General features: G+C 51.3%; 3 protein-coding genes and 1 pseudogene across 5 annotated transcripts in view; 3 read left to right on the top strand and 1 right to left on the bottom strand.

The window, feature by feature from the left end:
• Positions 1-1,167: 1,167 nt before the first annotated feature.
• LOC137142119 (zinc finger and SCAN domain-containing protein 2-like) lies at positions 1,168-5,199 on the bottom strand (annotated as a pseudogene).
• Positions 5,200-10,915: 5,716 nt separating this feature from the next.
• LOC137142118 (zinc finger protein 91-like) lies at positions 10,916-42,675 on the top strand. Its single transcript, XM_067531347.1, has 9 exons — positions 10,916-11,114; positions 11,636-12,914; positions 18,210-18,275; positions 18,837-19,695; positions 20,641-20,836; positions 21,749-22,635; positions 37,263-38,096; positions 39,261-39,456; positions 40,135-42,675. Exons 1-9 carry the CDS (start codon positions 10,961-10,963, stop codon positions 41,004-41,006), a joined length of 5,343 nt encoding a protein of 1,780 aa, XP_067387448.1. The 5' UTR covers positions 10,916-10,960; the 3' UTR covers positions 41,007-42,675.
• Positions 42,676-45,148: 2,473 nt separating this feature from the next.
• LOC137142120 (zinc finger and SCAN domain-containing protein 21-like) lies at positions 45,149-50,753 on the top strand. 3 transcript variants are annotated; one of them, XM_067531351.1, is made up of 4 exons: positions 45,149-45,510; positions 46,138-47,097; positions 48,220-48,415; positions 49,556-50,753. In XM_067531351.1, the coding sequence occupies exons 2-4, from the start codon at positions 46,258-46,260 to the stop codon at positions 50,458-50,460; spliced, it is 1,941 nt and encodes a 646-aa protein (XP_067387452.1). In that variant the 5' UTR covers positions 45,149-45,510; positions 46,138-46,257; the 3' UTR covers positions 50,461-50,753. The 3 variants fall into 3 exon arrangements, with proteins under 3 accessions (XP_067387452.1, XP_067387451.1, XP_067387450.1); XM_067531350.1 differs by having other exon boundaries at positions 49,553-50,753; XM_067531349.1 differs by having other exon boundaries at positions 48,220-48,589.
• A 12,154-nt stretch (positions 50,754-62,907) lies between these two features.
• LOC137142121 (butyrophilin subfamily 3 member A2-like) overlaps positions 62,908-69,793 on the top strand; it is a gene marked incomplete at its 3' end in the record, with an annotated part of 7,929 nt that continues 1,043 nt past the window's right edge. The window contains exons 1-6 of the mRNA XM_067531352.1: positions 62,908-63,034; positions 64,087-64,176; positions 65,719-66,066; positions 67,047-67,331; positions 69,070-69,171; positions 69,390-69,446. Coding sequence (XP_067387453.1) covers positions 62,908-63,034; positions 64,087-64,176; positions 65,719-66,066; positions 67,047-67,331; positions 69,070-69,171; positions 69,390-69,446 — 1,009 coding nt within the window. The remainder of the gene's footprint in view (positions 63,035-64,086; positions 64,177-65,718; positions 66,067-67,046; positions 67,332-69,069; positions 69,172-69,389; positions 69,447-69,793) is intronic.

The raw sequence follows: 69,793 nt of genomic DNA, 5'->3' as shown, positions 1-69,793 counted from the left end.
CATCAATTTTTGACTCCTCGATCTACTTATCTTTATTCATCACAATGAGGTCTAATATAGAAATACCCAGGGGGCGAGAGGGGGAGGGTGCATGTGTGTGTTTAAGCTGCCATGTAAACTAGGAGAATCACCTGTTTTGTTTCGACCCACGATTAGGTGAGAATCTGATGCTCAGCCCTGCTGACCGTATGGGGCGCTGCCACCTCCTGACACAGCTGATCGGGGACGGGTCTGTCTCTCCCCTGCAGCCGGGGCCCAGGGTCTCTCCCAGTCCCAGCATCTCTGGGACAAAGGGATTGCAGGGGGCAGATACCCACTCACCTGGAGAAGCACCATTGGGAGTTACCACTCACCTGCAGGGAGGGAGGCAGAGTGAGGAGCCTTTGGTCCATACCACTCACTTGCTGGGGGCAGCGGGAGGAACCATTGGACAGTACTATTAATCTGCGAGTGGTGGAGGGAGGAGCCAGTGGGCTGTACCACTCATCTGGTGGGGGGGGCACTGGGAGGAGTCACTGGGATGTACCACTCACGGGTCGGAGGGAGGAGCCATTGGGCAAAGATCCCGTCTCAGTGTCCGAGAGGTCTGGGCCTCAGGGGTGGGGATGCTGGGATAGGGTCCAGCCAGGACACATAGACTTTAAGGCCACAAAGGACCATTGTGATCATCTAGTCTGATCTCCTGCACACTGCAGGCTACAGTACCTCACCCACCCACTCCTGCTTTGCATCCACAGGGAAATGTCACTGTTGGGACTCGCTGGGCATGGAGCCAAGTGGGGACACAAGCTGGAGATGGTGCTGGGGCCAAGGAGCTGGGCTGCTCCCTGTCCGGACATGTCTGTGGCTCCAACCTAACTGGCCTCGGAGGCTCAAATCCAGCTGGAGCGCCTGGATTCTGCCTCAGCAGATCATTATCCCCTGTAGCAATTAGTCCCCAGGAAAGGAAGGGCACACAGGGCTGCAGGAACCGAGATGTGGAAGCACCCAGATCCGACTTTGAATGCCAGTGGAGCAGAGACATCAGTGAACGGCTGGATATGGGGAGCCAGCAATTCCTGCTGATGGGGTGCAAATAATGGAGGGGGAGAGGGGGAAATGTCTCTGTCTGGCACTTCGCTCCCCACACCGAGAGCTCGAGCACAGGAAAATCCCAGGGAGATGAGAGATTCACAAGAAACATTTTATTGGGAATTTATTTGTGAAAATCAGAATCCAGTTAGGCGAAAACTTCAGCGAGAAATAAAGATTCTCCCATAACCTGCGTTTCCAGAAGTAGGAACATATGACTGGAAGGGGGCTCCTGTCTCATTCAATCCAGTCCCTGCTATTGCAGGAAATTGAAAAACAGGACCTCCCCCCACCCATCTCTCCCCTCGCTCCAGAAACAAGGAGAAAAGCTCTCCCAGGGCAGTTAGTCCAGGAATAAACCCAATATGTGATAATGTGAGTGGAGCCCCTCCCTAAAACAGGGATGAGGAAATCCAGCTGAAACCTTTTCCCTTCCGCTCGGTAAGACCTTTCCACTGATGAGAGAGCTGGGGTGGGGTGGGAGAGGATTAAATAATAACAACACACAGTAACAATAATAATGATAAAAACAACGAGAGTCTTGTCTTTAAAGTCTTTAAAGTGCTACAGGACTCTCGTTTTTACTGTATACAGACTAACACGGCTACCCCTCTGGAACTTCCCCTCCCTTGGCATCTCTGCTGAGCCTCTGAACACTCAGTAATTAGTGATTACTCCCGGGGATGTTGTACGACTTATTATCCCTATTGCAGAGATGGGAGGGACATACACAAAAAGGAGAGGAAGTGACCGGGATGAGGTCACACTAGCAAAGCTGGTTATTGAGCCCAACAGTCACCCGCACCTGCTCTAACCACTAGATCACACCTCGCTCTTGGAGCTATGAACTAAACCCAGGACTCCTGAGTTCCAGTTCCCCCTGGTCTCATTATTACACCATAGTGCCCTCTCCAGGGCAATCTCCCATGTCTCTGGGAATCTCCACCATGATTCCCCCAATCTCCAGCCCCATCTCCTGCATCTACAGAGATTTCCAATACATGGTCCATCCTGTCACTTCAGATCGGCAGCTCTTACTGGCTTATAACTCTGGCCCCACAGGGCCATTTGCTCCTTCTCTGAAAAATGTAAAACTCTTCTTTGCTGTGAGATCTACAAAAAATATCTTGACCCTGGTCAGGCTGCTGGTGCACTCAGCCCACTGCCCATCATGCTACCAATACTGTCTCATTGTTTCTTTGGGCCCCCTGTCCCTCCAGTCTCTGTCTGTCTCCATCAGTTGTCTCTTTTAGATTGTCAACTCTCTGGGGTGGGGACTGTATTTTGCTGCGGTGTTTGCACAGCACCTGACACAGTGGGGTCCTGGGCCATGACAAAGGCACTACGATAATACCAATAATTATTAATAATAACGTCTTCTGACATCACCCCCAGCCTGAGAGGAGTTAGGCTCTGCAAGGACAATTCAGACATACTTTGCCATAGGGCATCTTCACCTCTTCTCTGAACTGGAAAGCATGTGTGGCATCAGCAGAAATGTCTCCCCACTAATTTCAACATCAGATCCCCCCAGACCTTGAAATGACCAGTTACCCAGTACCCAGTGCTTCCTCCTCTGGCCTTCTAGCCATACTGAAACCCAAAACATCTACCTAACCATCCCCTCCCCAAGACCATCCTCGAATGAAGCACATTTATACGTTGCTTCAGCAGGGCACAGAATCATTGCCTTCAGTGAGATCTCCTGCCACTTTCTGTGTGGCGTGTCTAGTGGGACATTACAGAGACCTTCCACTTGTAGCCTCCCCCACAGAACAGACATTTATAGGGTCTCTCTTGTGTGGATTCTCTGATGAGCAATAAATGTGGAGCTCAGTGGGGAACATCCCGCACTCAGGGCAGTTACAGGGGTTTTTCCCTGGTGTGGACTCTCCGGTGTTTAATCAGGCTTGAGCTCTGGCTGAAGCTTTCTCCACACTCAGGACATTTATAGGGTCTTTCTCCCGTGTGGATCCTCTGGTGCTTAATAAGGTCTGAGCCCTCACTGAAGCTCTTCCCGCAGTCTAGACATTCATAGGGTCTCTCTCCTGTGTGAATTCTCTGGTGGGAAACAAGGTGGGAGCTCCGAGTAAATCCTTTCCCGCACTCAGGGCATTTATAGGGTCTCTCTCCCGTGTGGATCCTCTGGTGTGCGATAAGGTTGGAGCTCACACTGAAGCTTTTCCCACAGTCGGGGCACGTCCAAGGCCTCTGCCCTGTGTGGGTTCTCTGATGCACAATAAAGTTGGAGCTGGCAGTGAAGCTTTTCCCGCACTCTGGGCATTTGTAGGGTCTCTCTCCCGTATGGAGTCTCCGGTGTGAAATAAGCGAGGAGAAAGTGGCAAACGGTTTCCCGCACTCGGGGCAGTTATAGGGTCTCTCTCCCGTGTGGGTCCTCTGGTGCTTTGCAAGGTCGGCACCCTGAGTGAACCCTTTCCCGCAGTCAGGGCAGTCGTAGGGTCTCTCTCCTGTGTGGATCCTGTGATGCACAACAAGGTGCGAGTTCCGATTGAAGCTCCTCCCGCACTCCGGACATTCATACGGTTTCTCTTTAAGGCAGGTTCTCGGCGGGAGCATGGTTTCATTGTGGTCCTTCAAACCTCTCCCCCGACTCGTGGAGTGACCCCCTCTCTCCCGTGGGAAGTTTCCCTGCTGCCTCTCTGGCCTGCACCAACTCTCGCAGGCTTCTCGCTGCTCACCCTTCCAGGAAACGTTCCCTTTGGATGGCCCCGGTACCGTCCTGTGTGGTTCCACTTGCTGAGGGCCTTCCTGCTGAGGTTTTTTCTCCTCGTTCTCACTCACTGTCCCATCGCCTGCAGGGATAGACAGAGAATCCAGACAGGAGTCATTCTCTGTGCACTGCTGCAGATTGAGTTTTGTCACTGTGATGTGATATGCATGCACACAGGAGCAGGTTCTCCCTCTTTCTCTCTCTCTCACACACACACACACACACACACACGCACTGGGAGCAGGTGCATGCACACACTCACTGGAACTAAGCAGCTTCCCCCCAAAAGGCTCACAAGTCAGAAAGGAAATAAAATTGCCACAAATTTTGTTATTTTTTTAAGGACTTGTCGTTTTCAAGCCCAGCTCCTGACACTCCCGAGGGACTTGTGGCTTTTAAGTGCTGCTGGCTGGCACTAGGCCTCTGATACCAGCCCATTCAGGGGATTGTTTCCTTGCATGGGGGAATTTCCATCCCCCTACTGCTGGGTCTCACCCTAGGAGTCAACCCCCCCAGATTGAATAAAGAGATATGTCTAAACGTAGGGCAGTGTCTCTTTAAATAATTTGTGAGCCCTCTAGCAGCGCTCACCATGTTCTACATTGCAGGGTATGCCTACCCAAGCTGGCAATTGCACCTCCGGCTGCAGTGAGGACAGACATTTAGCTTCCAGAAACCAGTCCAAGCAGCAGTGCGTGTGTGAGTAGCTTCGCTTTGTGCATATAGTTAGTAAGCCTGATTATTTGGGACCCAGATGTGGTTTCTCCATATTGTGTACGTTGGGTAAAGAGAAAAAGACCTAACAGGTTTTTCCTTTCCCCTTCTCCTGTCCTCCTATATTACTGTCCCTCTCCCACATCCAGACCAACCCGCCCGCCCCCCCCCCACACACACACACAGCTCCCCGACAATTCCCTACCTAAGGTAGCTCCACAGGAACCATTTCCCTTCCCCGTCTGCCAGGAGGACAGGACAGTCTGGAGCAGGGGGTCCCAGACTGCGGTACGTGACTCCCGAGTGCAATGTGAGCTTGACTTTCCATCCATTCACACCTGTTTGAGGGGGGACGTGAGCTGACCTTGTCTGTGAAGACAGAGGAAAAAAAGCATTGAGTACTTCATCCTCTCTGGAACCTGTGCCTCCTCTTTCAGGTCCTCCTTCTCTGCGACTAACTCCAGTGCTGCCTCCTGGCTGCGCAGAGCTCTCCCAATTTAGCAGCAGCATAAAACTGACCCAGTGCTTATCAGTTTCACACTATGGGAAGCAGCTGGGATGGGGCAATTGTGGGCTGGGCAGCCTCCATGGGAGACTTGGCTATTCCCTGTTATTGTTTCATGGTATTTCCTGTGTGTTTGTGTCCGTCTGTTGTCTATCAGTTCTTTGGGGCGGGGACCATTTTTTTGTTCTGGGTTTGTACAGCACCTAGCGCAACAGGGTCCTGGTTGATGAGTGGAGTGCCTAGCTCTACTGTAATATACCTAATAGGCAATGTATGGTGCCAAGCACAATGGTGCTCTAGTTCATGACTGGGGTTCCTAGCTGCTACAATAATACAGATTATAACAATAATAATGTTAAATCTGTATTTAATAAGTAGAGGGAAAGGGGGCTATATCAGAAGAGGTTTTATTACAAAATGCAAGAATTAGACAGAAAATGACAAAACCTGCAGCTGGAGCCTGGTGTTGTAGTTTTAAAATAGCTTTTGCTTAAAGGTGGGGTTGTGCCTTTCTATATTTTTATAGGGTGCAGAGCAGAGGCTCAGCAGCATTTCTGGGTGTTTTTTTCCCCCCACTAAAAAAGAATGACTTCTGCTTGGGGTGGTTGGTTGTTGGGTGTTTTTTTGTTGTTGTTTTTTTTTTTTTTTTGGGGGGGGGGGGGGGGGGTTGTTTTGTTTTTCCTTTAAAAAAATCTTATCTTATATTGGTGCTGGGTTTACTTGAGTGATTCCCATCTGTCTTGGGAGCTCCCTCAGTTGAAGATGGAGTTGCTGATTCTTGAACTAACTGATCTTTCCCACTGAGCATCTGGAGTTAAACATGTTATAAAAACCAACCAATTTTAAAAATATGCTTAAATTGAGAGAACAAAAAGCACTTTCCTCTCTCAATCAACCACTATTTTCTGTGCTAGCTTCCTTGGACATTATAAAGCTACTAATTCTCCAGTTCTCCACAGATTCTTTTAGGGAAATTAGGGTTAAAGCCATATTTTGTCATTTAAAAAGGAATAAAATACCTCCCAGGCCTTAACTGAGCACAAAGGAGCAAAGCTGGTCACAAAACCAATGATTTGATCTTTTTCAGATTATCTTTAAAAATTCTGGATACATCATCTCACCTCCTCATCCAAACTAAAGCTCAGTACTTGTCAGGCATCGGCTGAAGGATGTTGGCAAAGGTCTGGTAAATGTCAGCTGGTGTTTGATAAAGCTCAAATCACACCTGTCGGTCCCTAGTTAATCACACTAATGAATAAAACGCTGATGGGATGGGTAAAGTGCTCACACTAGAATGTGAAAGTTCAGTCATAGATTGAGGGCAGAAGTTGACCGTTGTGATGATCTAGTTTGAACTCCTGAGTAACAGAGACCAGAAAATATCCCTGCATCAAGCCTGGGACTTCTCATTGAGCTAGAGCAGTGGTGTTCCAACTTTACCAGTCCTGCCCCCACCTTACCAGTAACAGAATCTGTCCATGCCCCTCCATCCTGCAAATACTGCACAACCACGGCTTCCTCAGCAACAGAGTTCAGGCTGAAGGCAGAGCTGGGTGCAGAACTGGGGATGGGAGAGGAGCTGGGGCTAGAGGTGAAGCTGGTCTGGGGGCAGAGAGGGACTGAGAGCAGAGCTGAGCCTGGAGGCAGAGCAGGAAAGCAGTCAGAGCAAGGCTGGAAGCTTGGCGCTCCCTCCCCAGCCCTCGTGGGGGCTGGCACCAGCCCCTCCACATGCCCCAGGAATGTTCCTCCACCCACCCCCCCTTAGGGGGGCCACAACCCACACTTTGAGAACCACTGAGATAAAGCAAATCTTTTGGGAAGAGTCCGCTCCTGATTCCAACCCTTCCACTGATGGAGAATCGCATCTACCCCATCTTGGATTAAATTTGACAGGTGTTTTCTCTCCAGCAAAACATCACTTATTTTAAAACTGCTTTGGAGTCCTGGGAGTGTTCAACAGAGATTTATTATTTTAAAAAATAAACAGGCTTTTCTGGAACACAAAATATTCCCAAAAGCTGAACATGAAGAATTCCCCTCTGCGTGTGGCGAGAGCTCTTGGTAAGGAATAGTCGTTTACATTAAGACAAGCACAAATCCTGATCCCTCCATGGGATCTGTGGGATCACTTACAGGAAACTTCATGTTATTTACAAGAATTCATAGATTCCAAAGCCAGAAGGGACCCCCTGTGATCATCCAGTCTGACCAGACCATAGAACTTCCCCCAAATACGTGCTAAAGCAGATCTTTTAGAAAAACATCTCATCTTTATTTAGAAATTGTCAGTGATGGAGAATCCACCACGAACCCCGGTGAATTGTTCCAGTGGTTTATTACTCTCACCATCAAAAATGTATACCTTATTTACTGTCTGAATTTGTCTGGCTTCAACTTCCTGCCATTGGATAATGCTATCTCTTTCTCTGTTAAACTGAAGAGCCCATTGTCAAATATTTGTTCCCCAGGTAAGTACTTATAAACTGTGATCAAGTCACCCCTTAACTTTCTCTTTGTTAAGATAAATAGATTGAGATCCTCGAGTCCCTCACGATAAGGCATGATTTCTAATCCTTTAACAATTCTCATGGCTCTTCTCTGACCCCTCTCCAATTTATCACCATCCTTCTTAAATTGTGGGCACCAGAACTGAACACACAATTCCAGCACTGGTCACATTAGTGACATATACAGGGGTAAAATAACCTCTCTGCTCCTACTCAAGATTCCCCCATTTATGTATCCCAGAATTGCATTAGCTTTTTTGCTCACAGTATCGCACTGGGAGCTCGTGTTCAGCTGTTTATCGTTCACCTTGACCCCCAAATCATTATCAGAGTCACTGCTTCCCAAGATAGTGTCCCTCATCCTGGAAGTATGCCCTGCGTTCTTTGATGGGGGGTTTGGAATTGTTCACACAGACATGCCCAGTCCAAGTCCTTTTAGATTTGATGCGTCCGCTGAAGTAAACACGTCCCTGTGTCACCACTTAGTTACCCATTGGGAGGACCCTATGGCTTATTTCTGGTGGGGGGGTCAGTAATGGGGGTAGAGGTTAATATAAAGAATTAACACACAGCCCCATTCTTCTTTTTCCTGTGCTGCCTCTCCCCTCCCTGTAACTTCCCTCACTAGGCAAAGATAGTTAAATCTCCCATCTTGCACTCTCTCTCCATCGCCACCTTATTTTTCACCCCCTTCCTTCCTGATTTGATCCGCAGAGACACAAAGGGGAACCACGCCCAGGGCTTGTTCATGCTCCCCCTGCAACCTCCCTGCCTCTGGTACCAGCTGCCCCCTGCAGGCAGCTCAACAAGGGAGCAGATTCCCAAGGGCTGTGCAATCTGAGGCTCAGGGGTTGTTTGGGCAGAGTCACTTTCCTGCCCACCCCCAGCACTTTCCTCGAGTTCTCTCTGTTACCTGGAGCCTCCGGCTCGGGTGTTAATGTCGGGGCTGCCCTAAGAGGCTGGTTCCAGCTGGAGAAAGTCCATCTTTAATGAAAGTCCCTCCACAGCACAGACCCCACTGGCATCAGCCCAGGGTCCCCTCCCGAATCACATTCACAATAGAGACAGCAGCTGTGTCTAACCCAGGAAGCTCAACCCCCTCATATCCTGAGCAGAGGAATCTAAAGGGACAGTCAGAGACAAATGCTGCCCTAGGGCTAGATCTAAAGAAACCCTGCTGATGCTACAACACCGCCCCTCTCCCCCAGACACTGAAATGCAGCAGGGGCGTCTTAGGGCTGCATCAAATAAGAAACAGAGGCTGGAGACCAAAATTCAAACCAGCAGGCAAGGGATGGACGTGTTCCCAGACAGACAGATCCAGCTTGGGCCCCTTCCCACTCAGTATTGACAAACTCCAGCATCCAGGAGTCACCCGATCGGCTTTAAAATAATGTGATTTGGTGGGTTTTTGAGAGCCCCGGCTCTGGGGACCCCGGGAATCTCAGCTTTCTTTAGAGGAACAAACAATGTCAGTTTCTATCCCTTGCAATGGAAGAGAAGGCCCCCCCATCGCTCCAGCTCCTTCTCCCCACTGAAGGAAAATAATTGTCTGCTTGACCACAGTTACTCCATTTTAGTTCTTTTTAGTGTTCTGCTTTCTGTTGAGATCGCCCGCCCCCTTCCTCTTTTGTTTTTACAGTGCTTATCTTGTACCAGGGTCAGAGAAAGAGTTCCTAGAAGCAGCAAGGAGATAGCCCCAACTGGTTCCAACTAGTTATATAGCCTTGAGAGAGAGACCAGGCAGCCCTAATAGATAAGCTGAAATCTTCTGTTAACATGTTTTCTGTTATGCATACCTTTAGAAGAAGTAGGCCAATAGCAATAGTAATAATTCGAATGCACCTATAAGCATTAAGAATTTATGCATATGTAATTTCTTTGTCTATGTTTGTATAAATATGCAAAAGAGCATGCCTTCGGGGTCTCACACTGACCACTTGCTGGGAAGTGTCTGACCTCTGCAGAAATAAAGTTTGGAGACTGCCCAACTACCTGCTTGGATCTCTTTTGGGTGCAGGGTAAACGAACCTCAACTGGAATCTTTTTCCAACAATTTTGGCAACTCAGCCGGGACTCCCCTTGCATGCTAACCCTGAGTTCTGCACCAGCCAATGCCCCAGCCGGCACTAGGGTGAGTTCACCCCGAGGGCTTTTGGACTGGAGTTAAAACTCGAGGGAAGGCTGTAAAGCACTTGAGACCCTTTGCAGTCTCGCAGTCTCCAAGAGATTCAGGTACCTGTATGTTTTGTGTGTTGTTATTTTTTTCCTCTTATTTGTTGGTTGTGTTGTGTTGTGCTGTATTGTGTCTGCCAGGTTTTCTTAGGAGATTCCAACACCACTCAGCATAGGCAGCCCCCCTGCCATGCCCTGCCCACCGCACCCCTAACCCCAGCTTCCCCGCAGCCCTGTTCCTCTCACTCCGGGCCCTGGGAGGGGGGGGTCCCCAGCTCTCCCCACGCAGCCCCCCCCAGGCCAAGGCTGCAGGGCCCCCTGCCCCTGCCCCCTCTGCCCCGAGCCCTAGGGAGCGGGTGGGGAATGAAGGGCGGCCGTGGCAGGTTCCCCCTGCCCCGGGCCCTAGGGACTGAGCTCAGCGGGCCGGGCGCCCAGCCCCGTGGAGCGGGGCCGCCCACACAGCACACACAAATGGGGCATGGGCGGGGCCAGGATCTGACTGACAGCGATCGCGGCCAATCCCCGCGCGGAGGGATTAACCCTGCGCCGGCCGGGGCGGAAGCTTTGTGTGGGGAACCGGCCCCGGCCTCCCCCTGCGTCCGGGCGGGGCGGCGAGGTGAGGGGGGAGGGAGCCGCGAGGGGCCTGGCTGTGCTGGGGGGCAGGGAGCTGGGGGGCAGGGCGCTGGGGTTACAGGTGATGGGGTGAGCTGGGGGGCAGGGAGGGGCCTGGTTGTGCTGGGGGGCAGGGAGCTGGGGGTACGGGTGGGGGGTGAGCTGGGGGGCAGGGCGCTGGGGTTACAGGTGATGGGGTGAGCTGGGGGGCAGGGAGCGGTCTAGCTGTGCTGGGGGGCAGGGAGCTGGGGCTACGGGTGGGGGGCGAGCTGTGGGGCAGGGAGGGGCCTGGCTGTGCTGGGGGGCAGGGCGCTGGGGGTACAGGTAGGGGGTGAGCTGTGGGGCAGGGAGGGGCCTGGCTGTGCTGGGGGGCAGGGAGCTGGGGGTACGGGTAGGGGGTGAGCTGTGCGGCAGGGAGGGGCCTGGCTGTGCTGGGGGGCAGGGAGCTGGGGGTACGGTTGGGGGGCAGGGAGGGGCCTGTCTGCCTTCCATTGTGGCCGCTGTCTCCTGCATTTGTCTCTGGGCTGGTCGGAGCTAACTCTGCTTCCTCCTTTCCTCCCCCAGCCCCTGGCTGCAGGGTGACCCCGTGTGATTCGTTCTCAGGTCACAGTGCGTGTGAAGGTTGAAGATGTGACCCCAGAAGAGATGGACGCCCCCGAAGCATTATGGGAATCTCAGAGCACTCAGCTGGGGCCCCCGCAGGCCCATCGTGCGTGGGTATCTCCGGAGGAGGCGGCACTGAGGAAGTGCGAGCTGCCCTGTGCCCCTGGAAAGGAGCCCCGAGTTGGAGGAGAAATGGGTAATCAGCTCGTTATGGGGCCCAGGAAGGGTCTCCCTGGGGGCACTGAGGGAAAATCGGAGAAGGGAGTCCCTCGGGCTGAGTCTGGGGGGAGAACAGGGGAATGGCTGGCTTGGAATTGCTGCCTAGGGAATGTGGGAGGCTGCGTGTGAGGTTGAGGTGGCCAGCGGGTGTCTCCTAGGTGACGTGGCCCAGGCGGTAGGGATGGGACAGTAGGAGCTGGGTGGCACCCTAGCCAGCGGCTGTGAACTCTCCTTGTGTGTGTCCTGTCCAGTGGCGTTACTCAGCAGGTGCTCTCCCTAACCCCTATCCACTCTCTGAGAGCTGGGGAGCGATGCAGGCAATTCAAACCATGGCAGTCTTCTCTGCAGAGAGGCCGGAGACTTCTCTGCAAGAAGGTCTGAGGCAGTGAGGGGCTTCTGCTAGGGGTCTCTCCAGTGGAGGGATGTGCGGTTGCCTCAGGCACTCCCATTGCTGGAAATACGAGAGATGAAATCACCTCTGGATTCTCTTCCACCCAGCAGGTGCCAGGATCCTGAGCAGAGCTGAGGAGCAGCCTCGTGACAAAGGGCCTGAAACCGTGTTGCCCCATAGCGTATCACAAAGGGGATCAGGAGAGAACCACAGACCTGAGCAGGGTGGAGCCTGCAAGAGACAGAAGAGGAGTCCAGTGGGAAATGAGCCTGTTCCCCCAGGGAAACGTGAAAGTGGATTCAGGAGACTAACCCAGCTCCTTGGACAGGGGAAACCTCAGACCACAGGGGACCTTCACGATGAGCAACCTCAGAAATGTCAAGACTGTGGGGCGAGTTTCAGGGAAAAGCAGGAGCTCGCGACTCATTGCAAGGTCCATGACCGAGAAAGACGCTATCCCTGCACCGAATGTGGGAAGAGATTCAGCTGTCCAGCACACCTCAAAACCCACCAGAGAACCCACACGCGCGAGAAACCCTACTCGTGCGGAGAGTGTGGAAAACACTTTGGCTATCTCTGCACGCTGGCCACGCACCAGAGAACCCACACGGGGGAGGGCTTGTTTCCCTGCGATGAGTGTGGGAAAACCTTCACCAGCCCCTCGGACCTCACCAAGCACCAGCGCTCCCACACGGGGGAGCGGCCCTACCCCTGCACCCAGTGTGGGAAGCGCTTCAGCCGGCTCTCCAACCTGAAGATGCACCATAGGACTCACACGCAGGAGAGGCCCTACCCCTGCGCCGAATGCGGGAGACGCTTCGGCCACCTCTCCACACTCATCAGGCACCAGAGAGCCCACACAGGGCAGAGACCCTTCCCCTGCTCCGAGTGCGGCAAGACTTTCACCACCAGGACAGGGCTGACAAAACACCAGAGAACCCACACAGGCGAGCGGCCCTACCCCTGTGGGGAATGTGGGAAACGCTTTGGCTACCTTTGCACATTGACCACGCACCAGAGGCTGCATACCGGGGAGAGACCCTTCTCCTGTGCTGAGTGCGGGAAAACCTTCACCAGCCCCTCGGACCTCAACAAGCACCAGCTCTCCCACACGGGTGAGCGGCCCTACCCCTGCGCCGAGTGCGGGAAGCGCTTCAGCCAGCTCTCCAACCTGACGATGCACCAGAGGACTCACACGCAGGAGAAGCCCTACCCCTGCGTTGAGTGCGGGAAGAGCTTCAAGTACCTGGCGTACCTCGCCATTCACGAGCGCTCCCACACAGGGGAACGGCCCTTCCCCTGCACCGAGTGCGGGAAGAGCTTCAGCAACACGTCAGCCCTCGCCCGTCACCGGAGAATCCACACCAGAGCTGCAGCCGTGGATGAGTGAGGCTCTCCCAGCTGAGAGCTCTGCTCCAGGCGGTCACCATGAATATTTGAAGTGGAGGAACAGAACGTCATTCTGCAGAGCCTGAGGGAAATCAGGCACCCAAACACAACTCCAATTGCCCCATCACACATACCGTGCATCTATCTTTGTTGCATGGTTAACCCGGGCTTTCTTGGTTTTTAGCCCACCCCCTTACCGTCCACACAGAAAATCTTTGGACACGGGATTCGGAGTACCTTAATCCCAGGCAGATTTACACAGCTGGGAGTATAGGTTAAAGCTGAGGCTCTCATTAAACTCAGGCTAAAACCCACCCACTTTGCAGTGAGGACCCAGGCAGTCAACTCCATGCTCATAGTCCTCCAGGGCCTTCCCACAATGCCCCCCAAAGGACAGACAAGTTCTTCCATAATTGACTGGGAAAGAATCATACAACATCTTAAAACAAAGAAACACAGGATCTGCCCCCAGACCGAACACGCACAGGGAAGTGTAGAAACAGTAATGCAAGGAGGGGTTGCAGAAGGGATGTTCACACCTCAGCTAGGCTAACCAGAGTGCCCAGATCCAGGTGCTAATCACCTGAGTTAGCTGCACTAAAACATACCCCAATGGCGATGAGAAGGGCCAGCCTTTGCTTTATTCTCCTGAGGAGTCTCTGTGCCTGAACCCTCCAGCAGTGCCTGGTCCCTTTGGGTATGTGCACCTGGCAGAGTGTAGGCGTGTCTGGATGCCTGTGAATTAAGGCGCTTCAGGCCCTTCATACTCCTTGCTTCTGCCCAATCCAGCTGGGGCCACACCGTGGATTCAGCACGGTTGGAAGAGCTGATCCTGCTTGTGGCTTTGCTGTCCTTGCAGAGTACAGATAAAGGGTCTAAAGATGGCAGAGAGCATTTCCGCACAGAAGGCAGCAGTGGGTCTTGGAAGGGAGTTGCTTCCTGGCAGACTGAAGACACCTGTTGCATGCTGCAGTTGCTGTGGATTGCCTGTATGCAGACCAGTGCTTCTGGGGCAGGTTGGCTAGCACAGCATAGTGGGGTCACATCATCTTGCAGACTTGGGGTGACCAGCAGTGGCTCCAGAACTCCTTCATGAGGAAGTAGGCCTTCCTGGAGTTGTGTGAGGAGCGTGCCACAGCAGTCCAGTCGGTTCCTGTGACTCCACCCCCTCTTCCGCTGGGATCTCCTCCATCTCCTCTGGTCCAAAAACCACTTGGTCCCCGCTCAGAAGCCTCTGATGCAGGACGGTTGGCTCTGTGCTCGAGGCAGGGTTGGGTGCTCAGTCGACAGCTCCGTAATAAGGGCAGGTGGTTGGCAATTGTCTTAGCCTTGTGGTAGATGGTCATTAGGTTTGTAACGTGCACCTTGCAATGCACAGCCATTCGCTGGATCCCCCACCTCCACCAGCCTCTGTGAGATCTTCTCATACAAGTGCAAGTTTTGGGTGCTTCTCCCAAAACCATGCTCCCTGCTGTACTCAAACCAGAGGTTAACCCAGCTAACATCATGCTGGTGGGTAGAGCCCTGCGAGAATACAAAATTTGGCTACGCATCCAATCTGCAAACATGGCGAACAATACAGCCGTAGATGCGGATATAAAGCAAATATCCGCAGAGTTGCAGGGCTCTAGATCCGCATCCATCCACGATCCGCAAACATAGTGAATGAGACATCTGCGAATGTGGATATCCATGGATATAAAGCGGATATCTGCCAATTTGTCAGGCTGTACTGCTGGGCAACTTCTCTCACTCTTCAGCAGAGCTGCGCTGAGCTGTCCAGAATATGGAGCAGGCTGCATGAAATGAAGGGCGTTCATAACCCTGCAGGGATTCTCTAAAATCAAGCTCAGCTCCATATGTGTTAGCTGCATCCACACTGGACAGCGAGGGGGTTGGAGCCGAACTTTAAGCTCTCTCTGGGGAAGCAACCATCTTTTGTACAGCACCTAGCACAATGGGGGCCTGATGCACAACTGGGGCTCCTGGACATTACCATAATATAAATAATAACCCCAGCTAGGCAAGCAAGCATAGGTTCCAAGTGCATGTAAGCGCGTTTTTAGGATTGGGTGTAGATGCTGTTTCCTGTGTTGAAAGGAGCTGAGGGGGGTCATGAAGGCAGACTGAGTAAAGTAAATGGATGGGCTACAACACTCCCCTTTGGTGTAAGAGGAGGGGAAGCTGAGACTTGTAAAGCACCTGGATTTACAAGGGTGGGGATGGGGTGGGAGGCTGACTTGACAAACCACCTGCTCCAAAGGGAGGGGTGCTGAAGGGCTTTCCTAGGAGATGCCCACAGGAGCTGGGCTGGGACAAGGTGCTGTGTGTTGAGCACTTTGCAGAGAGCTGGCTCTGCGCTCTAGAGAGTAGCAAAGGTGCAGAGTAGCTGCTTCGTGGGACAGGACTGGGGGGCCTTACCTGAGGGTTCTACAGAAGGGAGCTGCCTCAGCCACCTTGTTCCGATCGCTCTCCAAGGAAACAGGACTTGTGTACAGTTTCTGAATAAACAGTTACACTAAAACAATACCCTGGCTCCTTCCGTGCACCCAGCTAGCAGTACGTGGGAGGAGAAAGGGGCAGTAATACTATTGCAGAATTTCCACTGATCATGGAAGACTGCCTGTCCCTATGCACAACAGCACTTCATTTGATTTTTGGGGAGACGGCACTCAGAAGAACTCACCCCAAGATGTTACAGGGATAAGAACCAGGGTAGCCAAAATTGGTGCAGGCCCAATCCATTAGGCCAGTGTGTTTGCATCCATACTGAGTGTCTGGAAGAGCAGTTGCCGCTCTGGAGCAGGTGTCCTGCTGTTCCCATGAGGAGATCATGCACCCTGTAGCACTGGTCTCCCTGAGCCAGCAAAGCAAAACCAGACTTGAAACTTCAGCTTCCACAACAATTAGCAAGTCTTGTGCGCTGTGACTGGATGCCTGTTTTCCTGCAGCCCCGGGGGGTTCAGGAGCACGCTCCACTCAGTCCTTGGGTACAGTAGGAAAACAAGAACCTGTAATTTGCCTTTAGGACAGCTCCACTGGCAGTAGCAGCAGTGCAAGCTGTGGTGAAGACACAGGATTATAGGGCCGTTACCGCTGTGTCATCTCCTCTGCTCGTTAGGGTTTGCTGCTAGGCAGCTCGTCCCAAGGAGATCTCATAGTTTCGGGTGGGGGGTTGGTGCTGAAAACAAGGATGACTAGGAAAGCAGCTCTGAAGTGTCAGGGCAGGATGGCTGGATGTCCCTTTCCAAACACTGTGATTTGCCACAAGAAGAGGGAAGAGGCTCTGCATAAGGAGTAGAAGGGATCAGAAACTTCAGATGAGGAATTGGGGTGGAGGGATTCCAGTGGAAGTGGAGGAAGAGGAGAAAGAATGTAAGTCGGTCACTACTAAGTCTAACATTTCCAAGATATTTCTAATCCCAGTCTGGCCCCCACCCGTTTGCTTAGTGAATTCCCCCTGGTTGTCAGAGCTCACCCTGCCAGTTGAGGAGGGTGCAGGTGCAGCTAGAGGATGGGAGATCCCTGTTTTCCTGGCTGTGCCACGCAGAGAGCCGCGTAAATGATCCCACGGGTCCCTGAACTCGAAATCTCACAATCCATGACAGAATTTTTGGAATGGCTGTAGAGTTTTAAAGCAGCTAGAACAGCTGCCACTGGATGCACAATCAGGAAACGAGCGACCTCCCACCCTCTATCTCATGGAGAGCTCTGACAACTGGCTACAACTGTGTCCTGGATCGGCCCCACTACACCACAGGGGCTGACAGAGAGGGAAATAAAGGAGTGTTTCACCCCCTTGCACGTTCTCAGTGCCTAGCAGAACCCCACCCCTTGGGGTTACCCTTGTGCGTATTCCCTGCTGTCCACCAACGCTCAGGAACAATACAGGCCTGTTATCTCTGACGAGGACAGGTTGGGGCCTTGCTCAGAGGGGATGTTTTTCAGACAGTCTCCCTACATACGTGGATTTTGGAGCACTTAGGATAACAGGCCCTAATGCTTCTCTACAAGGTCCTACTCAGTGGGAGTAAGAATGGCAGCTGTCTGGTCCAGATAGCTACAAAATGTCTCCGATGACCATTAGCCTCATTAAAAAATTATACCGTGTGGGTGTGTGTTTGCAGTTGTACCCGAGGAACAACTTCCAAGAGTAGCCCCTTGGAGAAGAACACAGGCAGAGGGTGGCAGTGTGCCCATCAACCATTCTCTAAACCAGCTGAGCACAAGACTTGAACGCACACTCCTCGGGCATTGCCGTGGTTCACGGACTCTCATCCAGCTCCGTAAGACACCTCGTCACCATAACAGGGATTGAGCTTGTCCACAAAGTTGGTGACCAGAGTTTTCAGCGCCCAGGCTCCTGGTGCGCCAGTCCCACAGTGCATGCACAGATCACTTTCTCCGGCACGGGTGTCTATTTATAGAGTCACACACAACCTCTGAGAACGGCTGAAATATTGTTTCCCTGGCCCAGATTGGTCACTAGTGGGGGTCAAACCCAACTGGGTGAGCACCAGTTGGCGGGGGGCCATGCAGGGGCATGGATCCAGCCACAGGGGTGGGCCGAGCACATTATGAAAGCAAGCAAAGTGTGTGGACGCTCCCTGTACTCCAGGTGCTGTGTCTGGCACCCGCGACCAAGTGACCCGAAATTTGCGCCAAAAATCCAACCCTGGGCCCTGCGAAAGCAAAACCCTTTTTCTTGGTAATCTGTGCGCATGTGTGGACTTCAGAGCGCTTCGAAACACAGGCTCTGAACATGCGACCTTGGCTCCCGCTTCAATACGACCGTGGCAAAGGGCAATCTGTGATAACCGCCCAGGTGGGGCCAGGCCCTCCCCAGTTAAGGGACAGGGGTTAGCGTGTGCACAGCCACCCCCTGCCCATCCCATACAGGACCCTCCCTGCCCATCACCTCCAGCCCTGGCTGCTCCCTGCCCCACTGCACATCACCCCTAACCCCCAGATCCCTGCCCCCCAACACAGAGACCCCCCCGCCCCCCAGCAGGGGGGCAGTGAGACCCCCCACTTTCACCCCGGTTGGAGCCGAGGGAGTTGCTGGGAATTGGCCCCCGCCTCGGGCCATGCCCGTGCCCCTCCCCCGCCGGGCCCACAGACGGAGCTCCCAGCGGGCCGGGCGCCCATCCCCGTGGAGCGGGGCCGCCACCTCCCGGCCCCGGGCCCGGCCCAGCATCAGCGCAGCAAGGAAAGGGGGCGGGAGCTAGGCTCTGACTGACAGCCATCGCGGCCAATCCCCGCGCGGAGGGATTAACCCTGCGCCGGCCGGAGGGAGCGGAAGCTCTTTGTGCGGGGAAGCGGCGCCGGCCTCCCCCTGCGTCCGGGCGGGGCGGCGAGGTGAGAGCGGGAGGGAGCTGGGAGGGGGCTGGGAGGGAGGGAGCTGGGGTTATGTGGGGGCAGTGGGGGGAGGGAGGGGTCTGTCTGCACTGGGGGGATAGAAGCTGGGGTTATGTGGGGGGCAGTGGGGGGGAGGGGTCTGTCTGCACTGGGGGGATAGAAGCTGGGGTTATGTGGGGGGGTGGGGGGAGGGGTCTGTCTGCACTGGGGGGATAAAAGCTGGGGTTATGTGGGGGGCAGTGGGGGGAGGGGTCTGTCTGCACCGGAGGGATGGGAGCTGGGGTTATGTGGGGGGCAGTGGGGGGAGGGGCTGTCTGCACCGGGGGGATGGGAGCTGGGGTTATGTGGGGGGCAGTGGGGGGAGGGGCTGTCTGCACCGGGGGGATGGGAGCTGGGGTTATGTGGGGGGCAGGGGGGGAGGGGTCTGTCTGCGTTGAGGAGCAGGGAGCTGGGGTTATGGGTCAGGGTGACTCATGGCTGCCTCTCTCCTTCCCCCCCTCTTTACTGTGGTTCTGACTCTCCCATCACACAGTAACATCCTGATTAACTGGTTTGCTGCAGGACCAAGGGAGAGACGCAGGTTGGAGAACTAGGACGCAGGCCCCAGCTGGGATACGCTGGTCCCCAAAGACGGACCACGGCTGTAGAACAACGTGGCCGGCATCTTCTGGGTCTCCACCTCCAGGCGTCGCGAGAGGAGAAGATGGAAATGGCAGATCCAAGGGGCCCAAAAGCAGGGGATGAGCTGGAGAGAGACAAGAAGGAGCCAGTGGCGGGGCCACCCAACTCAGTAAGTTCTCGATGGTCCCGGACAGGATGGCGACAGCTGAGGACGGAGCAGCGTGACAGGAAGCCCCAGTCTTGGGAAGATCAGCTTCAGGAAGAGCTACAGAGCTTACGGACGCCTGCCGAGGTTGAGTCTGCATCCGTCCCTGCATCCAAAAACCCGCCACTGCTGGAGCTGACACCAGAGGAGGATATTGAGGCCTATCTGGCTTCCTTTGAGCGAGTGGCTGAAGCCTGCCTGTGGCCCAGAGGAGAGTGGGTGACCCGCCTTGTGCCAGCCCTCAGTGGAAAAGCCCGGCAAGCCGTTAGTGGCCTAGATGCCAGAGATGCTGGAGACTACGGGAAGGTGAAGGCCGCCCTCCTGCGAAGGTGCGACGTCGGCACAGAGACGCAGCGCCAGCGCTTCCGGCAGTTCCGCTACCAGGAGGCTGAGGGGCCCCGGGCAGTTTTCTGCCGACTCTGGGAACTCTCCCATCGTTGGTTGAAGCCAGAGATCCGCACCAAGGAGCAGATCATGGAGCTCCTGATCCTGGAGCAGTTCCTGACCATCCTGCCGGAGGAAATCCAGAGCTGGGTTTCTGAACATTGCCCAGAGACCTGCGCCCAGGCCGTGTCCCTGGCAGAGGATTTCCAGGTAGGACAGCGAGAGGCTGGGATATGGGAGCAGCAGGTGAGAGCAGGTGCAAGGAAATGTCCACAGGGCTGCCTCCTTTGGGCTCTGCAGGGAATTTGATGGGGCAGGTTTGGGTGCTGGGTGGCACAGGCAATTCTCAAAGCAGGACGTGAGTGGGGCTTGTTCTGTGTAATCCTGCTCTCAGCACTGGGCTGTTTGGGCAGTCTGGGGGCTGAGGGCTCAGCGGGCGCCCATCCACAGGGATTTCCACAGCTTCCTGCTCTGTAACGCTGTGCTCTTCATGCCCTGCTGTTTTCTCTGGGTCTAAATGTCACTGGCTCCCTTATGCATGGTCAAGCAGGACCCTTCAGCAATAATTTCACTATTCTTTGAAGAGATGGATGTCCCTGAAGTATCACCAGTACCTGCAGCTGCTGGGAGAGTGCAGTGACGTCTCCAACATCTGATCTGAGAGGGAACCCCATTAACAGACTGGGGCTCAGTGTGAATCCAGCATGTGCTGTTAGGAGGCAATGCCAGATGGCCTGATCCTGGGATCCCAGCCCTGAGCACCCTCGCTGTGTCACATGCAGCCATGATGTCCGTGGGGTAGGGGCGTCTCCTGGGCTGCTTCACCTCGAAGGATGTAGGCGGGGTGGTAGCTGCAGGTACAAGTGACATTATTACCGAAGGATCCTGCGTGACATGGCATGGCTTCTTCTCTTCAGCTCATCCCAGAGGTGCTGGGTGGCTTCAGGGAAAGTCTGCCCCTCCATGAGGCCAAAGCTTCTCCCAGGCTCAGTTTCCCCTTGCTGTTACCTCTCCCATTAGGTACAGGCTCTACAGGCCAAGTGGCAACTTATGCTTGAGGAAAGAGAGCCCTTTACCATGGGCGCTTTTCAGGTACGATTCTCCTTGTGACTCTCCTCCCCTGCTTGCACAGTGACCCGTGTGATTTGTTCCCAGGTCACAGTGCGTGTGAAGGTTGAGGATGTGACCCCAGAAGAGATGGACGCCCCTGAAGCATTATGGGAATCTCAGAGCACTCAGCTGGGACCTCCGCAGCCCCATCCCATCTGGATATCCCGGGAGGAGGCAGCACTGAGGAAGTGCGAGCTGCCCTGTGCCCCTGGAAAGGAGCCCCGAATTGGACGAGAAATTGGTAATCAGCTTGTTATGGGGCGGGTTTCCCCAGGGCACTGAGGAGATAATGCGGAAGGGAGTCCCTCGGGCTGAAGTCTGTGGGGAGAACAGGGGGTGGCTGGCTCAGGCCATGAGGTTTCCCCAGCAGGATTGCTGCCTGGGGAATATGGGGAGCTATGTATGGGACTGGGTGGTCAGCAGGTGTCTCGTAGGTGACAGGTGGCCCAGGCAGTGGGGATGGGACCATAGGAGCAGGATGACACCATAGCCAGCAGCAGTGACCCCTCCTTGTGTGTGTCCTATTCAATGGCGTTACCCAGCAGGAGCAGTCTCCTCAAAGTCCATGTCATTCAGGGCTTCCCAAGCGTCCTGGCCAGTTCCTGGTGGAAGTCCCTTCCCTCACCCCATCCATAGACTGAGCGCTCAACTGGGAGATTGAGACAGGATGGACCCTGCCTCTCTTCTGGGGAGTGATTTTGTGGGGGGAGGGTCAGACCCTCAGCAGAGAGGTGCAGTTTATTTTCTCCCTTTTCTGGCCAGCTGAGTGAGAACAAGGAGAATCACCACAGGAAGAGCCTGATAGAGTGGAAGCTCCAGGATGTTATCAGGGAGACCCAAAAGGAACGTGGGAGAGAGAGGGGCGGGGGGAGAGAGAGAGAGAGAGCTTGGAGGGGAATTGAGGGGCTGGAGTAGAGAGAAAGGGAAATGTTGTTAGGTGAGAAAAAGCTATCGTGGGCCCTTGGGAAAGAGGAAGGAGAAAGTGATGCGGGGCTTCCTGGTTGTGCCCCATAACAGCCTCCTATTTCTGCATGGCTGATTGTGGGGCTCTTCTTAGAGGTCTCTCCAATGGAGGGATGTGAAGTGCTTCACCCACTCCAACTGTGGGAAGTATGAGAGATGAAGTAATCTCTGGATTCTCTCTTCCACCCAGCAAGTGCTGGGATCCTGAGCAGAGCTGAGGAGAAGCCTCGCGACAAAGGACCTGAAAACCTGCAGCTCCACAACGTATCACAACGGGATTCAGGAGAGAGCATTAACCAGAGACCTGAGCAGAGAGGAGCCTGCAAGAGGCAGAAGACGAGGCCAGCAGGGAACAAGCCAGATCCCTCAGCAGAATGTGAGAATGCATTCAGGAGATTAACCCAGCCCACTGCACAGGGGAGACCTCGGACCACGGGGGACGTTCACCATCAGAGCAGCATTCACAGGACAGAGAAGCCCCATAAGTGTCGAGATTGTGGGGAAAGGTTCTGGGAGAAGCAGGCGCTCACAACCCATGGGAGAATCCATGAGAAGGACAGACCCTATCCCTGTCCCGAATGTGGGAAAAGCTTCAACAGACTGACCCATCTCAAAACCCACCAGAGAACCCACACGGGAGAGAAACCCTATTTCTGTGCCGAGTGTGGAAAGAACTTTGGGCACCTCTCCACGCTCATTACACACCAGAGACTGCACACAGGGGAGAGACCCTACTCCTGCGATGAGTGTGGGAAAACCTTCACCAATCCCTCGGACCTCAACAAGCACCAGCGCTCCCACACGGGGGAGCGGCCCTACCCCTGCGCCGAGTGCGGGAAGCGCTTCAGCCAGCTCTCCAACCTGACGATGCACCAGAGGACTCACACGCAGGAGAAGCCCTACCCTTGCACCGAGTGTGGGAAGAGCTTCAAGTACCTGGCGTACCTCGCCATTCACGAGCGCTCCCACACAGGGGAACGGCCCTTCCCCTGCACTGAGTGTGGGAAGAGCTTCAGCAACAAATCCTCTCTGGCCCGTCACCTGAGAATCCACGCCCGAGCGGCAGCCATGGACAAGTGAGACCCTCCCGGCCAATTGCTCTGCTCAGGTTGTGTGTGTAGAATAATGTGAAGCAGAGGAATGGAAATGGTGTCCTGAGAGAAACTTCCTGTCCTACTAACAGAACCACCCCCTCATGGACACCGGGGGGGTGTCAATTGGGGCTTCACCATAGTCTTCTGAGATGTCCCGATTCTGGAACCGCCCCAGCAGTGACTTGCTCCTTCCAGCTTGAGCTAGAGAGGAGAGGGCCGCTCCGGGGGCTTGTCTTCTCTGCAAAATTCACTTGTTATAACTCAAGTGTTGTCCCTCACTTGAGTCCCGTCCGCAAACAGTACCTGTAAATGGGGTGCAGTGGTGCTGTGAACCCAAGCTGGCCAGCCCGAGGAGGAGGATAGGCTAAAACAGGAGCACAACTCATCAGCTGATAACACAACCCCTCTGTAGCGTGGCGCCAGAGTTATGCCACTTGTGCGTCACTCGTCCTCCAGTGCCTTCCCACGATTCCCCTGGTGTGCCCAGAAAGGACTGACGCGTTCTCCCACTGCTCACGGGAGAAGGATCCATGGAGCAGCACAGCTGAGTGCAGCGCCAAGAGCCGTGAGATGTGCGCCACGGAGCCGTGGTGCCGCAGTCGAGGGAGTGTGGGCACAGCAGCATGGCTGTTCTGAGCCAAGCTCGGCTGACTCCAGAGGAGTCACTGGGAGTGCGGATCGCTCCAATGAATTCTGCAGTGAAAGCAGACCTGGGGCGGCGGGCAGGCCCCAGTCCCAGGGGTACCAGGAACAGCGCCTTCAGGGGAAGGCATTGGGCCAACTCTCTCCCTTGCCCCGCTGCCAACCAGTTCTGCCTCGATGGCCCTGCACAGCCATTATCTAGTATGCTCCGCCCTAGTCGGGGACACCCAGCCACACCAGACCTTCAGAGCCCTCTGGGCCTAAGTCTGCCCCATTGACTCCCTGCCTCCTGCTTTCCCAACTGGCGCCTCCTGCTGACTCTTACGTCAGCCTAAGCATTTACGTTCTCTGTGTGCTCCTGTGTACTTACTCATTGCCCCCTGATTTTCTGCTCCTGCCCTGATAACTCTCTCTCCGTTTACTGCATTGCCTTTCTATTCCGTTGCTTTGTCCAGGCCATGCGGCTGCTCGGGGCCTCAGCTGCCCATCAGCACAGCCACCGATTCACTTTTATTTGTGTGAGATTTTGATCCTGCACTGAGCTCGTGGTCAGACTCCTTTGGAGAGCTGCATGGCTACTGGGATCCCCATGCGTAGCTCACTGCGAGATTGAGGACTTAGTTTTAAATCTTCTGATCTTCCCTAGCTCATTGGTTGTCCTTCTGAATTGCTGGTGTTTTTTATTTATTGCCTGCTGACTTGATTGTAATGCCCAGAACAGCACTCCTTGTCAATCAATCACTGCTCTGCAGACTTAATGAACTCTCTTTCCCTGTTCATTTGACTCAGTTAAACACACACTATTGATCTGGCCCTTGTGTAGCTGCCCATTGCCATTCGCTGTTGTCCCTCTTGCTTCTCGCCCTGTCGAGCCCCTGCTCACTGTAACGACGTTTTATCAGTCTCCCTAGGTGGTTTTAGTTTCTGCCTGAGACCAGGATGGAAGGGGTGGAAAGTGGGACCTGCGTGGTGGCGGCGGCGGCAGGAGTCTAGCACTCATGGGAAAAGCTAAGGGGTGCATCAGGACACTTGGTAACATTTGTGATCCACGGACAGCCCGTATCTCCATCTGCAGCCCTCTGCCACTCTGTTTTCTTAGGGCAGCCCAGCCAGCAGTGCACCATGGGAATAAGTAGCCCAACATTTCACAGAGGTAGTTACGCCATTACAGCATTTACACTGGTAAGTGAAGAACACTGGGCGTCCCCACACAAGTGCTTCATTTGATTTCTGGGGAGGCAACACTCAGCGGAACTCACCCCAAGCTGTTACAGGGGGAAGAACTGGGGGAGTCAGAACTGATGCAGGCCCAGCATCTTTGCATCCACACCGAGTGCCTGGGAGAATTACTCACACTCGGGAGCAGCCATCCTACTGTTCTCATGTACATGTCACGATACCCTGTAGTTTTGAGCTCGCTCAGCCAGCAAACCAAAGCCAGAGTTTAGGCTTCAATTTCCACTATGGATGGTCCTGTGTGTTGTGACTGGATGTCTGCTTCCCTGCAGCTCCAGATGGGCTAAGGAGCATACAGCACACAGGCCCCGTGTACAGTTGGAAAATGAGGACCTGGAATTCATCATTTGTGTAGCTCTGTTGGTAGAAGCAACAGTGAAAGCTGTAGTGTAGACAGGACTCCGGAGTTGCTACCATTGTGTCATCCACCCCTAACCAGTAGGTGAGCTGTCAGCCAACTGATCACTCTTTCCAAATACCAGCAGAAGAAGCTCTGATGGAAGAAGTGGCTCTGAAGGCATCAGAGAAGATTTGCAGGCTTCAACTGAGAAATTTCAGAGCTTCTGCCACAACTTGCCCCTCCTGGATACATACTTTGTTCAACACCAGTCTTTCTGGGTCACTACTGCTCTACACTTCCTCTCTGAACTGTTCCCTGTGAATAGTGGGTGATTCTGGCTGTTTTAACTATTTCAAGGGTCTTGCAGATCTCTTCAAAACCTGCTGATTGACTACGCCTCCGACTCCTGGGTTTGAAAAGCCACTAATCCCAATAAACACAGCATACATAACAATAGCATTTTAGTGCAGGAGGTGAAACTAATCAGATAACAGCCCAGCCGTGCTTCTCTTCCTGATCACAATCTAGCTCCTGGACCCGCTCTGCAATTTTGCTCCCTGTGACTTTCGGAGACACCCAACAACCTTCACATTCAACCTCTTTCCCCTTCTCTTCCCTCCCCCACTCCCCCCCCCCCCCCCCCAAAAAAAAGCAACAGCCTCTGCGTCTCTGGGCACCCAATGGCACATGTTCTTCATAACATAACATACTTCATCATCCAGTTTAACTTAACAGTTAACCTATAACACCCTCTCATATCACACAATTTCAAGTTAACATAGTTCTTCTCCACAGCTCCAATAAAAATGGTGGGAGGAGAGGAAGATCCAAGTGCAATGTTTCAAAGATATTCTCACGGTTTGGTATTGAACACAGGAAAGGTATGTGTTCCAGCTCCTGTATTCCCATTGCCTAAGCTCCCAAAGTCCCTGGGAGGAGTGGACACTGAGGCTCTGACTTTTGGGAAACTCCCCTGGTAAAACCCTGGCAATTCCAGTAGGGCGGCCCACCTCCTGTTACACCGAAACTACACAAATTGGTAGACCAGTTACAGGCATAAACAAGTCAGTGCGAGGGTGCCTGGAGCCTAATTTTGGGATAACAAACATGACATCCCTGGGTGGGCCCACTGCGCTATTTGAGACTTTAAGGAAGATATAGTGCCACTTAGTGGATTGGATGACGATTGATACCAACTTGCAAAATTTTATGGATTCTAGATCAAAACTTGCACTAAATATTGTCAGAAGAAGTCAATAGTGCATTAAAGGTAGAACTTTAAAAAGAGTTGGTGATCAGGTCATTCATTAGCTCAGGCCATCAGATGTGGGTGCAGGGGGTTGTCACACGCCCATGAATGATCAGGGTTGGACTGTTCATTAGTTTGGACAGTCATACTCAAATGCAGGGGTCGTCATGTCCTAGTGAATAGATATGGCCAAGCTATTTATTAGTTTGGGCCGTCATGCCCCAGTAAATAGTTACAGTCAGGATCATGGTAAGTGTAGTTCACTAAAATAAAAGGGTAAAAGGTTCACGGTTAAAGCCTAAAATTCTGCATAACTAAGGAATTAAAGTAAAGATCTAATATGACAGCAAAAGGGAAACTAAGTCACAACAGCACTTGAAAAAAGTTAGGTAATGGATTAGAAGAGTTTATTAAAAGAAAAGGAAACGGCCTCTGGAAAGAAGGTGCGTTTACTGGGCCTGCTGCCTATCAACGGTTGTGTGAGCAATGGGTTCAACCTAAGAGAAAAGGAATTCTCTCAGGAAAACGCAGCAAAAAGGAGAAGAATTGAGCTACTTTACAAGATTTATAGTTATCAGCAAGTACTTTGGATAAAGAAGTGAACAGCCTGAGAAGAATACAGGAACAGGGATCAGAAAAAGAATTAGTAAATAATCTCAGGGCACAGATACAAAAATGATGAGTTAGTAAGGGGAAAAGAATTAGCTAATTTAAAAGTAGAGCCTGAAATTCTGAGAGCCCCTGTGCTGGCGCAGACTCTGCAGAAGGCTGCCTCAAAGGAGGAACTGGTCAGCATAAAAGCAGAGGCTAATATGTTGAAAGCACCTATGTTAATTCAGAATGCTCAGATTATGGCCGTGCAGAAAGAGGCCAGTAAGACATAGATGGAGTGGGGCATGTTAAGGTAGAAAGTGACAGAGTAGAAACAAAAAGTATTAAATGGTATTAAATATTAAAGCTGTAGTGAAGGCAGTGCTCACAAAAATAGAGAAAGAAAGTTAGCCACAGGCTTTTCAGTGCCAAAAATGTGCTCCAGAAAAAGAGCTGCAAGTAAAAAAAGGAAGAGTAATGGCAGTAAAGATGCCAGAAGAGAAAAACGGGGAAGGTAAAATCCCTAAATGGTGCAATAAAGAGGAAAGGACCAGTCCTTGGGATTAGAATTCCTCCGGTTGGTACGACAAAAGGGATAACCCTGAGGAGCTCTCTCAGAGACCTTCTGCCATGAAACAAATTGGGGCATTGGGCAAGTCCAGAAGTCCCCTAAATAGGAGTACAACAGCCAGTTGGTTGGGTCAGATATCTGATATGCCTGGGACAACAAGAACAAATATCTCAACCATGTTGACAAAAAAAACTATATAACCTCTGTATGTGTAGGTTAGAGGAATCAAAAGGATTAGAGGATTCCTCAAACCAGGTTCAACAACTGCTTCAGCAGCAACTGAGATTTTTGTCTTGAGGAGAAGGCTCAGCTTGAGACAGAATTCACAGCTTTAAGGGATGAGTTGCAAACGGGAAAGCTGCAACACACTTGTGATAAACAAGGGCTTAAAATATTAAGAAAGTAAGATTGCTACTGAAGAGAAGCCACCACACAGGTAGCAGTAGATGTGGTTGTAAATTCACAGAACCAGCAGAATATAACTAACCATGCATATTGCCAACAGAAAGTGGCTTGCCTGCAGAAAGAGCTGCAGGCTATGCGGGCAGTTAACATTGCGTCACAGGAAGGCGGTGCTATGGTGAGCATTGAGGGGGGTTGTGCTCACAAAGTTAAAGGAGGAGACCAAGGCTAAACTTTCCAATGAAAGCAATACTAGTAGCCTGAAAGGAAGAGAGAAAATCTTTCTTTTCAGGTGGGGATTCCGACTCCGTAATATGTTTTCCTAAAAAGGAACAATGAATAAAGAAAAAAACAGTCATGTACGACTTGGAAATTAGTACATGAAAATTCTGAATTCAGTCAAGCAGGTACTGTAGTGCGTAGCATAACACAATCTGAAAAAAACATTAGCTTCAATAAAAACAGCAGTAATGTTTAACAATTGAAATGCTGCTTTAAACAACGTAGGATAAGTTGTAGGTAAAATACAAAAAGAACCCCCCACCCCCGCAAGGAAAAAGCTTAAAAAGGTATCAGTGATCATCTTTTCCAGTGATGGCACACAGGAAAAAGGGGCCAACAAAAATAAAGGTAAAGTAAAAGTAACAATATCAATAAGAAACAAAAGAAAGTTCCTGAACCATCTAGGGTCTGGCTTTGGAAAAAAATTGTTATAATATGAGCCTAAAGATCAGAGTAATGGGTTATCTACCACAGAATTGCTTCGAAGGGTAGCCCTACATGAAAGAAGTATATCTATGGCTCCCCCACATTCTGAAGATCAAGTATAAGAAGACCGAATGCCTCGTATCTCCCCAGTAGTGCTAAAAGACCACACTGATCTAATAGAATATATTTTAAAAATGTATAGAGGAAATATATAATATATGTAGTATTTAATAGGGAAGCATTTCAACAAACTAGGTTAAGTGGAAAGGAGCCACAGAGGGGACGTTGGGGCCACTGCAAACCTAGCCAGCTAGCTGATAAAAAGGGGAATTTATAAAAGAAAATTAAAATTGTTATTTTGCTATCAGTAACTTTAATTATCTTTTATTTTGTTTGATAGGGAGAAAGCTCAGGATGTGGAAGAGTATTTTAATATAATAGAGAGGACCAATACCCATTAATAAAAATGCTAATCTTTAAGGAAATGCAAAAAAGCCCATTGTCAAGATAAGTTGCAGAGGTGTAGCCGTGTTAGTCTGTCTACAGCAAAAACAACAACAGTCCTGTAGCACTTTCAAAAGTATCACATTTAATTTCTGCAGGCATAAGATTTCGTGGGCTGCAACCCCATGACAAAGTGGGCTGGATCCCACGAAAGCTGATGCCTGCAGAAATTAAATTTGTTAGTCTTTAAAGTGCTACAGGACTCTCATTTTTATTGTCAAGATAAGTTACCCAGTATGGACAGAGGGACCATCAATCAAATGTGTTGTATAGACACAGCAGCAACACATTCAATGCCAAGACAGTCCCGAAGAATTACTTGCATATTTAACATTGGACACGATTGACGTTGGGGGGTACATGGAACCAAAAATCCTATCCCCTATAGTATCTCCCTCACTGCACATATTGGAAGCAGACGATAAAAGGAATAAGATTTGCGGTTATGGAAGTAGGACAAAATGGATATGGGATTATAGGGATGGATATGATTGGGTTATTAAAATGTGTGATTGACCTTGTAAATGAAGTCTTATGGGCAATTAATTAAAATAAGTTAATGTATATACATACAAATTGTTAGTTAATATAGTTAAAATATTATTTAATAAAAAAGTTAATATATTCAGTAATATTTAATAAAAATTGTTCATATATTGAATAAAGTTTAGTTAAATAATGTTTAACAAAATTTATTAATAGATATATTTAGTTCAATAAAGTTATTTTAAAGAAATATTCTGCAGGGAGAAAAGGGGTTTCATATTGTTTTGTTTTCCAGAAATAAAAGGCCGGATGATGGAAGATGTAGTTCTATTTATCTTGACTCTTCTGGGTATTAGTGATTGGATTTTGCTATGGTGGTGTGAATTTGGATGCTGTGAGGACAATAATAAAGATCCAGTGGACGAAATCCAACCAAACTTCCATTGCTAACAGGAATGTAAGCTATCTCTTTCCTAGAAATGAAAAGGATAGGATGGTTGAAGTTACAGTGGGACCTGTAAGGGATATAAGCTTTATGGTGCAAACCAAATTAGGCAAGTCACTTGTTACAGAAAATTCTCACAGGTATTTCATTGCATTTACCCATTCTAGTAGTTGGGGAACTTTGAATTCTCATAATCTACCCTCACCAGGGCCAACAGGATGCGAGTGGATAGCTAAAGAGGGAAAAGGTATAATATGGGGAAACGCAGTTAAAACCAGAAAATGGCAGTATACTCTAGTCGATGGATCTGGAGTATTTGCATGTTCCAATAGCCTTTTACTATCCCCAGACAGAATAACTAGTACTCCTACTATAATTAATATTCCAACAAATAGCATCCAGGCAACAGAAGGGAAAAATAATGTCAAAATGATATGTAAATTGTCTTTAGACATAAATAAAAAGGAATAGAGCCTAGTCCACCAGACTAGAGTAATTAATATAAAAGGGGACCACACCCGTTGGATAACCACACCCAATCCACGGGATGAAGGAAAAAATACCAGATCTCTAATTCTGAGTGGGCAAAAATGATGGTGGATCTGGACAGACAAAGGGAAAACATGGGCACATGCAATCAATATATCATCAACACAGCAAAACATGAGGATTATAAATAATGGCCCAGGAAAAGATAAACTTATTTTATGGTATAAAGGAGGAGGGGTTTTATATATGGAATTATACAGGATTACATAATTGTATACAAATTCTAAAGGAAAATCCTTCATGTGCTTTCATAGCATGGTATGCCCCCAAATGGCTAAAAGAAGAAAGAGAAACTATATTGTTAAGATGGGCTCTAAGATAAGTGACGCTGTATTCAATATCGTCAATCTACGAGACAGGTATAGTAGAATAATGATTTATTGCGTGCCTCCGCAAAAGGTTGTGTCAAGAAATTAGTTTTTCCTGCAGGTATCTTGGTATAAACAATTAGTGGAGCAATACCATAGGTATAGAGAAAGCAATATCAGCCAAGTTTTGTTTTCCTATTGGTGTAAAAGTAATCTAAATATCACAAGGAAAAATGGAAGCAGGAGATGGAGAATTATTGGCCCTAATAATTTCAATAATATTTTCACCATCTTATGGGTATCCAAGCTAGAGCAGAGCAAAATTGGTCCATACATAATAAAAGAGGATGTGAAAAGAGAGTTGTTAATAGATCCCACAGATTCCTTAAAGAAAGTAGTGGTCGACTTAGCTTCCATGAACATTTCATCCATACAACCACAATGTGCCACTACATTGAACCTTTGTTCAATGGGTGGAAGAGATGGGTGGAAACCCAAATTTAACTAAAAGCTCCTCCTAATAAGGTAAAAAGGAGTTTGGTAGGTACAGCTCTAGGAGGAGCAGTAACAAGTCTTGGGGTACTAAATAATATTGCTGTAGAAGTGCTAACTAACAAATTAAATGCAGTAGGACATCACTTGGAAGCTTTGTCTAAACCCCTGAAAACATCTCTAAATGAGATAAGTACTAATCATCATCTAATAGCGAGTTTACTCCCTGGTTGGGAAAAATTACGAGAAGCAGATCACTTAACCATAGTACACACAGTAGAGGTATTACAAAGCAATGTATCTATGGCATTAGCTTCTATACAAGCACAAACATGGACTAATGATGTGGTAAAAGACATTATAAGAGATGGAATAAGTGGTATCTTGCCATTGGAAATAAGAGGTATAATATGGAAGCATGCCACTGTTTCTGAACAAAAATTGTATTCTTGGTGAAAAATGGTTAACTTTATATATGATACTCAAATCAAATTACCACCTACATAGTCATAATGTCTGATGCTCAAATAGAATGGATATCTCCTATTGTGGCACTGGGATTGAATATTAACTATAATTTAATGTAAGCAATGGAACACAAACTATGGGCTATAAAATAAAAAGGAAACACAAACTCTACACCTACTTAATATACAAGGATCAAGCCTTTTTGGCCATAGTGTTGCCCTGGAAGCTCATGTTCAGCTGCCATCATGACCCCTAAATCTTTTTCAGACTCACTGCTTCCCAGGATAGAGTCCCCCACCCTGTAAGTATGGCCTACATTCTTTGTTCCTAGATGTATACATTTACAGATGGCTGTATTAAAACACATGTTGCTTGCATGCATCCAGCTCATCAAGCAATCCACTTGCAGGGGTCAAGAAGGCATTTTTCCCCCAATGTATTATGGGAGGGTTTTTGTAGCCCCTTCCTCTGAAGCATCCTCCAGCATGGCTGGAGATGGGACATTGGGTGAGCTGGGATGAGGTATTCTGTCTCACAGGCTTGGCTGGCTGGTTCTTGTCCACATGCTCAGGGTCTAACTGATCACCATATGTAAGGTCAGAAAGGAATTTTTCTCCAGGTCAGATTGACAGTGACCTTGGGGTTTTTTGCCTTCCTCTGCAGCATGTAGGTCACATGGGAGGATTATCTGGGTGTATCTCACTTAATTATTTCCCTGCCATTTGTGGGGTCCTCAGGCACCGGTGCACCTTGATTCTTCCTATTCTCTGTCTGTGGCATATAATAGTCAAGTCTCTTTAGGACTATAACACTTTGATCTAATTTTGGCTATTGGGTTTAGTGTGTGGGTGCTGGTGGTCTGTGTTACACCGAGGTCAGACTAAATGATCTGATGGTCAATTCTGCCCTTAGACACTATGACTCTATGACCTTCTGTATAGCACAGGCCAGAGAATTTCCCCCAAAATAATTCCTAGAGCAGATCTTTTAGAAAAACAGCCAATCTTGATTTAAAAATTGCCAGTGATGGAGAATCCACCACAACCTTCGGTAAACTGTTCTAATTCCCTTCACTGTTAAAAATTTATATTTTATTTTCAGTGTGAATGTATCTAGCTCCAACTCCAAGCCATTGGATTGTGTTCTACCTATCTCTGTTAGACTGAAGAGACCTTTATTAAATCTGTGTTCCCCATGTAGGTACTTATAGCCTGTGATCAAGTCCCCCTTTAATCTTCTCTTTATTAAGCTAAATAGATTGATCTCTTTCAGTCTATCACTATAAGGCAGGTTTTCTAATCTTTTAATAATTTCCATAGCTTTTCTTTGAACCCTCTCCAATTTGTTAACACCTTTCTTGAATTGTGGACGTCAGTATGGAACACAATATTCCTGCAGCAGCTGTATCAGAGCAAAATACAGCTGTGAAATAACCTCTCCACTCCTACTTGAAATTCCCTTGTTTATGCATTCAAGGATCACATTAGCCTTTTTTGTCACAGTGTCACACTGGAAGCACATGTTCAACTAATTAACCAACACAACCCCCAAATCTTTTTTAGTATCACTGCTTCCTAGGATGGAGTCTGCCCCTTGCCCCCCATAAGTCTGGCCTGCGTTCTTTGTTCCTAGACCGATACATTTACATTTAGCCATATTAAAACACATATTGTTTGATTGCACCCAGCTTACCAAGCGATGCAGCTCATGCTGTATCAGTGGCCTGTCCTCTTCATCATTTACCACTCCCTTAATTTTTGTGTCATCTTAAAAATTCATCTGTGATCATTTTTTTCCCCAGGTCATTAATAAAAATACTAAGTAGTGTAGGGTCAAGACTTGGATAGGAAGTGGTCTGGAGGGGCAAGGGTGCTGACTAGAACCTCAAGATGCAGCGCGTAGCTGCCCACCATTGGGCCCTGGACGAGAGAGGGCAGGCCCGTGCTCCCTTACCCACACCAAGAAGACATGAGAACAACAGGAGTCTTCACCTTGGGGGAGAACCCAGCTGGGGAAGACCCTGACTGTTCAAGGGCCCAGACCCCCAAACTCCTTATGCTAAAGTGAAGGACTGGAAACCCTTGAAGGACACTGAAGGACGGCATGGTATCTACAACTGGGAGACCTGCCACGCCCCCGCCTGCTCACTTGGCAGCACTGTTGGTGGTGGTTCACTTTATAAAAATGCAAAGAGTATTATCACCTTATGATGAGACTATATCATCTGTTTTTTTCCTAATACAGAACAGAAATATTTATTAAACACTTCTGCCTTTTCTGCATTGTTTTCAATATTTCTACCATTTCCATCCAGGGATGGACCAATACCATTGTCAGGATTCTTTTTGATCCTAATATACTTTTAAAAAACCTCCTTCTTATTGTCCTTAACTCTGCTGGCCATAGATTTCTCCCTTACCAATTTTCTACAATTCCTAGCTTCTGATTTATATTCATTAGTATCAACTTCCTCTTTCTTCCATTTGTCATATATTATTTTTTATTATTTATAGCTGTCTTCACTTCCCCTTTAAACCATGTTGGTTTTTTAAACAATATGGCCTTCTTCCTCGATTGTGAGACTGTGGCTTTTCAGGCATCTAGTAAAGTGTTTTTAAACCATTCCCAATGATCATTCACATTTTTCTGATTAAATTCTTCCTCCCAGCTGATTTGGCTCATAAGTGGTTTCAGCTTTGCGAAACTGGCTCCTATAAAACATCATATATATGTTACTGGTCTGGGACTGTATTCTATTTGCACATTATAGATATGATCATGTCATGATCACTTGTACTTAAGCTACCATTAATTAATAGTTCTGGGCTCAGTTCCTCATTATCTGTCAAGACCAGGTCTAATATAGAATTCCCCCATGTTGGATGCAACACTTTTTGAGTTAGGAAATTGTCCTCTGTAATGTTTAGAATGTTTTAGTACCGGCAACATGAGACGTCCAGCATACGTTTCTCAAACTGGAGTCCCCCACGATCACACAGCTTTTCTCTCTACACGTTATAGATAGGTGTGTGTCCGCTGGTGGATCTGAGCACCCAGCCGGGGCTCGCCACTCACCCACACCCAGTCCCATCTGTAGCCCTTTCCTTAGGGCTCTTGTTTATCCTTCAACATATAAACAAAAAGGAAATGTGGAGTAATAACAAAAGCAATAATCCTATTCTGGGCTGAGACTCTGGGGCCACCTCCCCTAGTTCAGGGGGGCCCACAGCAACTGCTAATCCTCAGAGCCTTCTGATACAGCCCCAGAAGAGTACTCCCAGCTCTCTCCTGGGCCCTGTCCTCCTTAGGGAGCCGGGTCCCTCATTTATAGCCTCCAGCTAGGAATCAGACTCAAGTCTTACGTATTGTTCAGCTGGGTTGGCTGATTTCCACCACCTGCCTGCTCGGCTTCCCTCCAGAACGGGGCCGGCTGTTCCCTGCCTCCCCATCCCTGGCCCTCAAAGGGGCAAACTGCCTTGTTATAACACGTGAGGAGCCAGTAATCCTGTACCCTAGTGTTGGCTGTAACAGACCCCAATTAATACCCCCACCTTGTGCTTTATCTGCTAGGGCACTGATCCATAAGCATTCAGGATCATTTTCTCCAGAGTTATCAGTGACTTGGAAACAGGCAATCCCACTTTGACATAGAGTCCCCCTCCCCCCTGTTCCATCCTTCCTAGATAGGTTGCACCCGTTGATTTTAGCTTTCCAGCCCTGAGAATCATCCCACCAGATTTCAGGAATACTGACTAAACTGAATTTATGCTCATACAAAAGCAATTCCTATCCCTCCTGTTTGTTACCCAGGCTCCTAGCATTGCCCTAGGCTAGGCAATTAAAGCATTTCTTCTCCGAAATCCTTATGTTCCTTGATTCATTTTGTTCTCAGCATCTCAACTAGACAAAGCCTTGTTAAGGATGATAGAGGGACACTTGTTCCTGCCTCAGCGTGTGTGTGTGTGGAGGGGGCTGGTCTGGATCAGTAGTTTGCAAGAAGGGGTACACATACCCCTGGGGATACACAGCGATCTTCCAAGGGAGTACATCAGCTCATCTAGATATTTGCCTAGTTTTACAACAGGCTACATAAAAGACACTAGCGACTTCAGTACAAACTAAAATTTCATACAGACCATGACTTGTTTATACTGCTCTATATACTAGACACTGAACTGTAAGTACAATTTTTATATGCCAATCAATTTATTTTATAGATATATGGTAAAAATGAGAAAGTCAGCAGTTTTTCAGTAACCGTGGGCGGTGACCCTTCTGTATTTTTAGGTTTGATTTTGTAAGCAAGTTGTTTTTAAGTGAGATGAAACTCAGGGGTGTGCAAGACAAACCAAGCTGCTGAAAGGGGCACAGCTGTCTGGAAAGGTTGAGAACCACTGGACTAAGATGACTTCTCGAGGTCCTCCAAGGTTGCCAACCTTGCATTTCAGTTTTTACTGACATGAAGATCTGAAGTTGATTTTTTTTTTTTTTTTTACTGACACGGTAAACTTTTTAACTGGCATCACTAAAAATACCATAAACAATCCAGCCATTTCACAAAAGTGTGTACTCCCTCACGATATCCTGTACATAGGAATTTGGAATCACGCAATTGTTTTAGCGGCAGTTAATTGATCGATCGGGTTCTTTGGGCGTGTGCCATAACAGAAAACTGATAAAGTCCCGATCAGTGTAGTTTTATGACACAAGAAATGATTCTGAGCGATGACCAACAGTGTCAAAATACAATATGTTTTATTTCTACCCAGTTTTTACAGACATGTGCATTTATTTACGCATTTACTGACTGTTAAAATTGTACTTTCTTTTTTACTGGCTGTCCGTAAATTTGGCAACCCTCCAGCCCCACATTTCTAGGATTTGCCGGCTCCCCCTTTTCAGCGAAGCCTGCTGCCAGGGGCACAGAAGGGGCAAAAGGGATTCAGGGGCACATTTCCAAGCAGCGGCCGGGTTTCCTTCCCGCAGACTGTTCCAGCAGCCTGGGGCAACAATCCCAAGCCAGAATCCTACAAAGGAAAGGGAAAAAAAAAAAAAAACCCTCCACCCGGGAGCCACTAGGGCTTGGGTGCCCCTGCTGGGACCGAGAGCCGGATGGATTCACACGGCCAAGCACCGCCCTGCTCTCCGGGCCATGGGGCTGGCTGGGATAGGAAGCAAACGAGGAGCTCCGGGAAGGGTTAAGCCGGCCTCTCCAGCTGACTGACAGGGAGGATGGCCAGTCCTAGCCGTGCAGAGGGGGGATTAACCCTGCGTTGGCCGGGGGGAGTTCCTGTCTCCCAGTCCCTGCTGGGAAAGGAGCCTCTGCAATTCTCTTTGTGTCGGGAGCCCGGCTCCAGTCCCCGCTGTTCCCAGCGCCCCCAGCCACTGCGGAGAACAGGGGTAGGCGTGGGGGTGGAGGAGGTGTTTTCTGTGCAGGGATGGGGGAGGGGGGCAGGCCAGTGGGTGTTTGGGGAAGTTGAGGCACGGTCTCTTTTTCCCTTTTGTTTACTGTGGGTCTTAATTCTGCCGTCACACAGGGAAATCCAGAGTCACTGGTTTGCTGCAGGATCCCCAGGAGGCTGGAGGTTTCCAAGAAGGAGAGAGGCAGGTTTGTGAATTAGAACCAGGACACCCTCCTCCCCCCCCAAGCCGGGAAAAGGTCGGAACCCCAAAACAGAGACCGGTTGCTGGCCGGGGGGGCCCACGCACGAGAAAATGGAAAAGCAAGATCCCGTGGAACCGGGAGCGGGGAAAGAATCCGAGCGGGCAGCAAAAGATCCCGTTGTGGCGCCACCCATCTCGGTCACTCCCCGATGGTCCCGGATTAGACTACACCAGGTCAAGACTGAGCCACAAGAAGGGGCGTCCCAGCGACGGCAGGTGGGGCAGGCCCGACAGACCTCTCCTGAAATTGTGTCCGCTCCAGACCCTGCCTTGGGAAACCCTCAGCTGCCAGAGCTCGTGCCGGAGGATGACATCGAGATCTATCTGGCTTCCTTTGAGCGAGTGGCTGAAGCCTGCCAGTGGCCCAGAAGAGAGTGGGTGACGCGACTCCTGCCGTCCCTGAGCGGAAAAGCCCGACAGGCCGTTAGTGGCCTGGATGCCAGAGACGCCCGGGATTACGGGAAGGTGAAGGCCGCCATCCTGCGAGGCTGCAACATCAGCACGGAGATGCAGCGCCTTCACTTCCGGCAGTTCCGCTACCAGGAGGCCAAAGGGCCCCGAGAGGTTTGCAGCCGCCTGCGGGAACTCTCCCATCGATGGCTGAAGCCGGAGATCCGCACCAAGGAGCAGATCATGGAGCTTCTGATCCTGGAGCAGTTCCTGACCATCCTGCCAGAGGAAATCCAGAGCTGGGTCTGGGTACGTCACCCGGAGACCTGCGCCCAGGCCGTGTCCCTGGCAGAGGATTTCCAGGTGGGACAGCGAGAGGCTGGGATATGGGAGCAGCAGGTGAGAGCAGGTGCAGGGGAATGTCCACAGGGCTGTGCAGGGAATTCGATGGGGCAAGTTTGGGCGCTGGGTGACACAGGGAATTCTCAACGCAGGACGTGAGTGGGGCTTGTTCTGTGTAATCCTGCTCTCAGCTGTGGGTTTTGCGGTGTCTGGGGCTCAGGGCTCAGCTGGCTGCCCAGCCAAAGAGTTTTCCACAGCTGCCCGCTCTGTGACGCTCTGCTCGGCAGATCCTGGTGTTCTCCGGGTTGTTAATGGAACCACCTCTTTTGTATGCAAGGTCACTCGGTGCCTGTCATCAGCCCTTCTTGGGGACAGTGGCGACAGGACAGCGACCTCCTCAGTAACACGCTGTAGGCAGAACTGGTCACTGGTTTTAAATGCGCTGTTATAGGAGCATTTCCCGCTGGGGGCTTGATGCTGCATGTTTGGCATGGGAGCCAGGGAAGGGGCAGCTTCTAAGCACAGTAAATGACCCAATCTAAAGCCTGAGGGCAGGTCCCCAGCTTTAACCACACAAAGGTTCAGTGGACGTTTGGTGCCCGGGGAATTTTCAAAGTTGGTGTTGACTCTGCCCAGATGCCCAGGAATGTTGCACTGGGGCTCAGGACTGAGTGGACATAGCCACTGAGTACACATCCCCATATGCATGTGCCGTTAGCTAATGACACCTGCATGCAAATTAGCAATCAGCATACAAGCGTGCTATAATCAGACCTTGGTGGAGCGGTTGAGGGTGCCACAAGGTTCCCACTTGCACAGTCCCCAAATCTTCTGCCCTCATTGTACCCGGGAGAAAGGGGGGTGGTACCTCCCACTGGCGCCCCGCCCCCCAGGCCGTTGGTGGTGGCTGCAGTGCCCAGCGCTGAAGGAAGTTCACTGCGGAGAATCCCTGCACCCCCTGGAGTCAGCGGTGGGTCTGTCACTCTGCCAGTCACAGCCATTTGGAAGCCCCCTCAGCTCGCAGGCAGCAGGTTTTGTGTCTGTCATGTCCCCAGTGTACTGTGCAGTGTTCAGTACAGTGCTTTGGTGTGGAAAACCCTCCGAGTCTTCTCAACCCTGTGAGGGGCTGGACCTTTTTGCTAATGGGGCCTTTTTAGGCAGGACTCTCCCCCGTAATTCTCAGGCCCCGGCTCCATGGTGACCTATGTGGCTCCTTCCCAGGTCACCGTGCGCGTGAAGGTCGAGGAAGTGACCCCAGAGGAGGTGGAGACCCCTGAAGCATTATGGGACTCTCAGAGCTCCCAGCTGGAGCCACCGCAGCCCAATACCACGTGGGTAGCCCAGGAGGAGGTGGGACGGAGCAAGTACAAGTCGCCCTGTGTCTCTGAAGAGGAGACTGAAACTCTACAGGAAACTGGTAATAAGCCATGTACAGGGGTTGGGGCGCTCGTCTGACCAAAAGGTCTGTGGTGGGGACCGTACGGAGGGAGTGTAGGGGAGAAAGTGGGGGGGGGGGGGGGGGAACACTGGGTGGCTCAGAGGATTTATGGAGCCATCAATCGGTAGATTAATGTACAGCAGGATTGGTACCTGCAGAAGAGGCCACATAATGATGGTGGCAGCGGTAATGTTGGGTGGTGGAGCCTCTCTGATTCCTTCCCACATCACCAGGTGCCCGCCGTGTAACACAGCGCGGCCTAGTTTGTTTCCCTGGGATAGTTCAGCAGACAGGCTCCTGTGTGGTTAATATCTTTTTGCAGATTTTTGCAGGAAGCAGATGAAACTTGATTGCCTCCTCCTGAAGCCTAACAACAGCAGGGGAAGTAGTTCTGCTGAATAAAGCGGATTAGCAAAGAGTTTGGCCCAGTGCTATCTGTGTGGATTGAGCTGCAGAAAGAAAACCGGGGGAGCTGACGGGAGACACAGGAATGGGCTTCCCAAGTGCCCCTTTGCCCCCTATTTCTGCATGACTGACTGTGGGGCTTCTGCTGGGGGTAAATCCACCGGGGTGGGACATGAAGCTGCCTTAGTCACACCTGCTGCCAGGATATGAATGATTCCTCCTGGCATCTCAAATAGTCTCTTTTTCACCCAGCAGGTGCCAGGATTCTGAGCAGAGCAGAGGAGCAACCCAATTTGGGAGGGCAAGAAAACCTGGATCTGCCCCGAACGTCACAAGGGGGCTCAGGAGAAAGTGTAGCCCGCAGACCGGAGCAGGAAGAAGCCTGCAAGAGGCAGAAGAGAAACCCAGCTGGGAACGAGCGAGTTCCGCCAAGGGCATTCCCACAGCTCTCTGCTCAAGGGGCACCTGGAGCTGCAAGAGACCTTAAAAGCCAGGAGAGCAGCGTTCACAGGCTGGAGAAACCCCACAGATGTCGAGACTGCGGGGAAAGGTTCTGGGAGAAGCAGGAGCTCACGGCCCACGGAAGAGTCCATGAGAAGGACAGACCTTATCCCTGTCCTGAATGTGGGAAGAGCTTCAACAGACTGACCCATCTCAGAACCCACCAGAGAACCCACACGGGAGTGAAACCTTACTCCTGTGGGGAGTGTGGGAAAAGCTTCGGCCACCTCTCCACGCTCACCACGCACCAGAGGCTGCACACGGGGGAGAGACCCTACTCCTGTGCTGAGTGCGGGAAAACCTTCACCAACCCCTCGGACCTCAACAAGCACCAGCGCTCCCACACGGGCGAGCGGCCCTACCCCTGTGCCGAGTGTGGGAAGCGCTTCAGCCAGCAATCAAATCTGACGATGCACCAAAGAAGCCACACCGAGGACAGACCGTACCCCTGTGCCGAGTGCGGGAAGAGCTTCAAGTACCTCGCCGATCTCACCGTGCACGAGCGCTCCCACACCGGCGAGCGGCCCTTCCCCTGCCCTGAATGCGGGAAGAGCTTCAGCAACAAATCCTCTCTGGCCCGTCACCAGAGAATCCACGCCAGAGCCGCAGCCAGGAACAAGTGAGACCTTCCGGCTGAGAGCGCCGCTCCAGTTTGTGCGGTTGTATAACGTGAAGTAGAAGAATGGGAATGGCTCATGCAGGACCTGAGAGAAATCAGCCCCCTTCTCCCAATACCAGTTCCACCCCTTCCTCACAGACCCCATGGGGTGGATTAATTCCCACGAAAACAAAGGGGCAGCTTCACCTTACGCTCTGAGAAGTTCCAGCTCCTGAAACCCCCCAGCAGGAACTGGTTTCTTACCTACTCTAACTAGCAATAGGGCAGCCTGTCTCTCTACTGTGTCCACATGAACATCAGTTCATCTACTCTGGTTTTCCTGCAGCTTTTCTAAGGGCTGGGGCCTTCTACAAGCCCTTTGTACTTCTCCTGTCTTTTTGGGAGGTTTCCGGGGTGGGGGAGGAGGTGTGTTTGCGAGCAGGTCTCTCAAGATGCGGATTTTTCCCATGGGTTGAAGGACCCAAGATCTCTCTGCTCCATGAAGAGAAAGAGCCAAAGAATTCCTCAAGGGCCGCTGCTTTACGTCAAACTCACCAGGAAGCAACACGCCAGCTGCGCTGGGGACTGCGGCTCCAGCGGGAGGTGTTTTGGCCACATCTGTGTCAATCAGTTCTGCCTCTGTGGCCTGCACAACCACCCTCTTCCCCACTCCAGACTTCCCCGGCCCTCCGACGTCCCTCCCCCAGTTGCCGCTCTGTAGCTATGCCCAAAGTCTGCCGCATCCACGCCCCATCTCCTTAGAGGCGCTTCCTGCTGATTCCTGTCCCCAAACTAAGCATTTATGTTCGCTATGTAATTAATCTGTGTTTATTCATTGCCTTGTTCGTTTTCTGCACCTGCCCTGGTCGCTGCCATGTTAACTTTTTTATTTACTGCTCTGTCTCTGTACTGTGCTCTTTTGCCCATACTGTGCGACCGTTCTCGGCTGCCCCTCAGTACAACTAGCGCGTTAGCTTTTGCATCCGAGATTTTGAGTATGTTGCCTTGATCCTGCGGTGAGCTCCCCGCAAGCAAGATTAGGACCCTTTATTTTTATGGACTGACCTACCTCGGCGGCTGCTTTTCTGAATTTCTGGTATTTTTTAGTTGAATCATGTGAACAGTCAGTGTAATTAATTGAATAGTGTTCATCATCTGTTATTGCTCTCCATACTTAATTCTTATGATTCACTCGACCCTGTCTAACTGCATTATTATGTCTCTTAATTAGCTCTCCTTTGGCACTCGCCCTTTTGTCATTTTTTGTTTCTTATTATCTGCAGTCCCAATTTCCCAATCAGTGTAATGACAGTCTTATCAGACTCCCGCGGTGTTTTCTGTTTGTTGAAGAGTAAGGGGGAGAGGCAGAAATTAGGACGTGAGTAGGGATGGGAGAACTCAAATATAGGAGAGGCTGAGATGGATATTGGGACTCTGGGAAACAGGAGGACCAGGGGTGCGGCCGAGCTGGATCCCTTGTGCTGTACTGGGTCATCCTGTCTCAAACAGGAGATTGCAGAACTAAAGGCGATTCACAGAAAGATGAAGAGAATAATCAAGGCCTGGAAGAGCTTTCTTATGAAGAGAGATGGAAAAGACTCAGATTGTTTCCCAAGGAGCTGAATAAGACGGGGCAAAATAATAGCATATAAAATAACGACTGGAATAAAAAAGATAGAACAGGAAATTCTCTATTCTCCTTGTCTTGTAACACATAAACCTGGGGACACTGAATGAAATTAAAAGATGGCAAATTAAACTAATCGACTTTAAGGCCAGTAGGGACCATTGTAGTGATCTAGTCTGACCTACTGCATATCACAAGCCAAAGAACCTCACCCACCCACTCCTGTAATAGGCCCGTAACCTCTGGCTGAGTTACTGAAGTCCTCAAATCTTCATTTAAAGATTTCAAGTTACAGAGAAGTTACATTTACTCTAGTTCAAATCACCAAGCGACCCATGCCCCATGCTGCAGAGGAAGACGAAAAAACACCAGGGTCTCTGCCAATATTCCTTCCTGACCCCAAATGGAGATCCGTTGGACCCTAAGCGTTTTGGCAGACAGCTGGGAAAGAATCTGTAGTAACTCTCATCCCTCCCCATCTAGTTTCAACACATTCAAGTCTTTCTCCTCCTCTGTCACTTCAAACTTATAAATCCCAGCTTATGGCAAAAAATCTTGTTATTAGTCCCTAAGTGCATGACCTTGCACTTTGCACTATTAAATTTCATCCCATTTCTATTACACCAGTTTGCAAGGTCATCCAAATCTTCTTGAATGATAGTCTGGTTTTCCTCCCTATTGGCAATACCTCCCAACTTTGTGTCATCCACAGATTTCATTAGCATGCTCCCATGCTGAAAAATAAAAGGAAACACTTTTCCATACAGCATGTAATTCAGACTGTGGAACTCATTGCCACAAGAAGTCATTGAGGTAAAAAACTTAGCAAGATTCAAAAAGGATCAGACACGTGGATATTCTCATATCCAGTTACAATTATTGCAAACAAAATTGTGGAGGGGATATTACACCATATGCTTCTGGGTTTAAACCAATCTCTAATTATAAGTGATCAGGATAAGACTTTATGTGGGGGTGGATTATCCTACATCTGCTACACCAACCTCTGAAGCAGTTGGTGCTGGCTACAGTCAGACAGGATGCAGAGCTAGATGGACCTTGGGTCTGATCCAGTTTGGCAATTCCTCTATTCCAATGATTTTCATACCATGTGATAGGGGATAGATGGCTGGGCTCTCCCCTTTATCTTTTTGTCTGCAGTCCAGGCAGAACTACACAGAGGCAATAAGGGGCCTGACACTTCACAGAGGATGTTACAGTATCAGAGAATTTACAGTGGGGAGGAAACAATTGGTGTCGTTTACCCCAAAATGTTACAGGTGTAAGAACCAATGTAGCCAGAACTGATGGCGGCTCAGCATCTTTGCGTCTACACTGAGTGCCTGGAAGAGATATTCACCCTTTGGAGCAGGCATTTTGCTGTTCCCATGCAGACATCACATGTCCTGGAGTGTTGGGCTCCCTGAACCAGCAAAATAAAACCACTGCCGTGCAGGGTCTCCGTGCTGCTGCCGCCGCGCTCCCCGCTTCCCATGCTCTAGGCCCTTTTTTTTTCCTGAAAGGGAGGGTTGGGAGGAAGAGGGGGTGCGATTATGTGTGTGTGGGGGGGGGCGCTTCCTGTGCTGTAGGTCTTGTTTTTTTCCTGACGGGGGAGTTCGGGGGAAGGAGGGGCACGATTGTTAGGGCCTACAGCGTGGGAAGCACCCTCGTTTTTTTCTGAAGCTCTCCCCCATTTCAGAAGGGGGAAAAGGGGGTGCGATTGTTAGACAAAAGTCCACAGGGGGGGCTCCATTTAAAATGTTTGAGAACACTGCTCTACCAATAAAGGGCTCCATGCCTCAGTTTAATTCCCTGAGCCAACTTGTCCCTCCATATTCTCAGCCCTAGGGACATCCCTCCCCCTGTTCCTCAGTGCCTCCCCTACCCCACTCACAGGGGAGGCTGCCCCGGATCCCCATACATGCTGATTACCAGTTTTCTGGAGAGCTCATGGCTCATTTTTTAGGGACACAGGGCAGCTAGTACCGTGGCCCCAGGAGTTTGGGACATACACTCAGGGCTGGGCTGAGCCTGTGATCTCTCTAGCTGGGAGCTCTGAGATTGCCATAATGCTCCAGGACAGCGGTCCCCAAACTTTTTACCCTGCACCCCTCCTTGTCCATGCCCCCTCCCCTCACCAGCTGGGGCTGGGAGCGGGGCCAAGGATGGGGATGGGGCCTGCGGCTGGGAGTGGGACCAGGGCCGGGGGCCGCAGCGGGCCAAGGGGCCAGAGGCCAGGCACTGAAGCCACACAACCCATGATGAGCATGTGAGGACTCAGAGGGGAGGCGAGAGAGGGGCTGGAGGCCAGAGGGCCCTGAAATGGGGTTTCACAGCCTGAGTTTGTTGGTCGGGGCTGGCAGGTCCCGAAGAATTAAAAGGTATTGGGGGGGGGCCCCAGAGCGCACCAACGGGGGGCAGCCATCGGCCGCAGGAAGGTGCTGGAGGGAAGCAACTCTTTGGATCCCCGCGACGGGGAGCCCCGGAGGGGAGCTGGCCCCGGGGAAGGGGTCCCCAGCTCTGCAGGCAGCCCCCCGGCCCCACAGTCCCGGCACCCACTGCAAGAGGGGCAGCCCCGGCTGGGGGAAGGGCGGGGGGCGAGCTCTGGGCCGATGCCCCCGTCCTGGCTCTAGGCGCTGAGCCGCCGGCGGGCCGGGCGCCCATCCCCGTGAAGCGGGGCCGCCGGCCTTCCAAGCCCAGCCCCGGCCCAGCTGGGAAAGGGGGCGGGGCCGCGCGCTGAGCGACAGCCAGCGCGGCCAATTCCCGTTCCCCGCGCGGGGGGGAGTAACCCGGCGCGGGCCGGAGCGGAAGCTCTTTGTCTGGGGGGGGTGGAAGCGGCGAGTGGCCGGTGGCCTCCCCCTGCGGGCGGGGCGGCGAGAGCGGCCGGGACCTGGGGTTACAGGTGGGGGAGGGGCCTGTCTGTGCTGGGGGAGGGGCCTGTCTGTGCTGGGGATACGGGTGGGGGATGGGCAATGGGGCCTGTCTGTGCTGGGGGGCAGAGAGCTGGGGATATGGTTGGGGGCTGGTCATGGGGGCTGTCTGTGCTGGGGGGCAGAGAGCTGGGAATATTGGTGGGGGAGGGGGTCAGGGAGGAGCCTTCCGATGCTGGGAGAGGGGCCCGGGAGCTGAAATGACCAGCATTGCCTGTTCTCAGACTTCATCACCAGCCCCAGGATCTCTGGTGTTGTTCAGCTCTGTCCCAGCCCGGCAGCGTTGGTTAAAATGAGCAAAGCAGCAAACTTCTAACCCTCCAGGCTGCCGAGAAAGCTTGGAAACCTGAATCCTGCAGGGTCCGAAACAGAGCCCGGCGTTTATTGCTGTAAATATCACGGCGTTAAAGCTCAACTCGGGATTTTTGAAGGCTTGGTTGTCAGTACTGGGGTAGGAGTCCGAAGGGGCCAGTCTGTGCTGAAGGGAAGCTGGGGGTACAGATCAATGGCTGCTCGGGTGAATCAGGCCTGGGTGTCTCTTTTCCCTTCTGTTTCCTGGGGTCCCCGTTTCCCCATTACACAGTAATGTCCCTATTCAGTGTTTTGCTGCAGGATCCCCAGGAGTCTGGACCTTTCCAGCGGGAACAAGGGAGAGATGCGAGTTTGAAAACCAGAGCGCTGATCTCCGCTGGGATCAGGCTGTTTTGACACGTCAGTAAATGGCTGCAAAGCACCGTGGTCGGAAGCCCCTGGGGGTGCAGGTCCAGGGTCCGCTACAGCAAGTGGTGCTACCGCATGTGACAGTGGAAACAGACGATCCAGCAGGCCCCAAACTGGGAAAGGAATCTGAGAGAGAAGGGAAAGATGCTGCTGTGATGCCACCCATCTCAGCAAGTCCCCCATTGTCCCGGACAGGACGACGCCGACAATCCAACTCTGAGCAACGGAAAAGAATCCCCCAGCATTGGGAAAATCAAAGTCAGGATGTGCTGCAAGGCCTCTGGACTCCTCCTGCGGCTGTACCTGCATCAACCCAGGCCTGGGGAAACCCAGAGCTGCCAGAGCTCGCGCCGGAGGATGACATCGAGATCTATCTGGCTTCCTTTGAGCGAGTGGCTGAAGCCTGCCAGTGGCCCAGAAGAGAGTGGGTGACACGACTCCTGCCGTCCCTGAGCGGAAAAGCCCGACAGGCCGTTAGCGGCCTGGATGCCAGAGACGCCCGGGATTACGGGAAGGTGAAGGCCGCCATCCTGCGAGGCTGCAACATCAGCACGGAGATGCAGCGCCTTCACTTCCGGCAGTTCCGCTACCAGGAGGCCAAAGGGCCCCGAGAGGTTTGCAGCCGCCTGCGGGAACTCTCCCATCGATGGCTGAAGCCAGAGATCCGCACCAAGGAGCAGATCATGGAGCTGCTGATCCTGGAGCAGTTCCTGACCATCCTGCCGGAGGAAATCCAGAGCTGGGTCTGGGTACGTCACCCGGAGACCTGCGCCCAGGCCGTGTCCCTGGCGGAGGATTTCCAGGTGGGACAGCGAGAGGCTGGGATATGGGAGCAGCAGGTGAGAGCAGGGGCAGGGGAATGTCCAAGGGGCTGCCTCCTTCGGGCTGTGCAGAGAATTTGACAGGGCAGGTTCGGGCGCTGGGTGACACAGGGAATTCTCAAAGCACGACATGAGCAGGGCTTGTTCTGTGTAATCATTCTCCCAGCTGTGGGGTCTGGATTGTCTGGGGCTCACTAGGTGCCCTGCTACAGGGATTTCCAGCGCTTCCTGCTCTGTGATGCTCTGCTCTGCAGATCCTGGTGTTCTCTGGTTTGTAAACGTTGCTGCCTCCCACCTGTCCTGTGTCACTCGGTGTCTTTCAGCAGGTCCATTGTGGGCTGCTGGTAGAGTGCCCTCAGTGTCTCACCAGGACTTGGTTCAATAGTGACACCCCAGTCAGATTGGGGAAGGGCGGGGGGAGAATTGGTTGCTGTCTGGTGCCATTCAGCCAATTTTTGGATGCTGCAGCTGTGGAAAATGGACAAGGAAGGGTCCATTTTTTTCTCAGCAAGGGCAATATTATTAAAGGCCTGAGCAGGTACAAATATGCATCCAGGTCCACAGGGGAGCTCTAGCGAGAGCCAGATGCCCTGGGATTTTCAAAGCTAGGGTAGGACGCCGCCTGAATGCCCAGGAAACACGTGAGGGTGCTCACGGCTGAAAGGAAAAGCTAGTGGTGTTCCTTTCGGTAACACAGCCTGAGATGCAGAGGTGATCTACGTAAAAGCAGGCCATTCTCAGCCCCTCTTGCCAGGTAGCCAAATCCACAGGAAGGTGATACAGACAGAGGGCAAGGGGCACAGTGGGATCCTGCCAATGCAAACACTTTGGAAGCAGAGTGCCTGATGCCTGCAATGTCCTGCCGGTCCTTTTCAAGGCTCCATGGATGCTAGTTGCAGTGCTGGCCCTGACTCGCTGGGACAGGACATGGCTCCAGTAAGTTGACCTCTGTGGCTCCCCCGTCAGCTCATCAGAGCGGTGAATGAGTCTGTGCTTTCGTGTGTCCTATTGACCCTGTTAGGGGCGAGGAGCCCCTGGCCATGGAGTGCTTTGCCAGCAGGGCCTTTTAGATACAACTCTCCCCTGTGATTCTCAGGCCCTGGCTCCACAGTGAGGTACTTGTGCTGGGTTCATTCCTAGGTCACAGTGTGCGTGAAGGTTGAGGAAATGACCTCAGAGGAAGTGGAGACCCCTGAAGCATTGTGGGAATCTCAGAGTTCCCAGCTGGAGCAACTGCAGCCCAAACACAAGTGTCTTCCCCCAGAGGAGGTTGGACAAAACAAGTCCAAGTTGCCCTGTGCCCTTGAAGAGGAGACCCGAGCATTACAGGAAACTGGTAATAAGGCATACACGGAGCGGGAAGGGGTGTTCTTCTCACCAAAGGGGCAGCAACGGCTGGGGGCACAGAGGACGTGCCAAGTTAGAGTGTCCGGGGAAGAACTGAGATTGGAGGGGAAGGTACTAGATGCTCTGGAGAACGGTAATGACGTACAGAGTCTTCCATCTACAGGTAAGCAAGACTGATGCCCGAGGAAGAGAAGTGGTTGCATGGTGGCAGTGGGGGCTCATTGAGGGGATTTAGGATAGGTATCGTGGGTCACAGTTCATCGTCCCTGGCCCTGGAAAGCTCCAGTGCCTGAACCATGAGTGAGGTGAGGCAGGCCGTGAGAGGAACAGCTGTGCAGACCCATGTCCGTGCCAGCCACCGACACAATGTTGAACCGTCCTCCGTGTCCTTCCTGGCATTCTGGGAGCTCTAGAAGCAGGAATGCAAGAGTTAGAATTCAGGCCCTCTCTGAATTCACTGCCAAACTCGGTCAACAGGCACATCTGCAGGCACTGGTGTAATATAAGGTATAGGGAAAATACAGCCAGGAGAATGAGCCCCAGCACAGGGCACCCCTGTACTGATGGACTGAGAAATCCTGGGAGGAGCAAAGTGGCCTGGGCGGTGGCAGGTTTGGCAGTGGATCCTGGCATGGTTTAGAAGAAGGGCACATGCACAGGATCGCTAATATTTTAAGTGGTTTTCTGTAGTAAGACTGTTTGGGGGCAGGTGGAAGGGAGAGACAGCAGCCAGGAGCAGAGAGCCGGCCAACAGTGACGGGGACAGAAAGACTCAAGGGGGTGTGCAGCTAGAAGAGGTAAAGAGACGAGCACAGGGGAGGCACGGAGCGAAGGCAAGGTGAGCCAAGGGGGAAGGGAGGCTGCAGGCAAAGAAATCTCTACCGAGTGGGAGGGACGGTCAGGGGAAGGTGCTTAGCAAGATGATGGGGTTGAAATGAAGGAGGAGGCGGCTGAGAAAAATTCTGGTGGGTCTTAGGGGAAAAGGGAAGGGAATAGGGATGTGGGCCTTCCTGACTCTTCCCCTCCGCCCCATTTCTACGTGGCTGACTGTGGGGCATCTCTAGTGGGGAGGACGTGAGGCTGCCACCGTCAAGGCCATGAGATGAGTGACTTTCCTTTACAACAGCAGCACGTGAAATGGATTCTCCTTTCCATCCAAGTGCTGGGATCCTGAGCCGGGCTGGCGACGAAGGGCCTGAAAATCTGCAGCTCTCCAGTGTACCAGAAAGGGGATCGGGAGAGAGTGTTGCCCACAGACCTGAGCTGGGAGGAGCCTGCAAGAGGCAGAAGAGGAGTTCAGCAGGGAAGGAGCCAGGTCCCCCAGGGGAACGGGAGAGGGGATTCAGGAGACTAACCCAGCTCCCTGCAGCAGGGAGACTTCAGACCATTGGGGACCTTCACCATCAAAGCAGCGTGCTCAGGATGGAGAAACCTCACAGATGTAGAGACTGTGGGGAAAGGTTCTGGGAGAAGCAGGAGCTCACAGAACATGGCAAAGTCCACAGGAGTGAGAGGCCCCATCCGTGTGCTGAATGTGGGAAGAGCTTCAACCGCCTAGCCCATCTCACGACGCACCAGCGAACCCACACAGGAGAGAAACCCTATTTCTGTGCAGCGTGTGGGAAACGCTTCGGCCACCTCTCCACACTGACCACACACCAGAGGCTGCACACGGGGGAGAGACCCTACTCCTGTGCTGAGTGCGGGAAAACCTTCACTCACCCCTCGGACCTCAACAAACACCAGCGCGCCCACCCGGGCGAGCGGCCCTACCCCTGCGCCGAGTGCGGGAAGTGCTTCAGCCAGCTCTCCAACCTGACTAAACACCAAAGAAGCCACACCGAGGAGCGGCCCTACCCATGCCTCGAGTGCAGGAAGAGCTTTAAGTACCTCGCTGACCTCACCGTGCACGAGCGCTCCCACACGGGCCAGCGGCCCTTCCCCTGCCCAGACTGCGGGAAGAGCTTCAGCAACAAATCCTCTCTGGCCCGTCACCAGAGAATCCACGCCAGAGCCGCAGCCAGGAACAAGTGAGACCTTCCGGCTGAGAGCTCTGCTCCAGTTAGTCCGTATGTGTGATTGGAGCAGAAGAATATGAAGCACTACTACACAGCCTGAAGGAAATCAGCCCCCTGGCCCTCACTTAGACCATCATCACCCCCTCACGTCCTACAGGAGAATGAGGAGAGCTTAATGTTGTTCCTCAGAGGAGTCGCAGTGCCTGAAACCTCCAGAAGATACTCTGCCCTTACTGGCTTTTACTAACAGCTAGCTCTTGCATAGCTCTCTTCATCAGATGCTGAAGCACTGCAGAAAGGAGGTAAGGCGATAGGTTCCCTCTCTGCTGTTCTGGGGCAGGTGTGTATCTGCAGGGCCCGTAGGCAAAGCAGTCCAGCCAGAAGTGGAGAAAGCATTTTGTTTTCCAGGGTCTCAGAAAGGCCCCAGCCTCTGAGATCCATCAGTTCCACAGGAGAAACAGTCCTGCCTGCCGCAGCATTCGGACACTACTCCACCAGCAGCACCTGTGGTTGGTACCTGTAGTGCCTAATTTGTAACTCCTAGGAGACACCAGTGACTGCATTTCCAGGACAGATACTCCAGCCCCCCCACTGACCAGCTGTATAGCTGCCATCTTCCCTGCTCTGCCTCACTGGCCCTAGCTGCATCTCTGTCCTTTTGTCCTTCCCCAGCTGCCACTCACTACGTATGTCTGACGTCTGCCATGGTGCATTACTAAATCCCCTTCACGTGACTGATTCTTCTTGCTCACTTGTCTCAACTAACACCATTTACTGCTTTCTACCGAATGAATTGGGCACCTTCCTTGAATAACCAGTTTTTTTATTCATCTCCTACTCCTGCCCTGATCACTACTCTGATATCTCTTCTGTTTACTCAGCTTCTGAAATAAGTCCGGGATCTTGCTGCTCAGCTGCCTTCGACCACAACTTTCAATTCAGTTTTACTTGTGGGAGGTTTTGAGCAGGCTACACCTGACCTTGCAATGGAGCTTTCTGTGAACAGACTCCTTTGGAGCTCAGCACCGGAGGGGGCCTCAGTGTTTAACTCCCTGCCACACCTCCCTGCTGTGCTGATTTTTTGTATATTGGTGATTTACCGGTCACCGGATTACAATTAACTCACCAGCACTCCATGTCAGTCAATCATTACTGCTCTGGGTACTTAACGCCATCCTTAGTCGCTTGTCTAACCTACACGACTGTCCCTTAATTAGCTGTCATCCATTCTCATCACCTACATGCATGCACCTCCTTCTGCTGCCTCACCCCTACCTGTCTCGTCACTGAAACCCACCCGCCCTGGTCACCCTCTTATCTCCTCCTACAGTGCTCACCTGCCTCCCCTCCCCCATTCAGAGCCCTCCACCATTTAGTTCTTCCCTCCTCATCAAATCTAACTTCTCAGCAGTCGATTGACACCCCTCCTCCCCAGTTCTGCCAGCATCACCATGAATACATCTTTTTCTTCTGACTCCTTTGCTCCAGTGATGAGGGTTGGGGGCACTCCAGGCCCTTTGCACAGTGACCTTCCCAAATATCCCTTACACTTAGCGGCATGGGCAGCCCTCTCATTCGTGAGGATTGGGTGGGGGGCGGTGTTTTAGGGCAGCCCGTCTCCTCCTTGTTGTGTGTTTCTATAGAAGCTGGTTAAACATTTTAATAAAAACACTTTTGAGAACTGAAGCCTGTTCCCAGCTCTTTGACATGTGCAGGTCCAGCCACCAGCAGGAGAAAATATCACATTCAATTACCTAGAGGTAGAACAATATTCATCAGCGCAAGACTGTGCTTACTTCAAGTTTTGTCTGGGTTGGGAGCAGCTGAATGTTAGGGCCAGCTGAGGGCTGGTGGCTTCTCTTCCATGTGAGGATGAGGTGTTAGTCCAATCGCTAGTGGAAAGCAGCTTCGCCCTTACTCAGTGTTGGAGGTTCCACCACAGAGAGGGACGCTGGTAGGGGGATGAAGAATTGGTTCCAGTGGGGCTGTGACTCAGATGGTCATTTTCAGGACAGTCTCAGAGGAACCAGTTCTGGTGCAAAACCCTGTGTGTAAGAATAACAGGAGCAATAGTTTGGATTACAGCACCTGGCTCCGCTCTTTGATCTGACTGGTGTGTGGGAAGGGGAAGGTTTTCATTGAGGGCAATAAACTGGAGTAGGGAGCTGGTATTTCTTCTCCATGTCATTGGGGAGATCATTGTTTTAGAGCATGTTCAGTTCTGGTGTCCACACTTTAAACACTGGAGAGTTCATAGAAGACATCCAGTAATGACCCTGTAAGGCATAGGAAAACATGCCGTACAGTGAGACACTTAACATACTCTGTTTAGCTTAACAAAGAGACAGTTAAGGTATTTGATACTATAGGGCTGTAATTTTGCAAATAAATATGTAACACAATCCCATGTCCAGAGGCTTAAGTCAGCAAAGTTCAAACTGGAAACAAGGTGAAAATTGTAACAGTGAAGATAAGTAAGTACTGCATCAGGTTACCAAGGGCTTTGGTGAATTCTTCATCATTTAGAGTTTCTAAATCAAGATTGGATGTTTCTCTAAAAGACATTTTAACCAGGCTTGATGGAGGAATTCACAGGATGAATTCTACAGCCTGTATTATGGAACGAGTCAGACTAGATGACCATAAAAGTGCATTCTGGTCTTAAAGTCTGTGAAAGCTCAACTCTGTCCTTCACACTCTGTTGCAGCTTCCTTTGCCTGAGTGTTGGGACCCTCCCTATTCCCATTCTGCATGGATGAATGCAGCAAGATCTATGACACCGGGTAAGTCATTAACCTGCAGGGCAGGCTCAGCCTCTGCTTCCCAATAGTTATTATTATGGAGTAAAAGCCTCTACCAGAATCCATATAGACTCTACTTATTTTCCTAACTTCTCTAAAGTCACGGTGAAGCATGTAACCCATCCTCTTGTTACTTAGTTCTCCTGATTGTGTAGATAGACCCTTATCACTGAATCTGCTTTTGTGAGAGCCGACACCACAAGAAAACACTGGGCTGAACACATGCCTGGAGTGGAGGGGAGCTGAGGCAACTCATTTATTTTGAATCTTGAACAACCATTTCCAAGGCTGGTTTCCATAAAGCCAAAGTTTGCAAACATTTCAAGGCACTGAATTAAGTGGGGAAAATTCAGGTCTCCTCATCTTAGGGTTGTAATTGATTTCCCCATTAGCAAGTGGAGTTTTAAATGAATCTGGGAAGTAAAACACCTGGCCTAATGATACCAAACCTTAATCAAATCCACATTAAAGCACAGGCTGCAATTAGTTCAGGACAGGTATTTAGGGGGAGGGTGCAGTAAGAGAAGGGACTGTGGTGACGTTCAGAAGAAACGTACACAGCATGAATTGCCAAAAAATATGCTCTGAAAATAAAAAAGGCCAAAAGAACCAGGTAACCTTTGGCTGGTCCAATGAGCTGCAGGAAGCCTGAAAGCACCTCTCATGCAAGTCAGATCATTGCTTCCTTTGCAGAAATATGGTCAGCGATCCTAGAAGTGCAGGATTAAAATACCTTGCAGAACTACTATGTGGCTCCCCTGAGGAGAGTCCGTGGGAGGATGGACTCCACCAAGGAGAGATCCTAGATTTGCTGGGAAGTAAGTTCCAAACAGTCCTCGGACACCAACAGCCTCACCCTACCCAACGGCCATACCGATAGCTCAGAGTCCAGCATTTAGACGGGGGGCTCCATGAATCCTGACAGGAATATAAATGCTGAGCCTGGTCCCCCTCTCTCTCACACTGGTGTAAGTCAGGAGTCACTCCACGGAAGTCAAGGGAAGTGATGGTGTAAAACTGCAGTGAGCAAGAGGAGAATCAGGCCCGGCATCTGTAAAGATCTTACCTGACTCTGCGGTGCTAGGTTCTGGAGCTGTCGCAGGTGGATTCTGGGGCCTTCCCAATCCATGGCACAAACCCTTTCTCCACCTCTTGCTCAAAGCCCTAGCAAGTCCCAGGGGAATCCCAAACGCACCCAGAGAAACCTCTCTTACCCCACAGCAGAGACCCCAAGTAGGCTCCATCTCACCACAGAGGAAACCAGAGCAGGGAACAAAACGAGTTCAAACGGATGTGGGGAAAAGACAGGCCACTCCCCCTCAGTGGTAAAAAGCAGGTAAGGGACCAGTTGCTGCTGGGGAATTTAAGGCACTGGGATTCTTCAGAGGAAGCCCTTTTTCATTTCCCTGTGGTTTAATGCACTGGTTCTAGGATGGGACGGTGGGAGTGAGGGTCAAAGCTGATTTCTCTCCAATTCTGTAGCAGTGGTTCCTGTTCCTCCGTTTCTCATTATTATATACACACAACTGGAGGAAAGTCCATGGCCAGGAAGGTCTCACTTGTCTAATCCAGAGCCCCTCAGACCAGACAGGCCCCTCCCTGCACCCCCCCCCTCCAACAGACCGGCCCCTCCCTGCATATCCCCCCACCCCGCACTCCCCCAAGGGACAGGCCCCTCCCAGCACATCCCCCCCACATACACACCTGTAACCCCAGCTCCCTCCCCCACTCTCCAGCAGACAGGCCCCTCTCTGACCCCCTGGCACATCCCCCCGGCTCGCTCACCCGCCCGCCCCCCAGATCTTATTATATGGCTCGGGTCTGGGTCCGCAGTTACCGGTCCTGCAGCGGAGCTTACCCCGAGCCCAGCCCGCCCAGCACAGCACATCACACACGTGCTTCCGTCTTGCAAACCGCTGCCTCCGGCACCCCCCCAGCGCAGGGCGCAGCCCAGCTCGGTCGGCTGGGCGAGGACTGGCCGCGATCGTTCTCACTCAAGGAGAAAGGCCGGCTTAACCCGCCCCTGAGCTCTCTCCTCCCCGCAGCCTCCCCTGCAATCTCACCTGCTTGCTCTGCCCCCATGGGCCGCTCAGCAGCAGTGCCAGACTGCCACCGTGACCCTGGAGCAGCCCCTGGCCTACGCAGGGCAGGGAACAGGAGGCAGAGAGGGGGCTGTGGGGGGGTAACACAGTAAAATCGCATTCCCTCCTGGAGATGAGGGATAGACAGACAAGGGACGCGCCCTTTGATTGGTAAAAATCCACCCAATCATCATTTCAGTGGTGCCCCCCTCTGTGGCCTGGCTGGGGCGGCCACCTGTCTGGACTTTTGACCCTGTCTTTCACTCAAGCACTGATTCGTGAGGCTTGGCAATAAAATGGCAGCTTTGCTCCACTGGCTTATTGGCCAGTGCTGAAGTCAATGCAACTCCTGGCGCACCCCTGAAAGAAGAAGTACAGGCCATGTGGCTTTCTTTATTTTTTTTTCCAGGTTTAGGATCAGCCCTGACCTGAAACTCCCAAGTGCTGCAGGGCAAAATGCTTTTGCTGTAAAAATTCGACAGTTGCAAACACTGTCTTCATATTACTGTTGACATCAGCGCTTTCTTTCACATTTGACAGAGCCGGGTCTTTTGCAGCTTTTAAGGAAATGCAACTGATTCATTTCTGTGGCTAGGATTTGCTAAAAACCACGTCTGTATCTCACAATTCAGCTTCAATAAATGCTTTAAAAGCCTTTCTGCTAAGCGTCGGTTCCTCTGCCATCCTGTCCAAAGCACATATTTCTCTGTACTTATCCCCTGCATCAGCTTCGCCACTACTTTCCTATCCATTAGAGCCGCCACCAGGCAATTTATGAACTCTTGCTGAGTCGCACAGGTTGCAGTAGTAAAATCAGTATTTGTTTCTGTTGCTTTTACCCTTCAACCCAATGCATTACATACATTCTTAATGCAGCACTCAAAGGGATACCCAATGTTGTATGAGTGAGCATTTTTTGGGTCAATGCACCCACTTAATTTTACTTTCCATGCAACCTTCTTTCTAAAAGTGATGGCTTCATACAGTGTCTCACCTGCCCCGTGTTGAAACTGTGTTTAATGGATGCCTTTGGGCTTCCGGCTTACCGCAGAAGAACCAGGTGTTCTTCTCAAAACACATGCCGTGGTACCTAGGATAAGGTGAATCTTGCCCACAGCTGGCACTTGTCCTAGCATCTTCAACTTTTTACTGGTGCTTGAGGTACTTCCTCTCCAACCTTCTCAAATTCAATTTATGGGTGCACTTCTTATAGCATGTAAGATGCCACTGAGCGGTGTGTGTCACCAGGAACTCCACAGTGGTACTCTCCAAAGCTTCAGCTACTTGCTGGTGCCTTTCATCTCTCCCCGATGTCTAAAAATGATCAAGACCAAAGTAAAAACAAGGATTTTGTAAGAAGTTATTTTGGGGTTGTAATTAAGTATATTTTGTAAGGTGTGTTATGTAACTATGTGCATATCACTAGTGGATGGATTCTAGTCATTTCCGGCTGGAGGCTGACATCTTAATCAGTGCCTCATTACAACTCTTTTGGCATAATAAGCAAAGCTGACAATCAATACCACCAAACCACTTCCTTTTGCCGATGGTGAAAATATCAACGTGACACGCTCCTTCCATTTACAGTAATCTGTAACTTTACAAAAATGACTCAGGGATCCTGTTCTGAGCCTTATCTGACAACACGGTGCTGTCACTTGAAGGCCACAGTTTCACTTTGGGAGGGCTGCGTCTCTGACGTGGCCTGTGTTAGAGTAGAATTTTTACAATGGTGATTTTTTTTCAAATCTATCTCTACATAGTTGCTCTAGGTGTGTCCTAGTCGGTACCATTGTGTTCGTGGGCCCAACTCAACCCATTTCTGACAACATTGTAGTATCAACATTTCTACCAACCGGAGGACTGGGAGTTGGGGCGTGTGTGGAAGGGGGAGGGATAAAACCCCCTCCCACAGCAGGTGACACCATTGAAATTATAATTCGGTAGATTTTTACATATCAAATGGGACCTCTCGTACCATTCGAACAGTCACTTGCCCATGGAGTTACAGGTGCTCCCAGACTGAACTAAATAGAGGCTTTTCCCAAGATGCGAGGAGGACAGGAGAGAAAGAGAAGCTGGACCTGCCCCTAGACCAGCCTCTCTCCAGTGGCCCTTGAAACTCCACGGTACACCCCGCCCCTGGGAGCAGCGGCTGTTTGGTTGACGTGGATGGAGGGGCCGACTGCTGCGTGGAGGGGGCAGCAGGGTCCTGAAAGCTGGGCATGTGGGACGCAGCACAGAGAAACCAGAGACTTAGGGATGCTTGGAAGCTTTATTAGTGCCAATCACAATGCTAGCCAGACCCAGGCAAAGGGCCAGCGCAGTAGCACCCACCCCTGACTCATTGCAGAACCGCCTCGGCCCCCGAATTCCCAGCTAAGGAGTCAGGACTCCTGGGTTCCATCCCCATCTGCGCGAGGGGAGTGGTGTCTAGTGGTTAGAGCAGTGGACTGGGAGCCAGGACTCTTGGGTTCTATCTCCAGCGCAGGGAGGGGAGTGGGTTCAGTGTTTAGAGTGGGGACGGGGAAGGGTTGAGAGTCAAACGGGGGATCCAGCTCCATCAGCCGATGGCAAGAGCAGCTGAGCCCGGCCCTTCCACATCCCAACAGCCCTGGCTCCTGCCACCTGGGCAGAGACTGACTGCAGCCCCAGGCTGGTTAGGTGTGGACCCAGGATCCTGGGAAAGGAAAAGGGGATGCTGTATCCTCCTCTTGAAGAAGCAGCGCCCCTCGGAGGGCAAAGAGCCCAGGAAAGCAAGAGAAGCCGATCATGACAGAGCCGTGGTGAGTGCCTGGTACCCCCACCTCCCCCACTCCCTCAGGGGCATCAGCCATGGTAGTGGCCTTGGGGATAGCTTGGGGCTGGGATGTCAGCCAAGCACTGGTTGATGTGGAGGGTCCCTGTGCATCTTATGCAGTTGGCATGCTGCTTAAAGGAGCAGTGGAACAGGGGTACGGGAGTCCGGCGCCAGGCCTCCCATGCCCAGGGTCGACCCTTGGGCTTATCCATGCTGTAAGCATACTGAAAAGCAAAGGCTTGGAAATAGCAGTCAAAGGCCTGCAAGCTGCACGGCAGGGCCAGCAGGAAGAACATGGGGCTGTCTGGGTCCAGGCAGTAGTCCATGCAGGGAGAGATCAGGGAGAAGAAGATGAAGCAGCTGTTGCTAGGGGGATAGTGCTGGCTCCTGTCAGCCAGGACCTGCTCCAGGAAGTTGCCCCAGTTGTTAAACGCGTCCATGGTGCCCACCAGCACAGCCTCCAGGTGCTAGGCCCAATACTCAGCAGGCCGAGCCCCATCTCTTCCCCACGCTCACTGGGGCGGCTGGCTGCGGCTGGCCCGTGCCAGCGTGACCCACGGGTTTTCACTTCAGGGCACGGCGACATAAATAGGGGAGCAAACAGTCCGGGGACCATAGAAGATGAGGGCTGGAAGGGGCCTCAGGAGATCATCTAGTCCAACCCCCTGCTCGAAGCAGGACCAACCCCGACTGAATCATCCCAGCCGGGGCTTTGTCAAGCCGGGCCTTAAAAACCCCTAGGGATGGGGGGGTCCTTTGCTTTGTAGGCTGGAGACTTGCAGTGGCCTAGCCGGGTGGGGGGGCCCTGCTGGAACGGGCCGAACACGTCAGAACACGTCAGCACTGGGGGCAGTGAGCTTGGGGGAGCTACTTGGACAAACTGCTGTGAGGGGAAGGAGCCTGGCCAGGAGAGTCGGCCATGGAACCGTCGGGGGGTGGGGGGGCAACTGCCATCTGGGGGGGGGGGTGGGTAATGGGGGGGACCCCAACTGTCACCTGAGCGGCGGGGGGAGGGGTAGCCCAACTGTCATAGAGGGAGGATTTCAATAGGCTGGGGGGGGACCGGAAAAGCCCTCAGCTAAGAGAGGGACAATGGGGGACGGGCATTGGGCACTGGGCAGAGGGAAGGGAGGGTAGAAATGGGCTGAGGGGAGGAGAAGGGAAAGGGGCAGCTGGGGGGCAGGAGAACAGGGGATGGAAACCGGAGGGGAGAGGAACAGGATAGGAAGTGGGGTGGGGGGGTGAGAGCCCAGACAGGGCCCTGGGGAGCCGCCTTTTCCCCCTCACACACATAACCCTGCTCCTCAGAGCATCAGGAAAGCCCCCGTCTTTCCTGAGGTGTCGGGGATGCCGGGGAGCGGCGGCCCGGCCCCCCGAGGATGCAGGGAGCAGAGGCAGCGAGGGAAGCACGTGGGGTGTCGAAATCATTTTCCCGTTGGCGTTTACCCGGCCTGTGCCTGGCAGCGGCAGTGCCGTTTTAAAATGGCCTTTTGCAGCGACGTTGTTTTTCTCCCGTGCACCGGCTGGTTTAAGTTGTGGCCGTCTTTGTGGTGCTGGGGCAGCCCACGCTGCTTTGTTAGTACAGGGTCAGAGCACACACTGGGGTGCTGCCATTTCCACGTCTGCTTTTAGATTTGCACGGGTGGCTAACACCTTCCTGAAGACGGCAAATGTAGCAGAGAGTATAAGGCCCTCGGCCCTCTGCCAACGCCCCCCGTGACTGCCTGGGCCGGAGTACTATTTGAGCACGCCCGCCCACAGCTAAAAGCCCTTCCCTGCCCAAAGGGAAGGAGCTACTGAACCCGGATTCAACTAATCACGCGGGACAATGAATGAAAAAACAAGGAGAGGCGTGAAGGTCAAAGGGCTAAGCGGAGGAAACCTGAAGGGAACCAGAGAGCCCCGGACAGCGCCCACTGCTTCTCAAAGGTAGCCAAGGAATCAGTGGACACAGCCCAGGGGAACTCTGCTCGGAGACGTGATCGGACGGAGGAATGGCAGCAGGCCCCACAGTCGCAGAGCACCTCCTCCTGGGCCGGAGTAAGCTAGACCAGCAGAGCCCCGGCAGTAGAGAAAAGGGTGACAGCTGGAGGCGCTGACTTAACCCAAGCCAGGACCAGGCTTAATGGGGTAAGTGGGAACAGCCATTCCCCTCGCTGGAGGGAACATATAAACAAGCTAGGGAGAAACCACTGGGAGGCATGGCCAGGAAGGAGGCTCCTTAGTTTGCCTCCTGACCAGAATGGATGAGCAGCCCAGAGCCTCAGGCCAAGCGGGCCTGGCTCGGGAGTGAGAACTTTATCAGCACACTGTAAATAAACAAGCACGGTGACTGCACCAGGTGATGCCTACAAGTCCAGTTATTGCAGAGGGGACAGACCACCCAGAGGATCCAGAAGGGCAAGGACCCTGTTGCAATCTGCTATAGCCGCTGTCTTTAGAAAGGGCAAACTGAGGCACTAGCCAGGAAGGGACTCACCGAAGTTCACGCAGTTAGTCAGTGGCACAGTTGGGAATAGAATCCAAAATCCACCACGCCCTGGACATTAGCTCCAAGATCTTTCTTTCCACCCTCTGTGATGGAAAGTCCGGTGTCTGATCTGTGCACAGACCTGACCCCATTGGTCATGGAAGCAAAACATAACCAGGGGCTGGAATCTGTCTGCATTAGGGGGCAGGGATAATTACACCAGAGCTGGGATTGTGTTAACGACATTTGTGTTTTGACAGTGGAAAGGTTAGTAACTCTCTTGTGGTTTTGAGAGAGTTTTAATAAAACAAAACCTGGGTTATAATCCTCAGGCAGCAATGGACTGTTTGATGTATTGATCTGGAAATTTCTGGGGCAGGGCCAGGGTCGGAGCCTGCCTGTGGATGAACCCCTGGTTCTGGAGTGTCTCAGCTCTCAGGAAGACTTCATCCTGCAAGGGGTTGGGTTTGGAGGACGCTGGGGGCAGCTTGCGGTGGGGAGAGAGGATGGGATGGGAGTGGGGAGGAGATCCAGGGGCAGGGCAGTATCAGCACTCATTGGGCTGATCTGCAATGGGGCTGCCTCCCACTGGTGCTGGTTATACGCTGCACTTCCTGAATGGGAGAATGCACCGGAGCTCCATCACCATATAAACTCCTCACTGCTCACTGTGTCTCTGTGGGTAACCAAACACCTGCCCTGGATCCTTGCCAGATAATAAATCTGCAGGGTTAATGTGTGACATGCCCCTGGTGCTTTCACTTTCCCTGATCAGAGTTCATATACAGCTTCGGGATCCATTTCCCCCTCAACCCCAGAACATCCCTTCAGTTCCTGGGGTGCTCTGTGTGGCACTGGGACCCCTCACTCGCTGCATGGCCTCTCCTGTGACATGCTGAATCTTTCCCCGTTATTAATCCCTTTCCTTTGCTTTTGAAGGTCCCTCCCCGTTATTAATCCCTTTCCTTTGTTCTTGGGGGATGGGAAAGATCTACTCACAAAGGCAGGGAATCAAACCTGCCCCCCTGGGAGCAAGTCCTCAAAATCCCCAGCTCCTCTCAGAGCAGTCTACCTCTGCCATGTGGCTTACTGAGCGCTTGTTACTAGAAAACTCACCTGGGATGGGAAGTCATTGTGATATGATTTGATTTGAATTGGATTTTCATTATTTTATAAACCATTTGGGTTGTTTTTTTTAAATCATTGTGTCAGAATATTGGAAGATTTCAGGAACCCTTTCCAATGAAAAGAAAATATTTGTCGGGGGAAAAATCCCCATTTTCGCCGGAGTCCCGCATTGCGCAAGGTTATATAGCTAATAAAATGGCTCAAAAACCTACGTTCACTCTTTGCTCTGGGGCTGGGCCAGAGAGCCAATGATAAAAGCACTTGGAAGGGGACCAGACTCCAATCCCTTCTTCTTGGGCCAGCGGAGGCTGGGAGCTCTGCGAAGGGTGGGGCTGGATTAAGGAATTGCAGGGCCCTAGGCTTTCCCTGACATGGGGTGTCCATAGACCTGCTGCCTACCCATTGGAGTGACAATGGCAGGGTCCCCCCTTCCCCTCCTAGAGAGACAGATCAGCACATGGGGCCCTCCTGTCCCCAGAAAGCTGAGGGCATCAACAAGGATTTTCTCCTCACCCCTTCGACTTCCCTCAGCAGCAGGGTGCTGGTTGTAGAGATATGTTTGTGCAAGAATATAATTTAGAGACGCTTCCTCATAAGGGACAGTATGACGAAGACAGGAATTGTGAGTCAGCCCCTGGAAGCAGGGGTGCAGAACACCATGTAGCTGTGCACAGCAGTTCACCACAGATGCTCTCTACTTCTTTTAATACAAGTTTTATTCCTTTCTCACTCACTGGTTTGTTGTTTAATGACCCCGAAGATCATTCCATGGTGTCAGAAGTGCCGAATGACACAGAGACTGCAGCAGCCATTTTGAGATTAACCTTTGTGTTTGAAACCGAAAGCAGAGGCCAGGGGAGCAGGTAGAGCAGCAAACAGAGAAGAAACAAAAGCACAATAGTTGCCTGACTATCTTAAGAAGGGAAGAAAGCCAAACATGGATGTGTCGCAACCTGCATCCAGCCTGTGATTGTCAGGCAGTGTTGCACAGAACTGGAAGACATTTTGACAGAGATTTGAATTGTATTTAGCAGCCACAGGGGCAGAAAAGAAAAATGATAAAGTGAAATCATTAGTGTTTTTGCACGTTTGGGGGAGGAAGCAATGGATATTTATAAAACCTTTAAGTTTGAAGAGGGTGAAAGCATGAAATTAAGTAAAATACTGACTTCACTTGAGGAACATGGCATGCCGAAAAAGAAATGAGACCTTTAAGAGACGCCAGTTTTTTACATGCATGCAAAAAACCGATGACACCATAGAAAAATATGTCACAGGATTAAAGGGACTCAGTAAAAACTGTGACTCTGGTGAGTTGACAGAGTCTCTGGATAGAGAGAGAGAATCATTTGTGGCATTAAAGTCAGTGCATTAAGAGCGAGAGATCTCCATGATGGAGATTCAACGTTAGAAAAAGCTTTCCAGATATGCAGGGCAGCAGAAACTATGAACACACAAACCCAAGAGCTGAATTCACCAGAAGGGGTTATCCACGTTCAAAATACAAAAGAACAGAACAAAATGCCACAGATCCCAAATACAGAAAAATCAAGTGCATTCAGCTGAAGTTGGTTGAGATGTGCTGGGATTAAGCAATCCTGATGGGGGCGACTGAATACTGCCTATGAAAGTGAATGAAACAATTATTCCACTCAGACTGGACACAGGAGCTCAGGTTAATAGTCTGTCTGAACAAGGTTATGAGGCTGAAAATAAGACCTAAACTGGGACCAACAAAAATAAAAGTAACGGGTTAGTCTGGAACATATATTGAAGGGGAGATGCATTGCTAACATCAGCTACAAAAACGCCATGTACAGGCTCCCATTCACTGTAGTGTCAAAGGAGAGGGCACCAGTTTTAGGTCTGGCTGCCTGTGAAATACCCAGTCTGGTAAATGAGTGCTCTCACTACAAGATTATACTGAGCCTGGCTATGAGGCAGGGTTGCTTGCAGAATGAACATACAATCCAAACAGGCAGGTCTCTGCAGTTGTCCATCCATGTAGAAAGGTGCCATTTGCACTCTGTGATAAACCCAAAGCTGAGTTCAGAAGGATGGAAGTGAAGCAAGTAATACAAAAATTGAGAAGCCAACAGAACGGGTGAGCTCCCTAGTTACCGGGGAGAAAAATAACAGCCAGCTACATGGCATGTCCCAGTGGTGGAAGTTCCCGGTGCCAGGCCCAGGCAGGAGGCAGAGCAGCCTGGGTGGGGTGAAATCCCCTCCTGTCCCTGGGGAGGTGCCCTGCCCGGGAGCAGAGCGGGTCAGGTCAGATGATGGCTGGGACGTGTTTCCTGCACTGCCGGCCTCCCTCACACTGTCTGGGGAGGAGTTAACCATCACTGCTCTCTCCTTACAGGTCCCTGCCCAGAGTGCCCCATTGTGATGCAGTGGCAGCTCTGTGTGTGCAGCCTGGCCATCCTCCTCCTGGCACCGTGTTCTCTCTCTGGTAAAAACGTTTGAATCCCAATTATTTCCCTCCCTGTCCCCCATGTACGCCACCCCCTGCATGGCCGGGGTAGGGGGATCTGAGACCCAAAGACCCCTTCCTCGGGACTTCCTCAGTCCTGCAGAGTAAAAGGGGACAGGCCCAGGAGGCTGTGGGGCGGGGATGACATTAGGGTGATTGGGGCATGTCCTAAATCTGGGCAGCAGGATTGTTGGATCCTGCAGCAGGTCGCCCAGCTCCTGCTGCTCCTGAGAGAGGCTTCCAGAGCCCCCCAACACTGATCCCTTCCTGTCCTGCCGTGGGACCCGAAGGCACCGCACTGCTAGACCTGCCCCACTGGGGACCTGGATTCTCATGGCCTGCAAGCCTGAAATCTTAGTAGCTGCACAAGGGATGGGGGTGCCCAGTTCCCATTAGAGTGAATGGGAGATGCAGCATTGCCAGTCCCAAGCCTTCAGACACCACGAGACAGACCTCAAAAATCAGGAGATCGGCTAAAAAAATCATCAGATTTAAAGAACAGAACAAAACCACCTTTTGGGGTCAGCTTGTTTCCCTGGTTTTTTGAGCCTTCGGTCACACTCAGGTCACATTTTTAAGCTTTTCTCTGCAAACACCAGAGCTAGAAACTGACTTTTTAAAAATGAAAACTGAGATTCTCACAGAATCAGACGCTTCCAGGAGCTGGGGCTTTATGAAAAACACTTAGTAGCCCAAGAGCTGGCAACATTTAGTATCAAAATCTCCTTGGTGGCTTTGACAAATCTCACCCTATCCCTCCCCACCTGTAGCCACACAGCGAGTATGAGGCGCTGTAGCTCGGCAGTAATTGCTCTACATGCCCCATGGTGGGATGGACGAGCCTGGAGACCCTTCAGACACAGCTGCTGTGCAGACATAACTCACCTTCAGATGCTTAATTTCCTCCAGACACCGATCCCTGGAACAGTGAACACTCTTCTGAGCCAGTCTCTGTTTCGGGTATTGAACCCCTGGAAGGGACGTGCATCAACCAAAGGTCCATCAAAGACCCGATGCCCTCAGGCCAGGCAGAAACCCTCTGAGATGGCCTCTCTGCAGCCATTGTGGGGATACATGGCTCTGAAACTGGTTCACCAAAGAAGTTGCTTGCAGTGGAAAGAGCTCGTAACTGGGTGCCATGGGGCTGTGCAGGGTGCTATGAACTGGCAGGTGGCTTCCAGCTGGGGCCACCCCTTGCCAATTGAGTGTAGGTAGGGTGCAAGACAGGCACCTTTGGAGGAGTTTCTAGGGGATTGTAGGACAGCATTGGAGGACTGGCTGGTGTCAGCTGTGGTACGGCTGCACTGCCCTGCGTCCACAGAGAGTAACTCAATAGCGCTACATGTGACTCTGCCTAGGGAACCTTCTGCTACGAGCAATGCACGACTGAGGGAATTTTGTTTAGCTCTGTGATGCCCTTTCCTCACACTCACTGAGTGTCTGTAACTGCTGGGCCCTGGCTCAGCGACACCCCCTCCTCTTGCCTCTCATTCAGGCTGCTCTTGATGTTGTCTATTGCAGAGAAGTTCTCCCTGGAGGGCTCCTCGCACCCCGTGGTGGGGGTAGTTGGCCGAGATGTGGTGTTACCCTGCCAGCTCTCACCTCCGGCCCGGCTGCCCAGAATGGACGTGCTGTGGAGGAAAATTGAAACAGAATTTATCACGGTTCACGAATACTCAGACGAGGGAACCCAGAACCTGCCAGGAGAGAGTTACCAGTCCCGGACAGAGATGTTCCCGCAGGAGCTGAGCAATGGGAATGTCTCCCTGAAACTGAAACGGCTCCAAGTGGCAGATGCTGGGACATACCATTGCTTTGTGAGGAACCCAGAATGGAGCCAGGAAGCCACGACTGAGCTACAGGTGGCAGGTAAGACACGGCACTAACGGACACGGTGGTGCTAGCAGGGTCAGTGCTCATTAAACGGCCTCTTCTCAATGTGACCTAAAGCGACGATCCTCAGTTCTCATGCTACTGCAGCGCTGTTTGAGGGAGTGGGACCTTTACCCCCATGTTCTGCCCAAATCCCAGCTCAGGTGATAATTATGTTCAACCTCCCTGAAACTTCCCCTGCAGTTTCCAAGGATTGGGATATTGCTTTTTATTCCCTGGGCACTGACCACATGTTCAGTGCTGCACCAGGGCAGTGGAAGGGACGGTCTCTGCCCATTTATCTCACTAAGTAATGTAGCGCCAGACAATACAGGTCAGAAACATGAAGCCCCAGAGGAGGTGCCCTCCTGTGATAATGCAGAGCTTTGAGGTTGTTCTAAATCATCTCCCCTTATTGGTGACTCCTAGTCCAAAGGCTCCGCAGGACACGTGTGCTTTTATGGAGAGATTTAAATGGAGGGAGGGTGGTTGTGTGCTGCAGAGAGAGAGAGAGAGAGAGAAATCCAAGCATTAGGGTGGCTTGGCCTGGGGCACCGTTCCCAGTGAAGAGAGGACACCAGAGGGCACAGTATTTAGGAAGGTGATGCAGTAGGAGTTGCAGCAGTGATGTAGGTGGGGGTCACCATCCATCACCTCCTGCTCTGTACTGAAGTGCAATGGTCCTGACAGCGATTGGGCTTCACCCCAGAAGTGGCTGCATTTCTGCAGCAGGTGCCGTGATCTCAGTGTAGCAGTTTCACCCTGCACATTCCTCTGTGAGCCTGCAGGGCAAAGTGCTGTATGGAAATGCAAGATGGTATTATTTAATTTCCCCAATTGTCAGGATGGGGGAACCCAGGGAAGCTTTGCTGATAAGGGAATGGAGCTTTCCAGTCAGAGCCCCCTATATACAGTGATAGCTGGGGTATCACTTGATGCTTACGATTTCCTGATACACACACTCTCTGTCCCTGTAGCTGTGGCTCCAGTTTTCATTGACGTGCTGGGCCCCCAGGGTCAGGGGATCAGGCTGGACTGTAGATCCGCAGGCTGGTTCCCCGAACCCAAACTCCAGTGGGTTGGAAAGAATGTGAAGAACCTGGCAAAGGAGATTGTGACCGACGTAACTCAGGACAGGGAGAAGCTGTATACCGTTGTGAGTCACGTCACTGTCACAGAAGGAGAAGACAATGGAGACATCAGCTGCATAATGAAGAACGGCTTGCTGGAGACCGAGCGACAGTCTGCCGTTCACCTCTCAGGTGAGTCCCCCCGTGCTGAAAGGGTCACCAGGGTGGTGGCAGGGCCTAGGTTTCTTGGGAATTGCACTCAGCTAGGGCCTGTTTCTGGTACTGAGACAGGAAATGTCCTTCTAACCTGACTTGTGGGGCCATTTGTGATGGATGTTTCTGTGCTCTGTACAAACGGCCTGTCAGGAGCTGGGCTAAGTCTTGTGAAATGAACTCGATGTTGTTCTCTGAGGAGATGATGCGCTTGGTTGATAAAGGTAACTGTGCTGAAGTAACAGACGCAGGGTGAGTCTACACTAGAAACACTTAGTAAAGCAATAGAAGGGGTTCTTCTATGGCTGTAGTAAATTCACCTCTCTAAGAGGTGGTAACTAGGTCAATGGAATAATTCTTCCGTTGACCTAGTGGTGTCTACATTGGCGCTTAGGTTTGCTTTAGCACATCACAGAGGATGTGTAATTTTTCACAGGCCTAAGTGATATAATTAAGACAACCGAACTGTGTAGTGTAGATCAGGTCTGAGCCTCTGAAAGGGGTTTGACTTAGTCCTGCATGAAACTCTGATAAAAAAGTAGCACAGTTAAACTCAATGTAGCCCACAGTAAATGGATTAAAAATTGGCTAACTGATAGATCTCAAAGGAATTGTAATGGGTCCCACAGGGATCTGTTCTGGGCCAATGTTATTCAATAGCTTTATCAATGAGCTCAAAGGAAATGTAAAATCATTGCTGGTAAAATTTGCCAATGACCCCAAAATTAGTAGAGTGGTAAATATAATGATGGGGACAGGTGGGTACTATAGACTAACATGGAGCACTTGGTAAGGTGAGTTCATCCTAACAACATGCTGTCACAGGTCATGTCTCAGCCTCTGCTTCCCCATTGAGGGCAGGCAATGAAGTGGCACCCATGGTCACAGCATCAGGCTTCAGGGAAGTTATGCCTGAGCCCGTGTGACTCACATTTCCTGTGTGGAGGTGGGTAGAGGCCATTCCTCTGCTCCACTCAGATCCAGGTGTCTGGCTACAAACAGGAAGGTGTCCTGAGCTTACTAAAACCCCTCCTGCTGCGTGCCAGCCAAGTATTTTCATTTTCACTGGCACCTCCATTCCAGCCTTTTGGACACGAGGTCCAAAACCTTGTCTGATACAGAAACAGGGACTGAACTTTGGAATCTTTAAACCCACACTGGGCATCTCTTTCTACAAGAACCACTCTACTGGAAAAGAAGTTCTGGGCTGGAATCAGGGATCACTGGGGAGGTTCTGTGGCCTGGGTTATACAGAAGGTCTGATTAGATGGTCATAATGGCCCCTTTTGGCCTTAACATCTCTGAATCCATGATCTCATAACACATTGGGGCCAATTAGGAAAAAAATGGTTCTCTGCTGAACTTATCTGACTGGACGTGGTGACAGAACTGGGATGCTGTGTGACAATGACCATCTGAACAGCCAGCAGGCAGAGCTGGGCAGGCTGAGCACGGAGCCACTGGCTGTTGGCTTGTAGCAGCAGGAGAGATTTGGGCAGAGCAGAGTCCTGGTTCTTGTACCAGATGCCGCACTGGTTTATCTGGTTTCAATAGCTCCCCTCTGTTTCTGTGATTTGCACATGGAGGAGAAGTTTCCTTCAATCCCAGGAATTTTTGGGGATCCCTGAGCCTTAGCTGTCAAACCAAATGGCAAAGCCCATTCTCCAGCTCCAGGATGGGACCGTGCTCCTCACACACTGCGCTCTCTGTTTGCCAGGTGACATCTTCCCCCGAGTTTCTCCCTGGCTGGCTGCATTCTGGGTATTGTTCACCCTGGTTCTCATTGCTGCTGGAGCTTGTGCATTTCTTGGATATACAGGTAACGGGACTGTGTTATTTACATGTTCAGAGTCGGCCCTAGAGGGCACTGGGCCGGGAGCGTTTTATTGTTCAGATATGTGACCTTGTCTTGGTTTTAGGAAATAAACCAAATTAAAGAACACCCTGGGGTCCCTATCCTCACTTGTATTGGTGTATTGCTCAGTGTTTCCCCTTCCTTCCCTGTCTCACTGCAATGTCTGATTCTCTGTCTCACAGCGAAGCAAAAGATCTCTCAGAAGAAACGCTCTGAAAAGCAGGCTCTGTTAACTCTTGGTAGGTCTCCTGCTCTATCTCTTGCCGTGTCTGTTGAGTTGTGTGAGCTCTGTGGCTGTCTGGTACTATCTGTGGGCTCGGTGCCATGAAAGAGATGGAGCCAGGGTTCTACCCTAGTGATTCCTGACCTCCCACACATTCTCACATATCCTGATAACAGGTTGGCAAATGTGCATTTTGCAGCAGAAATCCAAGGCTCAATGCTTGTGAGATTCCTTGCACTTGGGTGGGACAGGGAGATGGGTTGGCAGTGACAAATCTGGGTCAGATTCTGCCACCCTCACTCTGAGCAATTGCTCAGTGGCTCTTTCTCCTTAAATGAAACAACGCTGGAAGGTCAATGACGC

The sequence above is a fragment of the Emydura macquarii genome, unplaced genomic scaffold (assembly GCF_026122565.2).
Source record: "Emydura macquarii macquarii isolate MOO-44397 ecotype Brisbane River unplaced genomic scaffold, CSIRO-AGI_Emac_v2 contig_3157, whole genome shotgun sequence".
Taxonomy (NCBI): Eukaryota; Metazoa; Chordata; order Testudines; family Chelidae; genus Emydura; species Emydura macquarii.
Note: the sequence above shows the minus strand (reverse complement) of the source record. Positions and strands in the feature narration are given on the sequence as shown.

Bases quoted from the DNA above. Each gene is read 5' to 3' on its own strand.
- LOC137142120 (XM_067531349.1), top strand. From the start codon at position 46,258: ATGGCTGCAAAGCACCGTGGTCGGAAGCCCCTGGGGGTGCAGGTCCAG. The intron at 47,098-48,219 runs GTGAGAGCAGGG...GTTCATTCCTAG, and splicing joins CTGGGATATGGGAGCAGCAG to GTCACAGTGTGCGTGAAGGT. The intron at 48,590-49,555 runs GTAAGCAAGACT...TTACAACAGCAG, and splicing joins ACAGAGTCTTCCATCTACAG to CACGTGAAATGGATTCTCCT.
- LOC137142118 (XM_067531347.1), top strand. From the start codon at position 10,961: ATGGACGCCCCCGAAGCATTATGGGAATCTCAGAGCACTCAGCTGGGG. The intron at 12,915-18,209 runs GTGAGGCTCTCC...CGCCGGCCGGAG, and splicing joins AGAGCTGCAGCCGTGGATGA to GGAGCGGAAGCTCTTTGTGC. The intron at 39,457-40,134 runs GTAATAAGCCAT...TTTTTCACCCAG, and splicing joins TGAAACTCTACAGGAAACTG to CAGGTGCCAGGATTCTGAGC.